Source organism: Momordica charantia (assembly GCF_013281855.1).
Source record: "Momordica charantia cultivar OHB3-1 chromosome 1 unlocalized genomic scaffold, Mcharantia_2.0 BLBB01000001.1, whole genome shotgun sequence".
In the NCBI taxonomy this organism is placed as follows: Eukaryota; Viridiplantae; Streptophyta; class Magnoliopsida; order Cucurbitales; family Cucurbitaceae; genus Momordica; species Momordica charantia.
Window position 1 is genome coordinate 10,739,763 of NW_028275157.1, and position 72,089 is coordinate 10,811,851.

The 72,089-nt window shown below is 31.4% G+C and overlaps 6 protein-coding genes across 6 annotated transcripts; 5 read left to right on the forward strand and 1 right to left on the reverse strand.

Moving 5' to 3' along the window:
• The first annotated feature begins 9,725 nt into the window (after positions 1-9,725).
• LOC111019991 (cellulose synthase A catalytic subunit 3 [UDP-forming]) lies at positions 9,726-15,888 on the forward strand. The gene is made up of 14 exons (XM_022296521.2): positions 9,726-10,101; positions 10,185-10,380; positions 10,519-10,685; positions 10,786-10,855; positions 10,995-11,196; positions 11,744-12,010; positions 12,102-12,447; positions 12,549-12,686; positions 12,813-12,938; positions 13,023-13,235; positions 13,366-13,630; positions 14,016-14,218; positions 14,425-14,775; positions 14,949-15,888. The coding sequence occupies exons 1-14, from the start codon at positions 10,078-10,080 to the stop codon at positions 15,531-15,533; spliced, it is 3,153 nt and encodes a 1,050-aa protein (XP_022152213.1). The 5' UTR covers positions 9,726-10,077; the 3' UTR covers positions 15,534-15,888.
• Positions 15,889-22,391: 6,503 nt separating this feature from the next.
• On the forward strand, positions 22,392-24,257 carry LOC111019990 (uncharacterized). Its single transcript, XM_022296519.2, has 2 exons — positions 22,392-23,128; positions 23,920-24,257. Exons 1-2 carry the CDS (start codon positions 22,475-22,477, stop codon positions 24,079-24,081), a joined length of 816 nt encoding a protein of 271 aa, XP_022152211.2. The 5' UTR covers positions 22,392-22,474; the 3' UTR covers positions 24,082-24,257.
• A 3,583-nt stretch (positions 24,258-27,840) lies between these two features.
• On the forward strand, positions 27,841-30,185 carry LOC111020026 (zinc finger AN1 and C2H2 domain-containing stress-associated protein 13). Its single transcript, XM_022296564.2, has 2 exons — positions 27,841-28,252; positions 29,112-30,185. The coding sequence occupies exons 1-2, from the start codon at positions 28,154-28,156 to the stop codon at positions 29,853-29,855; spliced, it is 843 nt and encodes a 280-aa protein (XP_022152256.1). The 5' UTR covers positions 27,841-28,153; the 3' UTR covers positions 29,856-30,185.
• Positions 30,186-32,576: 2,391 nt separating this feature from the next.
• Positions 32,577-34,867, forward strand: LOC111020023 (small ribosomal subunit protein eS28z/eS28y). Its single transcript, XM_022296561.2, has 2 exons — positions 32,577-32,734; positions 34,425-34,867. The coding sequence occupies exon 2, from the start codon at positions 34,445-34,447 to the stop codon at positions 34,640-34,642; it is 198 nt and encodes a 65-aa protein (XP_022152253.1). The 5' UTR covers positions 32,577-32,734; positions 34,425-34,444; the 3' UTR covers positions 34,643-34,867.
• Positions 34,868-37,260: 2,393 nt separating this feature from the next.
• Positions 37,261-39,770, forward strand: LOC111020022 (uncharacterized). The gene is made up of 3 exons (XM_022296560.2): positions 37,261-37,447; positions 39,198-39,298; positions 39,384-39,770. Exons 2-3 carry the CDS (start codon positions 39,205-39,207, stop codon positions 39,530-39,532), a joined length of 243 nt encoding a protein of 80 aa, XP_022152252.1. The 5' UTR covers positions 37,261-37,447; positions 39,198-39,204; the 3' UTR covers positions 39,533-39,770.
• A 1,027-nt stretch (positions 39,771-40,797) lies between these two features.
• LOC111020000 (Leucine-rich repeat protein kinase family protein) lies at positions 40,798-44,831 on the reverse strand. Its single transcript, XM_022296539.2, has 2 exons — positions 41,711-44,831; positions 40,798-41,424 (listed from the first exon to the last, which is right to left on the reverse strand). Exons 1-2 carry the CDS (start codon positions 44,058-44,060, stop codon positions 41,099-41,101), a joined length of 2,676 nt encoding a protein of 891 aa, XP_022152231.1. The 5' UTR covers positions 44,061-44,831; the 3' UTR covers positions 40,798-41,098.
• Between the last annotated feature and the right edge of the window lie 27,258 nt (positions 44,832-72,089).

Below are 72,089 nucleotides of genomic sequence, written 5' to 3' on the forward strand. Positions count from 1 at the left end.
GGCTTAGTTATACATCAGATGGATATAAAAACAGCTTTCCTTAATGGTGATTTAGAAGAGAAAATCTACATGACACAACCTGAAGGTTTTCTAGTTACTGTTCAAGAAAATAAAGTATGCAAGCTTAAAAAATCTTTTTATGGCCTAAAACAAGCTCCTAAACAATGATATGAAAATTTTAATGGCACTTTGATAAAAAATGGTTATAAAGTAAATTGCTATGATACATGTGTTTACTCAAAGTTATTTGAAGCTGATTGTGTGATAATATGTCTGTATGTTGATGAAATGCTCATTTTTTGTTCAAACTTAAATATCATTAATGAGACCAAATTACTCCTTTCTTCACATTTGAAATGAAAGATTTACGAGAAGCTGATATAATACTTGGTGTAAAAATAAGGAAAATGATAATGGATATTTTTTATGTCAATCTCACTACATTGAGAGAATGCTGAAAAAAATTTGATCACTTTGATAAATTACCAATAAGAACATCTTATGATGCTAGCATGAGTCTTAAAAAGAATCAGGGCAATAATGTATCTCAATATGAATATGTAAAGATCATAGGTAGTGTCATGTTTTTAATGAATTACACTAGACTTGATATTGCATATGCGGTAAATAGACTAAGTAGATACACTCATAACCCAAGTAAATAACATTGGACTGTTCTACATTGGTTGTTAAGGTATCTTAGGGGTACAATGGACTATTGTTTGCATTTTAACAAATTTCCTACCGTGCTAGAAGAATATTGTGATGCAAACTGGGTTACAGATAATTATGAAATGAGATCCACCAGCGGGTATGTGTTTACTTTTGGCGGTGGAGCTATCTCATGGAAATCAGCAAAACGGACCTGCATTGCTCGCTCTACCATGGAATTTGAGTTCATAGCACTTGAACTGGCAGATCAAAAAGCTGAATGGCTAAAAAGTCTTCTTGGAGACATGCCACTGTGGGGGAAGTCATTACATGTATCCATACATTGTGACTCACAAGCTGCCATAGGGATTTCCAAAAACAGTGTGTAAAATGGGAAGAGATGCCACATACATCTAAGACATGGAGCTGTGAAGTAGTTGCTGAAAGATGGAATTATATCATTGGATTATGTGAGGTCCAAGAGGAACTTAGCAGATTCTCTCACCAAAGGCCAAACAATGAGAGTAATTCTGGAATCCTCAGAATGTATGAGACTTAAGTCATGATGTTTTCTCATTGACACGAATCCATAACCCTTCTTTGGGTGGTCTATGAATGGACTTGATGGATATGATGAAACACTATGAATCCATAATTCTTTTAGGTGTTCCATGCATGGACTTGATGGATAATATATTCAAAGTCTTCATAGCTCAGTTTTTTAGTGGTTTATCTATGATAGACTTGGATAAGCGACAAACGTGACTGTGAAGGTGAGGCTGCCTTCTATGAAAGAGTTGAGGATCCTCTTTCTAGAGCTTTCACAATGACTCAAGGTGTATGTGCATGGCCACTAAAAGCACTTGACAACTATCGCGGAATCAAAATCGAGGATTCACACGTGTTGTGGGGGTCTCAACTATAAATACTGGAAGTTCAAGAGGTAACTCATTTTCATTACTTAGGTTGTTGACCTAATTCACTATGCATTAATTAAAATCGAAAGACATTAATGCTTAAGTTTTTTATCCTTTGCTCAGTTATTCCATCCTTCTTCTTACTCCTTTCTTTTATTATGTTGTCATTCATGGGGCATGGTTGGGAATGACAAATATTAAAACCTGCTTTTGTCCAACATCGGAAGCATAACATTTGAGAATTTGGTTTATAAGCATTGATTGTATATTGGACTTATAAACTTGGTGTGAGGTAAGCCTATACCAAGGCCCACATGCACGCCGACGCCATAGTTTGGCCGGCTCAAGCTCGACTTTCTTTTTGGGACAAATTTCTTCTACAAAGTCAAAAGATGTGGCGAACTCAGAGGAATTGGTGGATAAGTGGATGGATGAACGTTGGTTGAGAGGAAGTCAAGAAATGTGGCAACTGCAGAGGAAAAAAGACCAGTCAAAGGACACATGGGTGGCCAAAATCGTTTTGAATTTTTTATTTTTTAAAAATTAAATTCTATTTTTGGCCACTTTATTAGTATAAAAAGGTCATTCCCTGCCAATTCATTTCATCTCTTTCATCTCATTTATCTCAATCCTCTCCTATTCTTCATTCTATTCCTTCACTTTTCCCACTTCTTTCCACTGCCTTATCTGAGCACAAGATTGATTCCACTCCCATTCCGACAAGTGCACGTCTGAATTAGAGGTTGTGTTAACCTTGGGAAGCATACCGACAGTAAAACGATTTAGCACTGAGGTCGTGCTGATTTTGCTTTCAAGGCAGTGGTTCCGCCCCAATTTTACCTCTCAGTTCCAATTTTTTCCTTTATTTTCCTACAAGGAAGACATAGGTAGAATTGCGATGTTTTATTTTCAACATTTGTTTTGGACAGATAATCCGAATCACAAAGAGATCAATACAATTTTAAAAGCAATTCCGATAATGATCTCTAAGTCTCATAATAAAGAGTCAACTAAATAATTCACCATGCACCCACGAAAGTGCTTGGACCTGACAGATTGCAGGCCTTAGTCATCGAAATTACTGGGATATATTTAGACAACAAAATTACGTCTTAGTTTCCTCAATGCTAGAACGAATGTGAAACACCAGAATAAAATGTTCATAGTCCTCATTCCAAAGCTTAAGGAGTCTCCACATATGAAAATTTTAGGTTGATCAGCTTTTGTAGTGTAATATACAAGATCATTGCAAAAAACTCTAGCAAACAGATTGAAAAAAGTATTTTATGGAGTTATTTCTCCAATCCAATCAGCTTTTATTCCATCAAGGTTGATCTCCAACAATGTGATTATAGGCTTTGAATGTATTCATGCGCTGAACAACAAAAGAACTGAAAGTGGAAGAGATGGAGTGATAGCTCAGAAGCTTAACATGAGCAAAGCTTACAATAGAGTGAAATTAGTATGTTTTAGAAAGGTGATGAAAAAGATGGATTCGTGTCATAGATGTACCTCCTTGATTATGCAATATGTGAATTTGCGAACTTTGCAGTGCTATTAAATGGAGTGGCAAGCCCCAATTTCAAGCATAGAAGAGGACCACGACAGAGAGATCCTTTTCCGTTTATGTGTAGAGGGGTGTTGCATGTCCACAACCGATGTGAATGCAAGTGCAAGTCTACGCTATTCTCGTTGATTGTAGTATAAACGAGATCATCCATAATGACTAAGGATATTACTCTAAGGTGAGTTAAGAATACAAAAAATGCAAATAAAAGATAATCAGTGTTTGTGCAACTAAACTAAGTAAAATGCTATAGAAATGCAAAAAGAAAGTATTATAACAATAGATGCTAGGGCACACGAAAACAGCAGAAAAGCACACATAAACAGAGAAATGGTTAAGAATAAGAAAGGAATCAAGGGGAATCAATATAAACGCTTTCGCTCACTCCCAGAGAATGCTTTAGCAAAAATCACAATGCTAACTGCCCAAATCAACGTGGCTCTCTCTCGAGATACTCAGAAATATTCATTCCCAAATCCCATTGTAAAACAAACAAGCTTGAAGAATAGTTTATAGACACGATTGGGTAAACCTCATCCTTTTATACTTACGCTCCTATTTCAAATAAATTCTTCACTCAATCCCTAGCTTTACATGCTCATTGGACAAGTAACATCACATTGAAGCACTAAATTAATTCAATTATTTACTAAAATAACTCTCTTTTGGAGAGTTATCAAGGGGTTATCTACTACTTCAAAGTTACCCCCAAGAATTGTCAAACCATAAAGCGAATTCTCAATTCCTACAAGAAAGTTTCGAGACAAATGATAAACTTCGAGAAATCTATACTTATAGCTAGTAAGAATACAAGTCAAGGAATAATAAATTACACTTCCAATTAAGGATAGAGTTTGGAAGGCGTTACAAGGTTGGAAGGAGAATATGTTTCAAGCAGGGTGAAAATAATTGTTCATTAAGGCAGTTGCTTAAGCAATTCCGAATTACATGATGAGTTGTCTTAAACTTCCCTTAGACTTATGTAATGAAATTAATACAATGTATGCCAAGTTCTGGTGGGGCTAACCTACCGAGACAAAGAAAATTCAGTGGCACAGTTGGAAGAGATTTTGTTTGAGCACGGATTGGGGGAAAGTTAAATACGTTCAATAAAGCTATCTTGGCCAAACTGAGCTGGCGAATTTTGAGAAACCTAGATAGCCTTTCTTGTTAGGATTCTAAGAGGCAAATATTTCAAAGTTGGAAACTTTGTGAATAGGAAAATTGGAAATAACCCGTTTTATGTCTAGGGTAGTATTTGTGATCTTTTTGCAAGCAGATATAGATGAGGATTGGAAATGGTGTCACAATGTCAAAATAGGATCACTAGCTACCAAGAGAAAACAACTACAACCCTATCTTCACTCATGAATCTATAACAGATTAGAGCATTGACACCCTCATAAGCACAAGAGGAATTTAGAACAAAGAGAAGATAAGGTCCTGTTTTGTTGATTCAACTTCACTTGTCCGTGATGTTGGTGACAAGATTATTTGGGATCCAAACAATAAAGGGATTTTTACTATCAAATGTGCTTAAACAAATGAGTTCGTATTTTCAAAACAAGGCACGTGCCTCTTCTTCTAATCTGAAGTAGGGGTATAAACGGATCGGTTCGGCTCGGTTTTAGAAGAAAATCGATGTCGAACCAATTAAAAATTGAAAAATAAATGAAAACCAATGTCAAACTGCCACGAGCACCGAACTGATAACCTGCTGATTTGTCGGTTCGATCTAGCGGGTTAACTGACTATCGTGGTTCATGGCGGGTTTCGCGGGTTTTTCGAAGATTCCTTCACCGAGGCCAACTTTTCACCCTCCGTCGACCAGTTTGCCGCGGCCGGTCACGTTGGATGTTGGCATTTCGAGCGAGAAGGTTGGCGTGGACGTTGGATGTCGGTGATTATCGTTTGATGTTCTCCCTTTCTTCTTCTTCGCACCCACACTAAAGCTCCCAAATTTTTTTTACGTGTTCTTCAGCTAAGACCCACGAAACACACACGGAAAACCCAAGCTTCACATATTTCTATGTTTTATTTTATTATTTCTTTTCTTTTCTTTTCAATAAGTCAAAACGTATCCATAAACAAAGAGGCTAAAACAATTGGGCCCTTATGTTTGTCGGGACCCAACAGTTTTAGTAGAAAAAAGTTTCTAAAATATATACATAGTGAAATAATCGGCTCGGGTCGATTTTTATTCGGTTTTTTAGCCAAAACCGAAACCAACGGATTATTTTCAATTTTAATCATTTGATGAATCGACATCGAAATCGAACTGACAGTCAGTTTCGATTGGTTGTATCGGTTTAATCGATTTGGTCCCTTTTTCTTGCGCCCCTACTTTGATTTTTGTTTCATCTAAAAGGTCTCGTACCAAATAGATTATTAATTGTCTTTCATTTATATACCATGAATCATTCTCTTCCGTAACCAATGTGGGATTTTGTTTGCACACTTTACAAATCCAACATATATTTGTATATGGAAAATTTATTGTACATTTGGTTGGTAATCTGAAAACGAGGGATTCAATAAATAATAGAGTTTGTATTCTATATTTCAGGTTTTTTTAGATTTGTATTTGGTAGTAAATTTAGAAATTAAGTCTCAATTTAAAAAATTATTCAGATGTGTTAATATATTTAAACCAAGGCAGTTACTGATATAATTCAATTTAAAGTAATATTAATTTATTTATTAACATATATGTTTTAAATCTTTTAAATTCAACAAAAATTGAAATAAATTTAGAACGTTTTTTTTTATTTCAAATTCAAAATCGGAAAACACTGAAAATATACTTTTAGAATCTTTACTTCGATCAAAAAATTTGAAGACAATTTTCAAAAATAAATATACCAAACATATATTCACTAAATCCATTTTATTCAAATCCATTCCAAAACAACTAATTTAGGAAGATAGGATTGCACACCAAACAGAAGAGCAACCAAATTAATTTTGAATATTAAAAGAAATTTTTTTTTTAATAACTTTTTCCAACTCATCACCGACACTAACTGACAAATATCAAATTATACACATGCTATATTTTGTCTTTTTATTTATTTATTTATTTTTCATAAAATTTTCTAATTTCTCTCTCCGGTTGGTGACCGAAACCACCAATTACTCCCCTCACGCGCTCGACTTACAAATTTTATTTCACGCGCGCTTCCTCTAATTTCAATACCAGTGGCATTTAGGTAATTTGGCCAAGGGCGGATAATCGGACGTTCAGGAGCGCAAGTATCCAAATAATCGTACTCGCAGGCGTGTTTGTTTAAATTTGCTGGTGGTGTCGTGTCGGTCACAGCTCCCACAAGTTGTCGCCCAATTCCGTGAACTCCTCTATAAAGTGACCACTTATATTCTGCCACGTCACCCAGTGGATTGAAATTCGTGCCACGTGGCGCCTACAGCTTTCACTGCCAAGTTTCAGTTTCACCAGCTCATTGTCGGTATTAACCTTTTCTGCAAAATCTGAATTGTCGTTTATTATATATAATATATATACACTATTTGTTTAGGTTTAAATATTATACTTTTTTAACTTTGATCCTCTTTTTTTTTTTTTTTAAAGACTCGTCTTGGTCCCTATATTTTTATAAGGCGGTAATTTTGGTCTATTTATTTTTTATTTTATTTATTCTTATCATAAGTTGGACATGACACTACATTCAATAAATTTCTTATCTTAAATTTGTATTAAAAGATTTTCATTATTTTTTAGTACAATAAATGTGGAAATATGGGGTTGAACCTCCTACCTTTGGGGAAAGGACAAAATGCATTAACCGCTGAACTAAGTTCATGTTGGCAAATTTTTTATTGTGCGTCAAGTTTGTGTCAAAATTTACCAATAAAGACTAAAATTGTCACTTTTTAAAAGTATGAGACAAAACAGACATTTTGAAAACACATTGACTAAAATGAACAAAAATTGAAAGCACATTCCAAAATAGACATTTTGAAAATACATGGACCGAAAATGAATTGAGGTAATAGTATTTAAATATTTTTTTACTTTGAGGTAAGAATTGGACTTCGCCTTGTAACTAATTGTGTTATCTTCTACTTATTATTTTCAAATTTTATTTATCTTTTTTTTTTAGTACAACATGTAAGTGTGAAGACCAAACTCATAATCTCTTAATTGAAGATATACGTCAATTACTACCAAGCTATGTTCACTTTGACAAATTTTATTAATCTTACTCAAGAATCATGGGAGTAGTTGCATAAAAAGGTTTAGCAAAAAAATAGTAGCATGTATGACATAATTTTAAACTCAACACACATAAAAAAAAATTAAAAGGCAAAAAGATTCATTAATATATCTCAACCTCGCATATCTATTAGTGATAGTTATCACTATCATGTAATGTAGGCAACCTGAATATAACTCAACTAATTAAGATATTTATATTTGATTAAAAGAGTGTGAGTTAAAATCCCTACTTCACATGTTGTACTAAAAAACATGTAATAAAAACATGTAATATATATTATTGGAAAAAGAAATTAGTGTAAAGGTTTTTGAATAAATATCGAAAATTTAAAAAAAAAATAGTTGTCAGATGTATATATTTGTTAGTACATCAAATCTAGCGGAGTTTTGAACTCATGATCTATGAGAGATAGGTGTTCATTACCACTGAGCTAATCTCATATATATATATATATATATATATATATATATATCATATTTACCGCAACTAACTTTGTTGACTATTATAATTTATTGAATAATTGAAGTAACAATTATATATTTAATATTGAAACAATCCTATCACGTAAACCATATATTTAGATGTAGATGACTTTTTTTTTTCTTCTTCAACATGAGATCTAGTTAATTTTTGTTAAATATTGCCCATATGAACTGGTCAATGATTATTGGTATGTACTCCTTTTTTCGATGTTGAAAGTTTAATCCTCGTAGTCCCAAATTGTTTTATTTAAAAAAACTGATGTTTTGTTATTTTTTCTTTTTGTTAAATTTAACTTTAAAAAATATGGAAAATGAAATTGACATAAACGTGAAGTACATGAATAAAAGGTATATTTTAATATAAAAAATATCAATAGTATTAACTAAAAAAGTTCATTCACTCAATATTTTAATTTTGGTCAATTTTTTATATGATATTTTAGGGAAATATTTGGGCTAAAGTATATTTTTGGTTCCTATAATTTATTATATTTTTAATTTGGCCCAAAGAATTTTGAAAATTTTATATTATATTTAATTTTAATAAATTCCAAATCTAGTCACATTGTTAAGGTTTGATTAAGAGTTACCTAATTTATTTTATCATGGATTCTTCATCCTTGTATAAATAATAATTTATGACATTAAGATGACAATATGAACATTTTATATATTACTTCGTAAATTACACTTCCATTAAAAAAAATTAAAGTAAAGACATAAAAATAAAAATCAACTTATAGACAAAAAAAAAAAATGTTTCCAAACTTTAGGTACAAAATTAATAATTAAGAATAGTAGACGAATCATTTGAAATAAGTATTAATTAATATTTAAGATTTAACCAAGACAAATAATGTTTGGACGTCAATGTAAGCATAATTTAACGCTAAATGACGTACACTTATATTTTTTTAGATCGGAAGTTAAAATCATTATACTACATTTTGTTGTAGTAAAAATAAAGTTTTAAATATTAGTTCATGTTTTGTTAATTTAATGAATGTACCAAATTTCTTGAACATAGCCATAAATTTATATAAATGATTTTGTATAAATTTTGTGTTAAATTTTTTTTAAATAGAATCTAAATTAGTCATTTTTTAAAGGTATAGAAATCATTTTAAAATTATAAAAACTGAATTAAAAAAATTAAATATATATAAACCAAAATGAAACAAAGTTAAAAGTATATGAAGTAATATTTAAAACCGAAAAATAAAAAAAGTAATGTTTGATTAGTTAAATTATGTTCTCAACATTATTTATAAACCTATATTAGAAAATAAAAATATCTGTTTATATAATGAAGTTGCAGAGTTAATAAAATAATAATAAAAAAAGAGTTAAAATACTATTCGGGTCTTTATACTTTCAACTTAGGTCCGTTTTAATCCATATATTTTCAAAATATTTATCTTGGTCCCTCGATAATCAATTTTAGTTTGCGAAAGCGAGCATAGCTCAGTGGTATTTTAGTCTATGTACTATTAAAAAATTCATTTTGGTCCCTATACTTAAAAAAAGTGACAATTTTAATTTATGTTTAAAAAAATTTAACACAAATTCTACCGGTAACGAAAATATTTTAATATGAGTCATGATTACATTTTCAAAAATATATTAAATGTAGTGTTATGTTGAAATTGTGATAAAAAAATAAAATTGAAAATAAAATTAGGAGAAAAGCTCACTTTTTTTAAATACAATAACCAAAATAAATATTTTAATTCAAAATAAAATTAGAGATGAAATTACCGTACTGAAATAATATTTTTTTAACATTTGAAGAAAAAAGAAAAAGGAAGTTCTAGACCTCCCTTTGGTGTGTTCTACGGTTCTACTTGAGCTCAGAGTGTAAAAAAAAAAAAGAAAAAGGGAAAATTCATCAGAACAGAATAGAAAATGGTGAGAAAATTTCAGCGAGAAAAAGAAAAAGAAAAAGAAAAGGAAAGAAAATTTGTATGTTAGAAGACAAGGGTGGATTGGATCTGTGATGTTTCGGCGTCGGTGGCTTTTCTGAAAGCTCTGACTCTTAAATTCCTTGCAACTTCTTCTTCCATCGCTTTCTTCTTCACAGATCGCTGCGTTTCTTTCTTTTCTAACAGATTCCCCATTCATTCATTGATCTCACATTCAGTTTCCATGAAGTAACACGAGTTGTTACTTTCAGTGCTGCTTGATTTCCTCAGGATCGAGCAGGATCTTCGAGTGGACCAGCAGCTATGGAGGTCGATGCTAATTCAGGGGTAATTTACTTTATCTTTCTTTTCCCAGTTGTGTTTGGACTTTGGAGCTGTATTTGTGATTTGGGTTTCGTTTGATTCTGCAGAAGTCGTCCAAACAGATTGGGGGCGGCCAGGTGTGTCAGATCTGCAGCGATTCCGTCGGCAAGACGGCCGACGGCGAGCCTTTTGTTGCGTGCGACGTTTGTGCATTTCCGGTTTGCCGTCCGTGTTACGAGTATGAGAGGAAAGATGGGAATCAGTCTTGCCCTCAATGCAAGACCAAATACAAGTGGCACAAAGGTATTGAATCTTTGATTCGTTCTTCCCAAGCATTTTCCTTTGGCCGTGTAGTTTTAATTTTGTAATTCTTAAAGAACTGAAGAGATGAGAAATTGCATCGATGAGTGATAATGGGATCGGTTTATTCTTGGCGTTTAGGAAGTCCTCCGGTTAATGGAGAAGCTGTGGAAGATGGTAATGGTAATGGAGTAGCAGAGGGTCAAGAAAGACACCATAAGGTACCAGAGCGCACGCTCAGCTGGGATACAAATTATGATAAGGAGGGATCTTTTAACCATATTCCTTTGCTTACCACTGGACGATCTGTAAGTTGATCTAGAAGCTAACTTTGTTTGATTCAATTTTGTATATGTTTGTTGGACTTGAATTGAATTGGGTGATTTTGTGACATCCTCTATGGTTTAGGTTTCTGGAGAGCTCTCTGCTGCATCTCCGGAGCGGCTATCCATGGCATCTCCTGAAAGTGGGAGCAGGGGTAAACTCATTCATTTGATATCTTTGAGTGATTGAATTATAGGGGGGTTTTAGAGAATTTTTGTCGAGAGATGCTCCTGAGAAGAAATATGTCTTTTGTCAAGAGAGTTCCATTGAAATATTTGTTTGATAATTGGCAGCTAACTATAGAATCATCGATCAATCGAGAGATTCGGGATCGGCTAGGTTTGGCAATGTGGCCTGGAAAGAGAGAATAGATAGTTGGAAGGTGAAGCAGGACAAGAGTGTGCCACCAATGAGTGTCAGTCATGCTCCTTCTGAAGGTAGGGGTGGTGCAGATTTTGACGCCAGCACTGATGTCATTATCGATGATTCTTTACTGTAAGCGCCTTCACTTGGTATCTTGTTCTGTATATTTTTCAGTTTAGTTAACATATCTACTGTACTGTTGTATGAACTATGTAAGAATAAAATGATTTTGTGAACTAAACCCAAAAAGAAACGTAATTTTAGCCATCTACTCATTACTGTACTGTCATATTGCTTTCATGAAAGTTCCCGTTTTCTATTTTTCTTCTGAAGAAAACTTGTGTTCCATCTCTGAGTCTTCAACATGCAAATGGACATTCTGTATTTAACTCAGGTAGCATTAATCTCTGTTAGTTAGAGTAATCTTATAAATAAACATTAGACAACTATTTATGTTTGTCACAACTCATACTACACAGGTTGCATATTTCTTGATCAGTAGTCAGTTTGAGTTAAGTCAGCGGAATTCAACTAGTCTAACTTCTGCATGATGCTGTACTTTTCACAAATGAATTGCTTTCATTTTTTGGGGATGTTTATGCTTTGTATGACTAATTTGCTAAATGTTATTTTCTTTTACTTTCTTTTTAACAGTTAATCTCATGTTTTGGCATTACAGAAATGACGAAGCCCGCCAGCCTCTATCGAGGAAGGTTTCTATTCCATCCTCTAGGATTAACCCTTATAGGATGGTCATAGTTCTGCGGCTTGTTATTCTTGTCATCTTCCTGCACTACCGTATAACAAATCCAGTTCCCAATGCCTTTGCTCTGTGGTTGATATCAGTGATTTGTGAGATATGGTTTGCTGTATCTTGGATTTTGGATCAGTTCCCCAAATGGCTCCCTGTAAATCGTGAGACATATCTTGATAGGCTTGCTCTACGGTAGGGTTTTAGCTTTCATGATGAGAAATTTTAATCTCAGAAATTTGTCATACCTTGAAACTTTTTAATTTCAAATATTTTTGGTTTGCAGATATGACCGTGAAGGAGAGCCATCTCAGTTGGCTGCTGTTGACATTTTTGTCAGTACTGTCGACCCTCTGAAAGAACCTCCCCTTGTCACAGCCAATACAGTCCTATCAATTCTCGCCGTGGACTATCCAGTCGATAAAGTTTCTTGCTATGTCTCAGATGATGGAGCTGCTATGTTAACATTTGAAGCCCTGTCTGAAACATCAGAATTTGCCAGAAAATGGGTTCCTTTCTGCAAGAAGTACAGCATTGAGCCACGAGCACCAGAGTGGTATTTTGCTCAGAAGATTGATTACTTAAAGGACAAGGTCCATCCATCATTTGTGAAGGAGCGGCGAGCAATGAAGGTTGTAACACCACATTGTTACTTGTTATTCTCTCTTCAAGGGGTTCATAACATTATAATTCCTTTATCATCTCCATATATGACTCTGCTTTTGTATCGCAGAGAGAATACGAGGAGTTTAAAATTCGTGTCAATGGACTTGTTGCTAAGGCACAGAAAGTTCCTGATGAAGGGTGGGTCATGCAAGATGGTACACCATGGCCTGGAAATAACACTAGAGATCATCCAGGAATGATACAGGTCTGTTCATCAGGATTTTGAATAAAAGTCCTGTCTTAGTGCTCTTTGTTCTTCATTGCTGCATTCAATTTTGTTTTGATAATTTTAATCTAGTCTCACCTTTCTTCTTTCTTTATAAATTTTCAGGTTTTCTTAGGGCACAGTGGAGGACTCGATACTGAGGGTAATGAGCTTCCACGTTTAGTGTATGTTTCTCGTGAGAAGCGTCCTGGTTTCCAACATCACAAGAAGGCTGGTGCTATGAATGCACTTGTGAGTAGATAGACGGCTTTAGATATTTCTCAACTTCTCTAGACTTTTATATCTTTCTTTGAATGACAGAATACCTCTGTGCAGGTGCGCGTTTCTGCTGTTCTTACCAATGGACCCTTCTTGTTGAATCTTGATTGTGATCACTACATAAACAACAGTAAAGCATTGCGGGAATCTATGTGTTTTCTGATGGATCCTAATCTTGGAAAATCAGTTTGCTATGTTCAGTTTCCTCAGAGATTTGATGGGATTGATAGAAATGATCGATATGCCAACCGTAACACTGTTTTCTTTGATGTAAGTTCTGTTTGGCCATCTTTATCTAGATTTTCTTCAGATGTACAGTTTGGAATTTGCATACTTTATTGAATAGCTTTCACTTTCATTATTTTCTACTTAATTTATTAACATTTTATGTGGACTATAGATCAATCTTCGAGGCTTGGATGGCATCCAAGGTCCGGTTTATGTGGGAACAGGATGTGTTTTCAACCGAACTGCATTGTATGGCTATGAACCCCCACTCAAGCCCAAGCATAAAAAACCAGGGCTATTCTCCTCTTGCTTCGGGAAATCAAGAAAGAAAAGTTCCAAGTCGAAAAGAAAGGACTCTGATAAGAAGCAATCAAGTAAAAATGTTGATCCCACTGTGCCAATATTCAACCTCGAGGATATTGAGGAAGGAGTTGAAGGTAAAGTTTCCATTTCTCTATGCTTCAGCAGTATTTACCAGGTTCACTGTGGCCATGTACATAGTTGTAAACATCTCTTTTCTTTTCTATGACATTTTAAACTCAATTTTTTATTATATAAAAATTTTGCTTTCTTCTCCAGTTAAGTCCAGTTCTAAAATGTATTTGCAAAATGAGGATTATTTAACATTTAGCTGGTCATAGTTTTTACTGTATATTTAGATCGTTGAGACTATATCAAAAATTCGAATATCACTTTAAGAAGAGGAAGCAATATCTGCGAGAAACTATCAATGTATAATTGCTTCCTTGTAGATTGCGAAACATAATTTTTTGGTTTGTATCTTCGAATGGGGCGTTAATTTCCATATATCATTTGATGCAGGTGCTGGGTTTGATGATGAGAAGTCGCTACTAATGTCACAAATGAGCCTGGAGAAGAGGTTTGGTCAATCAGCTGTATTTGTTGCTTCCACACTAATGGAGAATGGCGGTGTGCCGCAGTCTGCAACTCCGGAATCTCTCCTTAAAGAAGCAATACATGTCATCAGTTGCGGGTACGAGGACAAAACAGACTGGGGAAGTGAAGTACGGATCTATCTCCCTCTAAGGCCATTACTTTAAGTTTCATTTTTTATTTGCTAGAGATGAGAAAGTATTTGGACCTTAAGCCTAATAATTGTATCCGCCCATTGCCATAACGTTTTTTTGCCCATTTCCAACGAAAAATTACTGCTTCATTCCTTTAATGATGTTTTCAGTTACTAAAAGATGTTTAACATTTGGTGGTGCAGATTGGATGGATCTATGGTTCTGTCACAGAAGATATTTTGACAGGGTTCAAGATGCACGCCCGTGGTTGGAGATCAATCTATTGCATACCAGACCGCCCTGCATTTAAAGGATCTGCTCCTATTAATCTTTCTGATCGTCTAAACCAAGTGCTTCGGTGGGCGTTAGGTTCGGTTGAAATTCTTTTCAGTCGGCATTGCCCTATGTGGTATGGTTATGGCGGACGGTTGAAATGGCTCGAGAGATTTGCTTACGTTAACACCACCATTTACCCAATAACATCCATTCCTCTTCTTGCCTATTGTACCTTGCCTGCAATATGTCTGCTCACGGGAAAGTTCATCATTCCTCAGGTAAAATGGATTACATTTTTATATCTTAGTCATTGATTTCTACATTAAAAAGATGCATTTAGTTTATAAAAATCGTGCTACAAACGTATCGTCCCGATTGTGACCGAGTATAAACTTCTAACTTTCTCGAGTATTCACTGAAACATATATTCTTGGTTGTTCTTTCTCTACAGATAAGCAATCTTGCCAGCATCTGGTTCATTTCTCTCTTTCTTTCCATCTTTGCCACTGGTATTCTGGAAATGAGATGGAGTGGTGTCGGAATCGATGAATGGTGGAGAAACGAGCAGTTCTGGGTTATTGGAGGTGTGTCAGCCCATCTGTTTGCCGTCTTCCAAGGTCTCCTTAAAGTTCTTGCAGGAATTGATACCAACTTTACCGTTACCTCGAAAGCATCTGACGAAGATGGAGATTTTGCTGAGCTCTACATGTTCAAGTGGACCACTCTCCTCATTCCCCCAACCACTCTCCTTATCATCAACATAGTTGGAGTTGTTGCTGGAATTTCTTATGCCATTAACAGTGGCTATCAATCTTGGGGTCCCCTTTTCGGAAAACTGTTCTTCGCTTTCTGGGTGATTATTCATCTTTATCCCTTCCTCAAGGGTCTGATGGGTCGCCAGAACCGAACTCCCACGATCGTGGTTGTGTGGTCCATCCTTCTCGCCTCAATCTTCTCCCTTTTATGGGTTCGAATCGATCCCTTCACAACCCGGGTAACTGGCCCTGATGTCGAACAATGTGGAATCAACTGCTAAAGGGTATGTATTTACACAGATGAGATGAAGAAGAAAAAAAACAATACTCTCAAAACAAAAGCTTATTCCAGATCATGCAACTTCTCTTCTGTTTCTCGTCCTTGAACCGAAATCTCGAAGCTAATCCAGGTACAAACCTAGCTTATCTATCGACGATGTGTAATTGTTTAATTTATTTGATGGTGTTTCAGAGTTTGAAGTTATGAAAGAGATTGACTGCAGAAGTTGATGATGATCTTCAATTTTTTTTCCCCTCAGTGTTTTTGTATGTACAAATAAAACAGATGATACTTAATTATTTTTCCCTTTTTCTCATGTATTGAGTAAAATATGGTGGTTCTTTATTTTTTGCAAACTTGGTCTTGAAAGTTTTTTATTTTTAAAGTGAGAGAGAAAGTGAGAGAGAAAAAGAGCTCAAAATTTTCCTAGAAAGTGAGAGTTTGAAAATTGTTGTGTTTATGGAGAGAGCTGTGACTGTTTATAATCACTTTACAACGGCCATTGGTGGAGATTTTTGAATTATGGGAGTTGCTTTTCTTTGGGATTCTCACTTTACAAGGAAAAAAGGTGTTATAGGAAAAATAATTAAGTTTTTTAAAAACGTTCCTGGTTATTGTTTTTCATTTTTCGTTTTCAATTTTTTAGAAACATAAGCTTTTGATAATTGTTTCTGTTTCTCGATTCTCATTTCCAAAAATATTTTTAAAATTGTGTAGAAATTTTGGTAACAATCAAATTAAGTCAGGGATAAAAGTATTTGTTTTATTATTTTTATTGTTAGAATACATAATAAATATCAAATGTAAATAATAAATTTGAATATTCAATTTAAAGTTAATTTCATTTAATATTTTTAGTTTCTTAATCTAAATTTTTTTAGGAAAAAAAAAGGGTTACCATACATAGAAATAACAAAATAACAAAAAACAAAAAGTCAAAAAATAATTGTCAAATGTTTTTTTAGTATAACATCTAGGATGAGGTGTTTTTTTAGTATAACATCTAGGATGAGGGATCGAATTCACAACCTCTTCATTGGATATATATTCAATATATACTACTTGTAACATTAGTATTTTATAAGAATGAACTTGGTCAGCTCAATATTCATCTTTTTATTTGTAGGCATAGTTTTCTAGGCCAGTTCCTAAATTGGCATGATAATATTACTCGAGATTATAAAAGTTAAGTTGGTTCATGATTACAAAGAAGTAAATTGTTTCTTCTTCTTTTTTAATTAAATAGAGAGGTTGTGAAATTTAAAAGTTGATTAGATTAAAGGTTTTATCCCCATAAGGTTACACTCTAGAAGTGTTTGAACTAAAAAAACCAAAGTTTCCTCCTATTCCTAACTTGAAGCAATGGTAGCAAAGAGTAAAAGGGTTATTTTGTAATAACTACTAATTAATTCTTGTTCTAAAAAAAAAAACTAATTCTCGTCTAGCTACGAGAGGTAATATGTCAAATTTTAGAAAATAATATTTAGGTGTTTATCGGTCAGCATTCATCTCTAGTTGATCACCATATATATAGATATATAGGTTCATATTATTGATTTTTAGTCCATTTTTTCTTTGACAATGTATGTTGATAACTCTTCAATAGTTGGTACAATTCTATTTTGATTCTTGCGTCTTTTAGATTTTAATATATTTTACCTAAAATAATGTAAATTTTGTGTTTTAAGCCACATATCGAATCTTGTATCAAATTCAAAATTAATAGGTACCAAAACGAACCATACTAATGAAAGTTGATCACACGATATAACATTTAAAGAATGGACTAAATATACGTTTTAGTCTCTCATGTTTGATTTTTTTTTTTCATTTCATTTTAGTCTATGTTGTTAAAAAGTTTAAGTGGTGAAGAGGTAAGAAGTTCTATTCTATTCTTTTCTTAATTTCTTTTTTTGGATAAAAAAACGAACTAGAAAAATCAAAACCGCTGACAACGTTTGAGCAAACCAAACTAGCTACACCAATAGGTTGTCACCAACAAACAAACCCAATCTGACTCGACATAATCGTCGATTTTGTTTGAACTTACCCTACCCTACAACCCAATCATACTAATGAATGATGATGAATCAGTACATCAGTTGTACCTTGTAACACAAACCAACAAGACTTTGAAATAGTGATTTCTTGTCAAAGGACTAAATCAAGAAAATGAAAGCTTGTGAAGAAGACAGCTTTTGCAAAAGTGGGAGTGCCAAATGCATTTAAGTAACAAACTTAAGAGATTTGGGACCCTTCACTGCCAAATCTTTTCCCTTTTCTCTCTCTCATATTAGTTTTGAACTTTTTTTTTCTTTTGATCCGATGGAGCGTAGGATTTGAACCTCGACCTCAAGAAAACGAGTAATATATCTTTACCACGTTACGTGAGCTGCATATTTTTACTGTTGAACTATATTCATATTGACCATTTCGTTTTTTGATTTGGACGAGTAATATGATATATGAATTTGATATTCTATTTGCCAAACTTAGATGCCTTTTGCAAGATAATAATATTTTGTTTATTTTTCTATTTTTAGATTCTAAAATTTAAACTTGATCATTGATAATTTCGTAGTTTGTAAGTCCTAGACTTTTGCTTAGATGATGTTTTTTTTACCATATGTGAGGGTGAAATTTGTTCGAAAATATATATCTTGATTAGTTGAGCTATGTTTAAGTTAGTGCATGTTCGGTGACGTTTTGATCCGTGTATGTGTTTTTTTTAAAAAGAATTTTAGCCTTTCTATTTTGAAAACCTAATGAATAAGTTCCTGAGGTCAAAAGATAAGAAGTAATTTTAGGATTTTCTATTTGAATTAATCAAGGATATTAATCAGTATTGACACAATCAAAATAATTGAGTGTAAATTAACTAGTTTAAGAACATTTTATTATAGGTTTAAATATTATTTTTGTCTCTGACTCCACGAACGTCCCGCGCCCCCTTTACTAATAAAGGAAAGAAAGCCTCAACCAGAACCACATTCCTTTTGCGTGCGGACTTTTTGCTTTAGTTTACTCTCTAAATTTTTAGAACGTTCATTTTGGTCACTATAATTTAATTTTTGTTCATTTTAATATTTGTATTTTTTTTATTATCCAGGAGTCGGTGACCCCCTTTGACCTTTATGCCCCAATACCTGAGGGTATCGCACTGTCCTCATACCTGTACATATGCAAGGGGTAATTGTTTGGTGGAGTATTTTAATCTTTGTATTTTTAAAATGTCTATTTTTGTTCTTTTACTATTAAATCAATTTGGTCTCTATCTATAAATTTTTTACATAATGAAATTATTTTAATTCAAATTTATGGCCACATTTCAAAAAATTTAGTGAATTAAGTGTCATGCTAAAATTATGAATAAAGAAATTAGATAAAAATGACCAAAATAGTTACTCTTTAAAAATAAGGATGTTTTGAAAGTATAGAAACCAAAATGAATAAACACTAAAAATACAAAACCAAAATTATATTTAAAACCTTTATTTTATGAAAATATAGTTTTGGTCTCTAAAATTTACTCGAGTTTCTAATTTAGTGTAAATTTCAAAAGTTTTATTTTAGTTCCTCAAATAACTAAATTAATAACTCGTAGGTTACATTCTTATCATTAAAGCCATAAATATAAAAAAACAATTAGTGTCGTTTGCATTTCTACCATAACTAAAAAATGGAATTATGTTTGGGGGCACATTTTCGGAAAGAAATATGTTGAAATAGACATGTCTGTAAAGATGCGAATATCTATATCAAACTTTTGATTTAGGAAAATATGAAGAAATTCTAACGTGCACAATTTTATGTCAAACATGTGAGAGATAAAAAGAGAGTTAAAGTTTTATATAGTAAGGTTTCAAATCGTGATGAAATGTCGAGGTTTCAATTTTATTTAAGTGTTGATAAAATATCAAACCGCATATTTGTGGAAAATTATAAAAATAAAAAAATTTATAACAAATAAGCATTTCATTCCTTTTAAATAAATTAAAAAATTTATTAATATTAATATTATATCTATATTAGTGATAGTTTGTTAATATTTTTTTATATTTTGTTAAATTTTTTTGTGATATTATGGAAATGTCAATTTATTTCTCGTGTTGATGTCAAATCTATAAATATATAAAAATATGTAAATGTTAGATATGTTGATGAAAATTTAATACTATCCTATATATTATTGGTTTTTTTTTGTGACAATATTATTTGTAGAAAGGGATTTGAAACTATATCAAAGGCACTAAAACTTCCATATTTATTTTATTCCAAATTTTTCATTTTTCAAATATTTTGTTTCTTTTTATTTTAGTTTCTAAAGTCTAAACTTTCAAGAAAAACACCATTTTAGCTTTTACAATTGGTTTTCTAACTCATTTTTATAAAACTTAATTAATGACATACGTAATTAAAATAAACAATATATATAAAATCTAAAATGAAAAATATCATATACTTGCGTGAATAAGTGTCATTTTATCTTTTACTACAATAATATGTGAAGGCGAAGATTCGAACTCGAGATACAAAAAATTTTAAAAATCTCGATGGAATTTTTACGACGTTTTATTTTGGAAAAGTCATGTTTCTCGGCGAAAATATAAAGTGTTAGTAACACTCCCAACGTTAATCATTTTCGTCTGCATGAGGTTCTCTCGATGGTCCTCTCTCGACAAATTTTGATGAGAAAAATATCGAGCTTTTTCCGATGCTATTTAGACTTTTGCAAATGATTTTTTCCGTCGAAAAAAAAGTGAATTCTAATAGTGTTGATGAGTTATGTTCAAGTTGGCTATGTGAATATATTACTTTTATTATAATATATAGCTAATTTAGATGTTAAATGTTATCTATGAACATAACTCAACAATTGCCGAGCTTAACTCAACCACATATCTCCAACGACGAAGAAGTTATGAATTCAAATTTCCTCGCTCCACTTAAGAAAAAAACTCAATAACAAGTGACATCTACTCTTTTTTTCAAGTTAAAATTTTGGTACTCATATTTGTTCTACTAACAAAAATGTCACAATTTGAAAATACATCAATATTCCCACGGAAAGATCAGCAAAAACAAAAAAGCAAAAAAGGACTCAACAATATATTTTTGCTAGAGCCTACGATGAATCAATCAACTCACTTCTTCTCTTCCTCCGGTGGCCGCCGTCCATGCAGCTCTTGCACCTCTGTTCAACCCAACCTTCAATGTCGTTTTCGCCGTCGCTGCGGGAATGCTTTCCCCCGCAGAGACGAGCAAAGATTCCAGCAACGACGCCCAAAAAAGCGATCACCGCCAGCACCACCGCCAGCGTCTTGATGGACCGACGAGTGGCGGTTCGGGCAGCGGCTGCATTTGACCGTGGAGCTTGATTTGATTTGCTGCTGCTCAAAATCAGAGTCTTCTCTTCTCTCTTGAGCTTTCACAGTGAGTTCTTCCTATAAGAGAGGTTGCAAAGTGGTATGCTTGAGGAAAAAAGCTTAGCTTAATCATGTCCTTCCACCTTTTGGTAACTTTTCTACTTTTTTTTTTGGTGTTGAAATCTCATTTTTGAACTTTTACGGTTTTCTAATGAACAATATAATAATATTCATCTAGGCACCGATGATGATAGTATTTTTATTGGTCTATTTCTATTGCATTTAATAGAAAAGTGAATATATTTCACTAAAATTTTTAAGAAAATATTTTGGCTCCTTATGAGCGAGGATCAATCTTGATCTACCCACCATAGCTAAAAGAACGAAGTGAACAACAAATAGGAGGAAGATATATTTGGTCATCGCTTATAAGAAGTCAAGTGTTTTCCAAATTTTTAAGCCAACCGGCCCAACCCTATATTAGAAAGTCGGGGCTACTCATACTATAATTCTTCTTCTTCTTTTTTTAACTTTCGAATTTTTATTCTATTTTTGTTTTCTAAACTTTCAAGATGTATGTTTTAGGTCTTGAACTTTCTTAAAGAATAACAAGTTTGGTTCTTATCTTTATTTTGCTTTTTTAAAAATGAGTAAAAACGTGACTTTAGTATTTATATTAATATATTGATGTACACGTGTGTGTTCGAATTTTGTCTCTCCCTTAGAAAATTTATGAGATTAATTTTTAAAGAATATCATATCATAAAATACATGGTAAAAATTTGTATTTAAACCTCTCATAAAAGGTAAAGAATATTAGCTACTGAATTATGCTTGGTTGATGCATTTTAATAAAATTACGTAAAAGTTTAAATACTAAATTTCAATGTTTTTTATTTGGCTAAACTATATTAGGATTTTGGCTAAGCAAATAGGTACATTTTTCAAGCTAATAAAATATAAAAAATACTTGACTTTGTACCAATAAAGACCAAATCTTATCCTCACAACCGTTAAAAAATTGACAACTTATTATTTAAAAAACAAACTTTTATTTTTTTATTTCCCACTCTAAGTTGTCAAATATTTAATGGGGGTGATGGTGAAGTTTGTCCTCATTGATAAGAAACAAAGTATTTTCCAAATATAATGTTAAGATACAATTTACAAGGTTTAACTCGGGACCAAATTGAAACAGATACTAAATCGAAACTAAAACAAAAATCATATAGATCGTATTGAAATCACGTCCAAATCATAGGGATCAAATTCATAATTAAACCTAATTGCAATATTGGGACTCCAATAAAAATCCCATAGGATAGAATTGAATCATGGGCTTCAATTGGGCCGGAACATGGGCCGGACAGGATCAGATTCTTGAGACGGGCCCAAACAGAATTGGGCCAAAGGCGGGTCATGCTACTCCTATATCCAAGCAGCACCAAAAGCTGAATCCATGAAACCTAGAAACCCATATAAATTCCTTCTTTAGGGTTTCTTCTTCCTCATACTATCCCAAACTTCCATTTTCTCTCCCGTTCTCTCGTGCCGCATAACCTTTGAACCCTAAATCATGGCTGAAAGAGGAGGAGAACGCGGCGGCTTCGGCAGGGGATTTGGCGGCAGAGGCCGTGGTGGTGACCGTGGCCGCGGCCGCCGTCGTGCAGGCCGCCGCGACGAAGAGGAGAAGTGGGTTCCAGTCACTAAGCTCGGCCGTCTCGTGAAGGAAGGTAAGATTCAGTCATTGGAGCAGATTTACCTCCACTCACTCCCAATCAAGGAGCACCAGATCGTCGATACTCTCATCGGCCCCAGCCTCAAGGATGAGGTTATGAAGATCATGCCGGTGCAGAAGCAGACCCGTGCCGGTCAGAGAACTAGGTTTAAGGCCTTCGTGGTCGTCGGCGACGGCAATGGCCATGTCGGATTGGGAGTTAAGTGCAGCAAGGAGGTGGCGACTGCTATTCGCGGTTCGATCATATTGGCTAAGTTGTCGGTCATCCCTGTGAGGAGGGGTTACTGGGGGAACAAGATCGGAAAGCCTCATACTGTACCGTGCAAGGTCACCGGAAAGTGTGGCTCTGTCACCGTCCGTATGGTCCCTGCTCCTCGTGGAGCTGGGATTGTCGCCGCTAGGGTTCCCAAGAAGGTGCTGCAATTCGCTGGTATTGAGGATGTTTTTACCTCTTCGAGGGGTTCGACTAAGACTCTTGGTAACTTTGTGAAGGTATGTTATTTATGAATTGAGTTTTTTGTTGCGGCATTCAGTATTAAGAGTGGCATTTATACCTCACCCTTGTTTAGATTTTGAATCATGGTCTGTTTTAAAGTTATTTATGGATATGTTTGTGATTGTGGGCTGTTTGTGTTTTAATTTCTTCTCGTTGTTTGATTTCCTATTATGAAAATAGAGTTAAAATCTTTTTGTTTGGTATCTTTTATGTTATTTTGCTTTGAGATTGTGGAAGAGTGTCTTGTATAAAGGACATGGGTTTTCTAACCTACTGTATGATTGTTTTAATTGCTAGGTAGTTTAGCCCAGAATAGTGATGAGTAAAATAAATCATGTGGGTTTTCACAAATTAGTGAATACGCTTTTGGGAAGACTATTCTTTTATGAATCATAGTCTATTTGAGGTTGATTTTTTGGTGAATATGTTTTTTTGGTATCAAGAAGAGAAAATATGAAATTAGTTTATAGGTTTTGTAGGAGTTTTATGGTGATTTGGTGTGGGAATGCATCATGTGTAACTTTTCAAATTTTTTTATTGATGTTTCAAATTATAGTACTTGAAATAATTCTTGTGATTGAATGGCATGGAATCAATTGCTCTTGAAGTTGTTGTTTGCATATGGTGCACATGGATGCAAAGTTTCTTTTCGAAATTGCATGCTAGAGATATCACTCAAACAGATTATTCATATCCTGAACTTGAACTAGTGTCCGCAATCTGTTTTTTTTTTTTTATGTTCTGATTTGATTTCTTATTTAAGTGTGAACATTTCCATTATTTTCAGGCAACCTTTGATTGTCTATTGAAAACCTACGGTTTCCTCACACCCGAATTCTGGAGAGAGACTCGCTTCACCAAGTCTCCATTCCAAGAGCACACTGATCTGTTGGCCAAACCGACTGTGAAGGCATTGTTGTTGGATGATGCTGAGAGGGTTGCTGCTTAAGCCACATAGATTTGGTATGATTTCAAAAAGAGGAATGTTTTTGTTAGGAACTCCATAGTATATGCTTTCAGTTGAATTCATTTACTTTCAAGGATAGTGTGTTATCTATTTCCTATTGGTACTTGACTCTGTTTTTGTTTCTGAATCCAATGCCATAAAGCTTGATTTTGAATGCACTAATGTTTCTTATTATAAGAAAGATGCACCAATATTAAGTTGGATGTTACATTCTTCAGATTTGAATCCACAAAGCATAGCTCTAAAAAGAATTTTACAAGAGGCTTTAACATCATATCAGTGGTTTCTGCTGAAATTTTTCAAGTTTCATATGTTTATCTCAATGATAGAGTTAGTTTGCACTTTGCAGGACGTGTTTTGAGTATTTGTATTTATTATTATTATTATTATTTAAAATGAATCATATATTTCTATTAATTAATTTTACACTTGTATATATTTGTGTTAGAAAGTACGTTTTGTCCTTGGCACTTCATCGAAGTAATTATTTTTTTTCTTTAGAATTAGACTTTGAACTTTAATGGTAACAATTTAGTTAAAATTTAGTAATTGTTTAAAAATTCTGACAATTTAATGCAATCTTATCAAAATTAAGTATTGAATATTTTTGTATGATAATTTATTATTAAACACATTTTGTCATTGATTAGGTTTTTCTTTTGAGTGTGCGATAAGGACTAAACTATCATTGGAAGTACAAAGATTAAAGTTTAAGGATGAAATAAAATTTTTATTTCATTTAAAGTATTGATATCATAATGTTATTTAACCTAGGTTTTTTTAAGCCGATTGTTTCTTAGTAAATTTGAAGTTGGCTGAAGTTTTAAACGATGTTGATAATGAATGTGTTATTGAATATTGCTCCAGAAAATGTTGAATTTGTTATTTTAATTTAAACCCAGTACAATTCACAAACTGAGTTTGCTCGTTTGGTTAGAAACAATTTGAGAATTTTAATGGGCCATTTGTTCACCATAAATGTGCTTCCTACCCATCCCTAAACAAAATACAAACAAATTATTTCATTTAATTTCTAATTAATTTCAATACGATGATAAATAGTTTTATCCAAATAAGAAATAGGGGGTATTCACGGGTTGAGTTAATTTTCGGGGTGGCCAGGTCATATACTCAACCTCGGGATATGAGATTCTTTTGAATATAGTTTAATCGATTAAGACAGAGGGTAGAGATTTGAGGTAAGTTGTAAGGCTACCAGTAAATAAAAAATAAATAAAATCCTCCATTATGTCTCTCTCTCTCTGCAAAGAGCCTCTTAGTCCTAATACTTGCACGCAAATACAAGACTAGTGAAATTATAAATCTATCCTATTTCACAATCTCAATAAATTTTTTCCTTCATAAGTTAAAAGGATATATAAAATATAATTACTTTTTCCTACTCCTAATATAGAGTAAAACTTAAATGAGATGACAAATAATTTAAATTAATGTCAATTTAAGCATAGCTCAATTAATTAATACACATATTCTCGATCAAAATTCAACCACTTTATATAGTTTTTAAGTTAAGGATAAACTAAATATGTTAGTTCCTAGTATTTTTTTTAGGTTGGTCTCTAATCTTTTAAAAGTTTCAATTTCATCTCTTATGTATTGGATTTTTTAAAAATGAAGTTCTTACGAAAACTAAAACAACGATGACATATGTATTAGAAAATAATAATTTTTATGAGTTTGACCCTCACTAATATACCAACATTTTAATGGGTCAATTTTCTAATTTTTGGTCAAATAAACTACTCCATACTAAATCATATAGGAGAGTACATTGTCAATATAAGAGTTAGTACTATGTCTATTCGTCAAATTAAAATATATAATACTTTTAAAGTCAATTAACAAACGTATTTTGAAATTGCATGATTATTTGTACATTAATTTTAATGTTTAGTGATTATAAGGAATTAATCAAATAAAAATTCAATACATTAAAATGAGATTGAAACTTTTAAAAGATTTAAGACCAAATTGAAAAAACACCTTAATATTTCGGATCAAAACGTATATTTAGTCTAAATGATACGAAAAGCCTATAACTCATGTATTACGTCGGATCACCTGACTGAAAAATGAGTTAGACAAATTTATAACTTAATACTCAATCTAAAATTGCATTTTTGACCAAACTTGACTCAACTAACCACCCTTATATATCATACATATATGGGTGTTTTTCAAATGTAAAATAATTGGACGTAAGCTTTCCATCGTTCAAATCTCACTGACTTGAACATGGCTAAGTGATTAGGAATTTATACAACTTGTTGGGAAATTAGATTCTCCAAAACAATTTCCCCTTCCACAATAATCTTTAGTTATCTAAGCCAATCACACAACACAAAGAGAAATATAGGGTACCTAAGTATTGAGGTTATAATACTTAGAAATTAGAGGACTTTTGTTGGGATCTCTCAAGAGCGAATATCTATGGGGAGATATATTTGAGAGTGCTTGTATCCAATCTAATTTTAGTGAAGCTTGTATTTGAGCGGATTATAAACGACACAGAATATTTATACTGGTTCATCTTAATAATTTATGGGCCGTTAGTCTAAATAATAATAATAATAATAATAACTAATCAAACAACGAGACTATCATAAGTGGTTCATTTGTCTAAATGACTTACGATACATTGAAAGAAAATGAGTTTAAACTTTATCATGGTCACTCACCTTAAGAATTAATTTTTATTTTTATTTGTGCACCAAATCTTGTTCGAGTGAAAAAAAAAAGACGAGAATTTTTAAATTTTAATTTTGCCTCCCGACATCGTGGGGGAACAGATTTTTTTTAATATTGTTTTTAATTAAACTTATTTTTAAAATAATGCTGATTTATTAGAAAAAATGAAAAAAAATGCAACTTTGGAAACTCATTCCAAAAATATTGCTGCTTTAGAAAAATGGGGGTTTGGTAGTCTCTTAAAGAGATGACGCACCACGTCAATTTTTGTTTTAAAGCAGAAGTGTGGTCGTCTCTTCAAGAGAATGACTACCTAGACGGTCTGCTGTTGATTTCTGGAAAAAAAAAAAATTTTATATTATATATTATTCAATAATTTTAATATAAAAAACCTCTAAGTGGTGCAGTGAGTGTACTTCTCTCATCTCAGGTTTGAATCTTTGGACATGCATTTTTCCTTTTTATAACAATTAATCATCTATTTTCTCTTTAATATATGAAATAGAAATAATATATATATATATATATATATAAAGTTGGGATGAAAATGATAATATTAAGTAAAAAAGAGAAAAATAAATAATAATATATAAAATAAAAGAAAATACAATGATAGAAATTATTATTATTATTATTATTAAATAAATAATAATATATAAAATATAAACAATAATATATAAAATACAAGAAAATACAAGAATAGTAATAATAATAAATTTTTTATTATTATTAAATAAATAATAATATATATATAAAAAGAAGAAGATGGGATGTAAATGATGATATTAAGTAAAAAAGAGGAAAGAGATGATTAATTGTTATAAAAAGGAAAAATGTGTGTTCCAAGATTCGAACCTGAAGTGATATCAAGATTAAAACAAATTTTTTTTTTCAGAAATCAACATCCAACCGTCCAGGTAGTCCACGACCATCGGGACAAAAGAGGCGACCAAACCCCATTTTTTTTCCATTTTTTCCAATGAATCAGTATTATTTTAAAGATAAGTTTAATTAAAAACAATATTAAAAAAAAAATCCGTGGGGGAACCGAAGGGGCCGCACATTGCTGATTATTTGACCCAGTTCCTGAAATCCGAGTCGGAAATTGCGTAAAGGGTCAAAATTCACGAGTAGACTTCCGACGACTCTCCGTCTGAAGCTTTGCGTCTCCTCTACATACGCGGAAACTTAAAGCTTCAGACAATTTTCAATTTTTATTCCCGGATTTCGGCAATAAATCTCGGAATCTCTAACCCTTTTTTCTGTTTCTAATTTCGATTTTCCGTCGGGAATTTCATAATCTTCCCCCCCTTTTGAAAAATATTCTTGGGTTTTGAATTTGCGTATGGGAACTCCGGAATTCCCTAATCTCGGGAAGCACTGCTACGTCGAAGATTGCAAGCAGATCGATTTCTTGCCCTTCACTTGCGATTGCTGTCACCAGGTTCCTAATCTCTCTGTTCTTTTTTGTTTCTTTTCAATATTGATAAATGAATTTATGTTCAAATCTTGTTTCTGCTTTCGTAATTTGTTTGAGTGGCTTGGTTGATCATCAAACGATTGGTTCAATTTTGGTTCTTCCAATGTAGAAAATTTTAGCTGTGAAGAATGTGGTATTGTTGTTTATCTAATGCGAGTTGGAGTTAATCATTTTAAGTGTTGAATGATTGTTCAAGACGGATATTGGTTTGACTTCAAGATAGATCATTAAGTATCTCTGGTTCTACTCTACCATGAGCAATCAAACGAATCTGTGAATGAAATGAATGGAGAAATTGAAAGGAGAACTGTCAATTCTTGTAAGTTGAAGTTCTAATTGGATCCTACACTTCAAATATCAGAATTCGGATGCGGGTTATGTGAAAAAGCTAGGAGGTTTCCTTGTAGAGTCTGGTTACTATTTGACCGTAATTTGTATTTGTTTGATCAGCTTATGGTCGGGATTTCGAAGATTAAGGAAACATGTTTAGGAATCGTTTTGTTTCGGCCATTTTTACAATAACAATTAATCTATGGACCATTTAAACACACCTGTTCATACACACAATTAAAGTTCAGAGTTTAGGGTGAGAATCTTTTTTCCAAGGGGTTCATTTCCAGGCTTATATCTGGTTTCTTCGAGTTAAACTAGATTGTTTAAACTTTTAATGATAAGAATTGGATTGAACCCTAAATTCATACCATAGTGTTGTGTTATTTCATTATATAAGGGAACCTTTTTAGGGGTAAACTGAATGTGATATTTTTGTTGAGTTTAAGTAACCAAGGTTTGGTTGCTAGCGTTGACTATAAAATTTTGACAGGTCTTCTGTTTGGAGCATCGTAGCTATAATACGCATAGTTGTCCGAAAGCTGATAAACGAGATGTCACAGTTGTCATTTGCCCGCTCTGTGCCAAAGGAGTTCGTCTCATTCCTGATCAAGACCCAAATATTACTTGGGAGTCACATGTTAACACCGAATGTGACCCATCAAATTATGATAAAGTCACAAAGAAGAAAAAGTGCCCCGTACCCGGCTGCAGGGAGTTGTTGACGTTCTCAAACACAATCAAGTGCCGGGATTGCTTGGTGGACCATTGTTTGAAGCACCGTTTTGGACGCGACCATAAATGTCCTGGACCCAAGAAACCAGAACCAGCAGGTTTTCGATTCATTGGTCTTTTAGGTAGTAGAAAAGAGGAGAAAGGGCCTAACAAACCATTGCCCACATCTTCCTCTAGGTGGGCTACGACCATTCGTAATGCAGCCTCAAGCATGACGAAGTTGTCAAATGACATCAGTCAAGCTTGGAAAACATCGGGAGGCAGCAGCAGCAGCGGAACTGGGAATGGACAGGTTGAGCAATGTCCACAATGCAGTGCTAAGTTTTCATCGGTCTCATCGTTAATAGAGCATGTGGAGAAAGTCCATGAAAGGGGTGGCAACCGACCGGGGGTGAAGAAGGTAGTAATTGACGCTTGTCCAAAGTGTAGTAGAGGATTTATTGATCCTGTAGCCCTTGTGGAGCATATTGAGAGGGATCATGGTGGTACTTCAAGAGCTTGAGCATGCATATAATAGCAGGAAATCTTGCCCGTCAAGACAGCTTATACTTCACGAGGTACGAACTCCGACTCGTGCACCGGTTTGATTGTTTCATCAAACTATCCCATGGTAGAATGAATCATTATGCCAGCCCTTTGTGACTTCTGAATTCTTTTTTATTGATTTGGCAACCTTGATTAATGTTGGGATGAAGAAAGATGAGAAGTTCTCATTTGTAGAATACTTGAGAAAATTGAATTTATTGCCAGTTTCCCACACACCAAAATCTTTTTCTGCAGACAACTTTGGATAGATTATTCCGGAATAGTAAAGATGTCTTATTCACTGAGCTATGTTCGGATTATATATTCGGATTAGATTGCACTTGAGTTTTGATTGAATTTCTCCCAACTTTGAAGTTTGAATTACTCGCCATTTTGTTTTTGGGTTTCTAACAAGTTCGTAGCACACAACCGAAACTTAGCGATGTTATTTTTAGTTGGTTAATGAAGAGCAAAGTTAACAATTGGACATGTAACATGGGTAGAGTCTATAAGCTAGATTATTTTGGGATTCTTATAGTGACATAATAATTGAGATCTTAAAGGTTTAAAGGATTATATATTTTAAATTGATCTAAGAATTATGATTGGGTAACTTGAAAATTTAATACATTTAAACCATGAACTTTCAATTTTGTATAAAAAATAACTTTTCCTTTTTGTCATTTATCTGATTAATAAAAATTTATGTGGACAAGTGTTTGGAGGCACGTGTAGTAGGTTAGTTTTCTAGTTAAATGATTAATGAAAATTGATGATAAATACCAAAATAGATTTTTATATAAAATTTAATGATTATATTAGAATTTTTAAGTTCTCTAACGATTTTGGTTTTGAAAGTTAAAGTTTATAAATAATATTTCACCTATTATAAACACTATCTCCGATGTGTATTTTTTTTAAATGTAAAAAAAAAAGTAGTTTTAGGATTTGTAATTTATTTTTGTAATTTAACTCAGAATTCGTGTCTTGATAAGTGAAAACTTTTATTTTTTTAAAGAAATTGTGTTGAAACATGCATAAGTTTTACAAACATAAAAATTAAAAATGAACTTCTTGTTGAATAGGGATATAAAATGTTAAGGTAGAAATTTCTCGATTTCGAAATGTATCGAAGCCTTGGGTAGTAAAAAAAAGTCCTAATATTTTAAAATTTAGGAACAAAAATAAAATACGTATAAATATTTAGAGATGAAAAATAAGAAAAAGCGTTTCATAAATACTATTTTACACTACCTCGTTATAAAAAGGTCAAAATATTAGTTTCGTTCTTGTATTTTTAACTTTAGTTCGTTTTGTTCGAGCTACTTTCAAAGTGTTCGTTATGGTTTTCTGCCTTTAGAAACTGACCATTTTGATCTCAAAATTTTAACACAATATCTATTATTTATATACACAACAAAAATCCAAGTTATGACAACATTTTAATAAATATATGGACACAAGTGTCATGTTGAAATTGTGATTCCAAAAAATGAAAAAAAAAAAGATCAGAACAATAATTTTTTAAAAGTATAGGGACTAAATAGACAAAAATTGAAAGTAGAGGGATCAAAATAATCATTTTAATAAGTAGATGATTAAAATGAAAAAGAGTTTGAAAGAATAAAAACTAAAATATTATTTTAACCTATAAAAAAAATTGTTGCATGCATAAATTTTTTCTTTAACCATATCAATAAATAAGTTAATAACTTACATTTTTTTCATCTCACATTGATAACTATTCATATAAATTTAGAAATTTGTAATATTTCAAGGAAGAATATAGAAATATTATTTTTTAATAAAAAATTATACCAAAAATTTAATTTGAAAACAAGTAAATATAGTAAGACGGTATTGAAAGAAAAATATAATAAGACGTTCATGTAGTTTGACTTTGGAAAATAAAAATCAGTTTTTACCTTCAAATTTGCTAGGCGGATGAATTTTTATTCCAACCTTGTTACCATGTGTTACTTAAATTTGATTTTTTTTAATTTTTACATTTTGATAAATTTTAATTTAAAAAATTGTTCAAAAAATGTTATCATGTACATTGATTGAATTTTAAATCATAATCTCATAATTTTTCAACCCCACACATCTATCTTGATAAATGTCTATCATTGATTTATGTTTATCAATCCATTAGTGAAATACGAGGGTGAAAATGAAATTACATAAAAATATCTAAACAGGGGTGTAATTTTTTTTAAATTGTCATATTTTCAAAATCATAATTCTATTGCTGTATTTGCAAATACGACAATGTGAGTGGTTATCCATTAAAATTTTATTTTAATATAGTAATTATAAAGATAAGATTTAAAAATTTGTTTTTTTAATACTACGTTGGTCCACGTACTTTTAATTTTGATTCATTTTGGTCATTGTACTTTCAAGATGTTCATTCTGATCTATGTATTTTCAACTTTGGTTCATTTCAGTTTCTGTACTTTTAAAATGTTCTTTTTAGTCTTTAATTTTATTTTTATTCTCATTTTACTTAAAATATTACTTGAAATGTAACTTTGACTTTATATATATTAAAAACGGTTTCTAAAATTTGTGTTAAAATAAAAAAACAGAGACTAAAATAATCACTCTAGAGACCAAAGATTCATTTGAAAAGTAGAATACAAATCCATAATATTTTATCCTTATTTTTATTGTAAATCGAAGCCCTAAGCCTGGTCTTAGGTTGGGCCGAGCTTTGGGCCGAGCTGCCAAAATCCGACTCCCGAAAACCTCAAATGGCACACTATAAAGGCGCAAAGCCAAGACTCGGCCGCCGCTCTCATACACTCTGCCGGTGAGTTTTCAAATCCGATTCTGCGAAATCCTTCGCCGCCGGTTCGTTTCCTATTACCTCTCTAGTTTTCGTTTCAGTCTGTTTGTTTTTCGATTCTATTAAGGTAGAGGAAGAGGAAGAAGAAGAGGAATCGCTAGGGTTTTATGTTTTCTCTTTTCCTTTTTGGACTCGTTGTCAATATTAGTTCTCCATCTAATATATGATTTCTTATTGTGTTGTTATTTTGAGTAGTAATTGGCGATTTTTCGTTTCCTGGCTATTGGATTTGTTCTTTCTTTTGTTCGGATGGCTCTTCATTGTTTCCGATTTTGGAATTGGACCTGGAGACTTTGATTCGTCTGGAGTTTGTCTGTGATTTTTTTGAATTTTTCTGCGTCCTCGCAAGGTTTAGTATTGTATTATGTGAAATACTTTAGTAAGTTCCTTAACTTAAAAATACTAACTTGAAGCGGATTGTTTGTTGTTGCGGGTTATGAACGACAGGGTTTTAAGCAAAAGTATATTAGGGTTTTATTGTACATATTTAAATATTTGGAGGTTGGGCTAAATCTGTGTGGAGTTATCAAAGTAAGAAGGAAGCCAAAATAAGGACAGTAAAAGTTACTTAAGAAGCCCAGGAAAGATTAGTGAAGCATTGTTAGGTTAGGTTTTTATTGCCTGGATCTGGTTGATTTTAACACATTGTGAGATTATTTATGGGAAGAAGAGTAATTCCAACTCTTCAGAACGTAAACTGTGTATATGATAAACTTGAATGATGTACTTAAAAACCAAATAAATTTCATCAAAATTTTGATAAGTTTGTAAGAGAGGAAAATCCCATACCCTTATTCTAATAACCTCAGTGACCTTTTTTCAACGAAAGAATTCTAATTGCAAAATAGTTTTTACAGTTAGCACGCATTAAATGTACCACAGTATTGCCGTATCCGTATTCCACTTTCAGTCTCAAATTTCTTTTTCTATGGAAAAACCCCCTTATTCTAGTAACCCAACAGCCAAGGAAAGCACCATTGGAACCAAAGAACTTGATTTTTCTCTCAACATTTAGATCTTATAAGATTAAGGGCATTGGGAAAACAAGAATTGTTTTTCCAGCAATTTTACAAAATATACACCTACTTGGGTAATGGAAATTGAGGGCTATTTTGTCCTGTCTGTAGTATGAGTATCTACACCTTCCGAAACCATCATCAGATGAAGAAGTTGAATTCTTTTAGCCTTTTGTTATCCTCCCAGATGGCGTTTAAAGGACTCTTAATGGGTGGCCGTGAGATGTTTGATAAAGATTTGCAGGAGAGGAGGCCACCTCCTGCAATTTCTTTGATTAATTAAGGAACTACTAGCAATTGATGCTGTCGGGGCATCAAGCATTTTTTCAGTGAAGTTCAATACGAGAGCATATCAATCTTATTTCCTAATTATCTATTAATGTATGTCTAGAAATTGACTTGAATTTTATGATTTAAGCTGTGGTTGGAAACCATTCTTCTAGCATATATTTGAACAGTTTTACTCTTCATCTTTTTTCTCTAGTTGTATCTTTTTATAAAGTTCAATTATCTGTTTTCTTTTGGGTCCTTCACTTTTGTTTTCCTCAATGTGATTCCAGGGAGTTATTATCTAAATTTAATCTTCATTATACATGCTCATTTCTCGTCATATTGCATTATATAACCTGTAAGCAACTTTTTTCTCTGCATTCGTGTTAATACGGCTATAAAATTCCAGGTTTCTGTAGAATCTAAGAAATGGAATCCCAGATCAAGCACGCTGTGGTGGTGAAAGTAATGGGTAGGACTGGATCAAGAGGGCAGGTGACTCAAGTGAGAGTTAAGTTTCTCGACGATCAGAACCGTTACATCATGAGGAATGTGAAGGGACCTGTGAGGGAAGGTGACATCCTCACCCTGCTAGAGTCTGAGAGGGAAGCCAGGAGATTGCGTTGATGATACTACGATCCCGGTTATCCGTGTTGCAGTACCTGATGGTTATCCTGTTTTCTCATACACTCTAGGAACAGAATGATGGCTGTTTTCGATTTTTGCTCGTTTGAAAAGTCTGGTTTTGATTATTGGCATGTCTGAGACCTCTTAGATTCTAAGGTAGAATGTTTGAACTGGATGAGATTATTTACTTGAATTGTCAAACGATTTAAAGTCTTCTGATTTAAAGTTTCTGCTAAAAGGGATTTTCTTGGGTGAAAATTTTGGAATCGTGAAGAATATTCTTGGTTTTAGCTCATCGTTGGAATATTTTGTTTGTTTGGTGTTGCATGACGAATGTATTTATTTCCAACTATTTTTTAGCACAGTATGGAAAAATGGGTTACCTGTTTTGTGTGGAAATCATTTATAAATAACTGGTTGAAAGGATCTGAAATCGTGATTTTTTGGTAATTATTTATTGTTTTTTTCTATGGAAAAAAATTAAAAACATGGATGTCTTTACTCTAAAATTTTTAATTAAAAAGTAAAATTAACATAATTAAATATAAAATAGCTTAAAGAGTTCTTCGGGTCAAGTTCCTTTTTTTTCTTTAGAAATGAATTTTTGTGGTAATTATTTATTATATTTTTACCCTTTTTTTGGATATTTCTATCAACGTGATTTACATGTAAAACTTTCTAAGTTAAATATTCAAAATTTTTGAGTAATTATTATTTTTTAATATTTATAATGCATTAAGCATTTTGTGTGTTATGAAGGATAAAATACCGTTGAAAATTTTGAAAATAAAAATAAGAAACTTAATTATGTTGTTTACAAAATTTCTAAACAATTTTAGAAATGTTTCTTGAAAATGAAAGACTAAAGACGAGAAATATGAACCATCGTAACCATACCTTAAGTTGATTTGAAATATATCCTAACCTAAACTTTATTGGTACATTTCAACTTATATTTATGTGATTTTTGTTTTTTTTGAAACATTTGTGATTTTTTTATACTATAATTTCATTATGATTTAAATATGAGGAGTTTAGAATTTAAACTTACAGCCTTCAAGAGATTATACATTTAACTAATTGATTGTTTTTTAAATTAGCAAAATAAAATGAATCCTAAAATTAAAACTTAGAATAATTTTTCATGAGTTCATTATTTGATCTTCATAAGTATTATATTTATTTTTTAAAGAATATTACAGCACAAATAAAGGGAGTTATGAACATACAAATTTGTAGATGTTTTTAGCATGGTTCTAAAACTTTTATTACTGTGTTTAATTAGATTTTTTTTTACTTGCTTGATTAGTGCATTTTCATGTTTGGATTAAATCATTTTCATATTTTCCCTTTCGTTTAACAAATATAAAATCAAATTGTCTCACTAAAAGAAGAAAAAACAAATATAAAATCAAATAAGTTAATATTTTTCATTCATATCTTTCATGATAATAACTAATTTTCCATTCACATTTTAAAAGATTAAAATTTGAAACAAATCGAGTTAGTAGGTTACCTCGTAATTATTGAACTATAGGGTGCGTTTGGGGGTGTGATGATATAATTAGTGATTTTGAAAAAAGAGATTTAATTGCAATTTAAATTTAAAGTGATTTTAAACTTTTCTAAAATCAATTTTTTTTAATTTTTCAAATATGATCCATGGAAAATGAAAGGATAGAGATGAGTACTTTTAGATTTAAACTATATTTTGGTCTATCATCTCTAATGTTTCTTTTATTTTTTACTCTAGACATTCAAAAAAATAACCTTTAGTCTTTAATTTTTTAAAATGTCATTTTAATATTTGATTTTTGTAAAAAAAATTATCATTTTGTTATTTACTATTATTCTTCCACCTAATATCCATGTTAACCAATCTAGGTGATTCCGATATATACTCACGTTCCTAACATTTTAATACACATATTCAAAATTATGTTAGGAAGTTAAAAGAATTAACAACGAAGCTAATATAAACATAATTCAATTGGTTAAAGTATAAAATAATATTCTACAAGGTCGGAGATTTGTGAATATTAAAATTGACTGATGATAAATTTAGCTGACATAATACTTAGTGAATTAGTAGAAATTTAAAGGAAGATAGCAATCATCCTCAAATTTTTTTTATCAATTTCTTAGAGATTTGGAGGATCGATAATATATTCTCTCTTATACCTAAATTTGTTATCATCAAATTTTAACCATTACCATATGTGTACTAAAAAAAAACGACGACAAGTACGATATGTGAATAACTAAATTAAAAAAATGTTAAAACTTAAGAGACTAAATTGAAACTTTTTAAATAATAGAGATTAAATTGAAAAATGTTAAAGCATTCAAACATATATTTATCTAGCCAATCGAATCATAGTTCAACTAGCTGAAGAGGTTACTTTTGGCATTACATGGTCCAAGAAAATCAAAGGTCGATTTGAAGAATTAAATCTTTAATTCAATAAAGGTATAGAAACCAAAATGATTTTTAACAAAAAATAATAATAATAATAATAATAAATAAATAAGAAAAGAGAGAAACATAGAATTTGGGACTAAGATGAGATTTTATTTGGGCCAGCACAGCCAGGGCCCAGTTTCAATCTGCAGATTTTTTGTTCACATTTCGGACTCAGAATTCTCTCGGTCTCGTTCTTGACTCAGTCTCATCTCTGTAACATCTAGGGCACGCCCTTCCCATCAATCTTCTTCCTTTCTGCTAATCTCTCTCTCTCTCTGCTGATCGCTTCGAAAATCGACTCAATCTGACGCCTCGTTCATTCTGCAGCTCTATTTTAATCGGTATGTCTCTCTCAATCTTGCGTCTCTATTCATTTCCTGGTAGAAGTTCGTGGTGGAGACTGTTGGAATCCGTCTTTAATTCTTGCGGCGTTTGTTAGAATCGGGGATAAAAAAACGAGGGCATTTGTCCGTATGAATTGGTTTTTATTATGCCACCCTAATTTTTGTACTGCTTGCGCTGTAATTGAATAATTGGTGTTATGATTATGCCACTGCAATGTCTTTCTGGGTTTCTACATGATTTGGGTTTTCTCTGGATTTGTGATGAGCTTGCTAGGTTTGCAGTTTTCTACTGGGATCTGCTTTCTGTTTGTGAATTTTGTGATGGTTGGGCTGGATTCGAGGATTTATTTATGGTTGTTTTAGCTGGATTTTGGAATTTTCTTGCTGATTTGAACCACTGATCATCCCAACCCAACTCAATTCTATGGGGTTGGGGTGGGTTTGATAAATTGGGGAATTCTTTTTTTTTTTTTGTTGTGAAAGAAACAATTTCATCGTATGAAATTACAAAAGTCCCATATGGGATTACATGAGACACTTCCAATTAGATTATAGGGAAGTGTAGCTATAGTTACAGGAGAACATTTACACCATGTAACAACTTTACTCATAAGGTTGATTCTTGTCGTTGAATGTTCTTTGATTCTGTTCACCCCAAGTGATCCAAAAAGAAGCTCGTATAAAACTTGTCCAACGCAGCTCCTTTTCTTTTTCAAGAGTGGTCTCTAAGAGGATAGGTGGGTCATTTGGCAGTACTGAGCACCATCCAAAAATGTTGTGAATGCTTGTCCACAAATGTGATGCAAAAGAACAGGTGATAAAAAGATGTTGTTGTGATTCCATGTTGTTCTGGCAGATTGTGCACTATTGTGGGGATAAAGCCATGTATGGCATCCTTCTTTGGAGTTTATCATTGGTGTTGATAGCATGGTGGCTGAGTTCCCATAGGAAATTTCACCTTCTTTGGATATTTGCCTGCCTGATATATTTATGGAGTCTGTAAGATGAGGCCGGGTTGTGGGATGTGAGGTCTAAAGTGAGCGATTTTGTGGAAAAGGTACCATTTGTGGCTTATGCCTTGAGGCTTGCCGAGGCAAGGCTCTAACTTTTAGCCTCGAGACTTACGACTTATTTGAACCATTAGAGGCTTACGCCTCTTTGAAGACGAACGGAGGCTTAAAGTCAAAATATAAAAGTTTCTTTGCACATGGAATGCATGATAGGAGTGTTACCAATTTAATCTATTACTACTTTTACTACCTAGACTTTTAAAAAATCGGAGACAAATTTTATGGAATAAGTAAATCCTATTAGTGATAATTGTAGTGATAATAGTGGTGATATTGAGGATGTTCTTTTAGGATTTTTATTTAAGTGGTAATTAACAAGTGAATTTTTTTATACTTCTATATAACTATTATGTTTAGCAATACTTGATCATACAAATGTTAGATTTGTATAATTTTTTAATTAAAATTGAGGCTTACACCTTATACCGCCTGCCTTGAGGCCTATGCCTAGCCTTTTCAAGAGGAACAGCCTCAAGGCCGCCTTTAGCTTTTTAAAATATTGTTTGTGATCCTCGGTTTTGGGCTATATTTATTCGACTCTTTTACTTCTCTAAATTGAAGTACACATATAGATATAGGGTAGAATACGAGCTTTTGGTTCAATTTGAGTGGCAGTTTGATTTGATTCTGTGTGTCATATGGTTCTTTTGACCTGGGAGCATATTAATCTATTGCAGCTAGAAGATGGCAACAAAATACATTTTAGCTTCTGTAATTGGAGCTAGTGCAATTGCGTATGTTTCAGACTATCTTATTGCTGACAAGAAAATATTTGGAGGTAATTATCGGGGGTTATCGCAGTTTCTTTGGTGTGCTACCATTGCTCTACTGTCTCAATTTTTTTTTAATAATTTCTTGTTCAGGATCAACCCCGTCTACTGTTTCGAACAAGGAGTGGTTGGAAGAAACCGACAAGAAATTCCAAGCATGGCCTCGTACTGCCGGTCCACCTGTGGTCATGAACCCCATCAGTCGCCAGAATTTCATCGTCAAGACTCGCTCTGAAGTCTAAATGCTACTCTGGTTGTCAATTTCTACACTTTTGATTGGATCATTCTGCTTTGAAAGTACTTCCTCTAGTCATTTAAGCAGTTCTAATCTGCCTTCACATTTTAAGTGGGAAACTCGGAAGGAATTCATGTTGTTTTGAAGTCATTCTTATTTCCTGTTTAAGTTGCATCATTGGCTTTGTTATGTTTATGGTGTCAGGATGTTGAATCTCAATAAATACAGTGAAAAAGTTTTCCCCATCTCTTTCAGACAATGTAGAATGCTCGTCTTTCTTATTTCCTTGATTTATTAGATCTCCAAATTCTCTACAGCTGTGTGAATTGTGATCTACTTAATGTTATTTATTTTGTTTTTTTTTTGCCATAATTTCCTCTTTGTATAATGGTAACTGGAAATTTCTTTTGGTATGAGATTCCTTTGAAATTGCTGCTTAAGTTGGTGGCTGTCTTTTGCTCAAACCATGATTGCTTGGAAACTCCCACATGGGGTATTAGCTTTCTATAATTGATGGTTTATTCTCAAGTTGATAACTTTCTTGTGTTTCGTTTTTCGTTTCTTGTTCTCTTTTTCAATCATAATTGTATTTGGTAAATGATTATTGTTCCTTGTTTTTTTTATTAGCTTTCTATAATTGATGGTTTATTCTCAAGTTGATAACTTTCTTGTGTTTCGTTTTTCGTTTCTTGTTCTCTTTTTCAATCATAATTGTATTTGGTAAATGATTATTGTTCCTTGTTTTTTTTTTAATTGAAATGAGAACAGAAGCATGTTTGGTAACCATGATTTGTTTATTGTTTTCTAATATTTTTTAATTTTTAAAGTAGAGGTTTATATGAAAATTCTTTTTTTAATTAAATATTAAAAATTTTTATGTCACATATATATATTTTAAGTTAAAAATGATTATAATAATATTTTTATCTATGTTTTGACATATATATAATTAAAATAGAATATTAAAAAGGTTTAAAGTTTAACCTAAACTAAACACAAAAGTCTATGTTTCAAAATGATCTAAACTTATATTTTATCAAAAGTTTTCTTTTAAAAATAATGTTATTTTATTATTATTATTTAATTTCAAATGGGGGCCAAACTATTGTGATTCATCTTGTATTGAATAGATAGTGTTGGAGCTTTTTGCCTCTAAAAAGTACGTTGTTTTATGGTATTCCTCATGAAATCGTATTTTGAAACTACGATTCCTACTTTCTACATTCCTTTCTTCAACCCTACTTCATTCCTCAAATAAATCCCTCAATCTCATTAGAGAAACTCACAACTATCTGTATTCAACTCAAACCAGATTACACATTAACCATTATGTAATATACTTTCTTTTTTTCCTTTTTCTTGACACAAATCTGGTTGATTCCTGATTGATCATCACAAAACAACCAGACTGTACAATTTTGTATGAACACTCCACTTCCACCTTCACCAGAATCAATTGATTTAGTGAAGGACTCAAATTCAATCTCCATTTCCAATTGTCTTTCCGTTCCAGATTGTTGTTTCTCGAAAAGAAGTTTCACAACAGCGAAAACTCGGGGAAGTCGAGAACCCGTCAATGTTGCTTGATCTCCATAAGCATTTCCACCACCTTCTTCATTTTTGGCCTTTTGGCTGGTATGCTATCAGTGCAGAGCAATGCAATCTTGAGAGCTGCAAGCATCTCTTTCCTCCAGGCAAACGACACCGTGCTCAGCCGGGAATCGAGTATCTGCTCCGGTGTTTCTCCTCTCGAGGGAGCACTATGCACCCACTTCACCAAGTCTACTCCTTCCCCAAACTCCTCATCAACAGGCAGTCTAGTAGTGAGGATCTCAAGCAAGACGACACCATAGCTATAAACGTTTCCTGGGGCTGTAACTTGCATTGTGTATGCATATTCTGAATCGAGAACGAGAAAAACAAACTCATTAGGGAAGCTAAAAACTTAAAAGTGCATCTCAGTTAAACCCGGTTAGATAACCATTTTGTTTTTGGTTTCTGGTTCCCAAGATTAAACTTACAAATACTACTTCCACCTATAAGCTCCTTTGTTCGGTCATCTATTTGAAATTTGAGCAAGAACTCAAATGAATTTATCAAAAAGGTGAAAACCATACCAAAGAAATTTCAAGGAAGCAAAACGTCATCAAACCGGGCCTTATTAACAGAGTTTCAAGTGAAGTACCTGGTGGAATGTAGCCAAATGAACCAGCAACTGCACTGATACTTGCAGTGCCTCTAGATGGGTCCAAAAGCTTTGAGATCTCAACCTCTCCAACCAAAGGCTTGAAATTGGCATCCAAAAGAACATTAGAAGATGAAATATCAAGATGAATTATGGCCACATGATGAAGAAAAGCCAGCCCTTCTGCTGCTCCAATGGCAATTGAGAATCTTGTGGGCCAATCAGGTTGATATTCAGCTTTTTTTGTGGACTCATGAAGAAGCTGAGCCAATGTCCCATTGGGTAAGTAATTATGAAGCAAGAGAGCCACATCTTCATATATTACATAGCCAATGAGCTGCAAAAGATTGGCATGGCTTAGTTTTCCAAGCCTTTCAAGCTCTCTGATCATCTTGCTTTGATGGTGAATGATGGTCTTGTCCATGGATTTTAGTCTCTTAACCGATACGATCATACCAGAAGGCATTACCACCTTGTAAACGGTACTGAAAGTGCCAAATATGAGCTTGTTTGAATCCTTCAATGTTGCTTTGACAACCACGTCGAGATCTATTTCCTGTCGGAGGTTGTCATCGAAGACGTTTCCTGCTATTATCGTAGGCTGATCGTTGATAGTTGCATCATCTGCAGTAGTGCAGGATGATTTTGCTGCCTTTTCCTGCTTTTCTTTCATCACAAAAAGAAGAACAACTATAGTGACCGATATGAAAACTGCTAACCCGGAACCAATAACAGCCAGGATGATCTTGTATGAGACCTTGTGATGGTAATCTTGACTGTATGAACCGATTGTATTTCTACACAAGATGCTTAGGGGCGCCCCACAAAGGCCATCGTTCCCCAGAAAACTGGAGTTTGCACTTTTCTGGAATGGAACAAAGGACGGTATCGAACCAGTAAGCAGATTATTTGAAAAATTCACCTCTATGAGGCTTAACATTCCCTTTAGTTCGGATGGGATATCGCCCGAGAGATGATTGTTTGATAAATCTAAAGAAACCAGTTTGTCAAGTTTCCCCAACTCTGGAGGCACTGGTCCATTTAGATGGTTGGAGCTCAAGTTCAAAGCTATCTGTAAGTTCTTAATGTGACCGATCTCGGGAGGGACGTTTCCAGTTAGGTAGTTACTACCGAGTCTCAGGTCAAGAAGTTTTGTACATTTTCCAATCTCATTAGGTATGTCTCCTTTAATTGAATTCTGTTCCAAAAGCAAGTACTGCAATCTTGATATATTGCAGATATCTGATGGAATAGTACCATTGAATCTATTGCTGCTTAAATCAAGCTTGTTAAGGTTCTTGCACCCGAGCATCGATCTCGGGATATCACCGTAGAGGCTGTTGCCTGAAAGAATAAGCTCCTGCAGATTCATCAGTTCTCCAAGCTCAGGAGGAATTGTCCCGGTGAATCCATTTGACGCTAGATTCAGCAGAGTAAGATTAGAGCACCGAGAAAACTGCGACGCTATATCGCCCGAAAGGTGATTATTATCCACTTCAAAGTAGGCAAGGCTACTAACATTTCCAATGGCCTGAGGAATCACACCAACAAGATTGTTGTTCCCGATCCGAACGCTGGTAAGGCTCTTGCAGTTACCAATCTCTTCAGGAAGATTCCCAGTCAATCTGTTCTGTGTCAGAACCAAAATCTCTAGCTTCCCCAAAGCAAAAATGCTTCGGGGAATTGAGCCTTCGAGCTTGTTGGTATGAAGATTCAACACTTGGAGTGCAGAAACCGAGCCGAGATTATCAGGAATCACACCCCCAAAGTCATTCTCATAGGCTGTAAAAACTCTCAGATGAGTCAAATTTCCAACCCAACTTGGAATTGAACCATTCAATCTGTTACTAGAAATTTGAAAACCCTCCAACTTCTCTAACCCCTGAAGCTCATTTGGAACTTCTCCCACTAGAATATTATTGGAAAGATTCAATGATTTGAGGCTCTTGAGACCACCAAACTGAGGAGGGATCAGGCCTTCAAACTTGTTCAGAGACAAATCAAGAAACTCGAGCTCTGATAACTTCTCAAAGCTCGACGGGATTTCGCCATGGAAGTCATTGTAGGAGAGGTCAAGCCATTTCAAGGCTTTGAGCTCAGAAATCAGAGAAAGATTACCTCTAAGAGAATGACCAGAAAGATCAAGAGTTTCAACCAAGGAATGATTCAAACCACAGTGTACACCTTTCCAAGAACAGTAATCAGAGATGTTAGAGCTCCACCCAGGAACTTGAAGCTCCTCTCTAATGGCAGACATGGTAATCTGATCATCAACCTCAGCTCCCACAGATTGGAAATTTGAGAGAACCCCAAAAACAAGTAAAATGGAGACATAACACAGAAAGGCCATAAAAATCCTAGTGATTCACAAAACCCCCTTCAGATCTTCCCCCACCTCACATTTCAGGGCAAAAACCCATGACACAACACAAGAAAAGAAATCAAGAATCAAATTTCAACCAAGAAATCAAACCAGCCCACTTTCCCACATTACCCACTTCAAATAAACAGAGAGTTTCCAAGAAAACCCATGAAATTGAAAGACCCATAAAACCTCAAGCAAAAACAGCCAAAACCAGTCTCCAGCAGAGTAATTTCAGAAACATTCCGGACAAGAAAACACAAAACCCCCTCAAATGTCAGGAGGGCAAAAAAGAGAGAAGAAAAAAACCATGGATTCAAAGAAACAGGGGAAATGGGTTAAAGACCAAGAAGAAGCAAACAACAAAACAAGAAACCAAAAAGGGGGTAATAAGAAGAGAGCATCATAGAACCTGGAGAAGCTATAGATACCCTTTTTTGAAAAAAACTTCCCCCACAATCGCTTTGATCAGAATCAGATGAAGAAGAGAAAAACAAAGAAAATGACATAAAAAAAGAGAGAGAGAGAGGGTTTTTCAGGGGCCTGCTGCTGCTGCTGAAGGGTTTTGGTGGGAAAACAGATTTGTGGGTCTAAGAGAGAGAGGAGAGAGAGAAGAGAGAGAAAAATGGGGAAAGTGTCACGAGAAATGGAGAGGGAGAGTGAATGAAGGGTGATTTTTTTGGTGCAAAAAAGGGGAAAAATGAAAGAAATGTTGTGTTCAGAGGGCAGAGTGCAGATTGCAGAGTGGAGAGTGGTGGTGTAATGTATGAATCATGGGACAAGATGCTTTATTAGTATATTATTTCAGAATCCAGCCTCTGTCTTTTGGATTTTGCTCAACTAAATTTCCATTTTTTATTTATATATTGGGAATGAATGATTTCAAATTTAGTATTAGTTTTGTGGTTTCTAAAATATTAGATCTTCTTGTGTGATTTACTTCTAACTTCTTTTATCTATTTTTTTGGATTAAAATAGTATCTCGGTTCTGTACTTTGCTTCATTTTAGTCTGTTCACTTGTTCATTTTAGTCCATATGTTTTTAATTTTGGGTCGTTTAGTTTTTTACTATAAAAATGTTCATTTTGATCATTGTACATTTTAAAAAGGAATCATTTTAGTCACTGTTTTCAAATTTTAACACAAATTTTACACCGAACGAAAGTGGAAAAAATGAGATTAAAAATAAATTGAAGGGACCAAAATGATCATTTTTTTTAAGTATAGGAACCAAAATGAACATATTGAAGGTAAATGATTAAGATAAAACAAAATTGAGAGTGTGGAGACAAAAACAAATATTTTGAAAATATTGGGATCAAAATGAACTAAAACTGGGAGTACAACGACCAAACTAGTATTTCAACTTTTTTTTTTCTTTCTATCTTTTTTGGGCTGATTTGATCCTACTATAATAAGTTCTTAAGAATTTATTTGGTATGTCATCCAATTATATTTCTTGTTGTTAGATTCATTGAATGGGTGAATATCTATTTGTCATTTTTTTTCGAAAAGTATTTTGAAAACAATAATTTTATATTTTCAATGTTTTCAGATTTTAAATTCGAAACTTTAAAATGCATAATTACGTTAAAAAAGATAAAAACGTTGATAAATATATTTTTTTTCCATGTTATAAGCTCATTTTATTTTTATTGAAATTAATAGTAATTACATAAAATATATAATATATAACTGAGTTAATTAATCTTCATAAAAAAAGATAAACTAATAATTAATAAAATTTTAGATTGAACTAAATATTTAGTTGACCACTAGTTTACAAATATATTACTTTCAACAATTCTTTAAATTGAAATTTAATTTTTAAATTTACTTCTAAATACATACGAAAATACTGAAAACATGAAGTACAACTTTGTTTTCCAGTAACTCCTTATTTTTAGATAACCAACCAAATACAAGTTAAGTTTTTTTTCTTTTTTTTTCTCTTTCTAAAAAAGATTTCATTTTTTTAATTATGTGGCTGAGTGAGTCTGCTTTAACCTTAAAGTGGTCTTTTTAGTTGCATTCTCGGTTTTTGAGAAATATAAGCGTTTGATAAATATCCATACCTCTCAATTTTTTAAGAAAATTCCCAAAATTGTATACAAATTTTTGAAACAACACAAACTAGTTTTTTTTGCCCGTTTGGTAATTTTCTCGTTACTTTTTTTTCTCGTCTCAAACTTTTGAGAAACATAAGAGTTTGACAATTGTTCCTATTTCTCATTTCTCATTTTTAAGAAACGTTTCCAAAATTTTGTAAAAATGTTGAAATAACAAAATCAAGTTTCTTATTTTTTTGTTTTCGTTTCTATTTTTTTTTCTAAAATATAAATAAATCATTATTTTATTATTGACTAATAAAATACATATTAAAAATTTAAAAATAAATATAACATAAAGAGTTTGAATATTTAATTTAAAATTTTATTTTTTTACATAAAACTTTAGTTTTTTACTTTAAAAGTAGAAACAGCATTCTGTTTAGGGGTAGGAACAATTAGAAAAACAATTTTGTTTTTATTTATTGAAAAGAGAATAAACGAGCAACAAAAAATAGAAAACAAGAAATAAGAGAACGAAAAATAAGAAACAAGAACCAAAAATAACAAACTAGCCCTTATGTCTGTCGTTTTTGTTTTCAAACTTTAAAGTGCATAACATTATTTTTTCTAAATTATAGAACGCACAATAAATATTAAACTAAATTAAATATGACATAATGTTTAAAACATTTTATTTTACAAATTAATTTTCATGTAAAAACTTTTCTTAATTTAATATTTATGAGAAAGAATAAACAAAGAAATGTTACCATTTATTTATGTTTTTTTAACTAAAAAAAAAAGAAACAATAAACGGTCCCCAAATACAATGTTTTTTCTATATAAAAAAAACAAGAAAATAAAATAGGAAAGAAAAATAACATTATTGGATAATATTAGTTAAAAAATTTCACAAACTTTTATTTTTATTTTTAAATATTTATGTTAGCTATGAGCATATTATTAGAAACTCTTTAGCTAGATTTTTTTACATTTTATGACATAGCATAGCCACTCTCTACTTGCCAATTTCAACTTGATTATATGATTGGATTTGGCTGATAATTAAATTTATTGTGATTTGGTAGTTAAGTCAACAGACAATTTTTTAAATCTAATTTTGATGTTTATTCAAATTGAGTTTTGATGGTACAAAAAATTTACAAAAATGTGACTTTTTAAAACTAATTGTAAATATTATTTTTTTTTAAAAAAATTGCACATATAGTAATTTTCTAAAGTTTTTAAATAAATTATTAACTCAATTAATAATAATTAGTGATTAATCTATATATTGATTACTTGAAGTCTTATATCTCTCGTTGTACAAAAATGATTATTATATCACTAATCGATGATCTAATATATCACTACAACAATTATGGGTTTCAGCGAGAAAAATTTTTCGTCGCATATATAGCGACAAAAAAATATAAATCGTCGCTTTTAAATGCGACGAAAAGCGTTTACGTCGCTTGAAACGCGTTTGGGTCGCATAAAAAAGCGACGAAACATTGTACTAAAAGAATAATCTATAGTGATATATGTGTTTTCATGTTGCTACATTATCTACAATTATTTTTAAGTAATATTATTATTGCAATATTATATGTTAATTACGCCTAAAATTGCAATTACCCTAGATTTAAAGTGCTAGGGCTGTTTAAGAAACTTTCAATATAGTTTCTTATTTTTAAGTTTAAATTATATTCCATCTTTCAACTTCCATACTTATTTATTTTCGTTTTAAGATTTAAATCTCAACTTTTAAGTGTTATATAAATCCTAAAATTTTCGTATAAAAAATATTTTACTATTTATCATTAATTATTAAATCAAAATTTGTATCCGCTTTTTTTTTTTTTCTAATACAATAATTTTGAGATATGAGGATCGAACCTTCAACCTCAAGAGGAATAGTACATGTCAACTATCGTTAAACTATATTTATGTTGGTGGTTTGTATTTAAAACTTGATTTTTGAAGGAGTAAACGTCGTGCCTTAGATTTTTATTATATAATTTACAAAAGAGAATATCAGGAAACACTAAAATAACTTTGTATACAAAGTTCAAGAGTAAAACACAATATTGATAAATTTAAGAATCATGATGTTGATAAATAATTATATCATCTCAAATATACAAAGTTATTATTCATTAAAAAACTGAAATAATTTGCTAACCAGTGGGTTAAGGTACACGTACCAAACCATAAATTTGAGAGTTAGAATCTTCATCCCACATATTGTATTTAAGGGAAAAAAAACTGAAATGATCTAAATTTTTAGAAAAAGACTTAATTACACATGTGTTGGAGTCGCATGGACCAACAAAACAAAGTCGGAGGATCTCCGTGTAATTGAACGAAGGATAGACTAACTTACCCAGCTTGCATCTAGACTGACTTTAGCTTCTCCTCGTATAGCTCACTCGATCCATTTTGCTCTAGGTGAGAAGAGACCGATCTTCTCAGGGTTGGCAGAATTTTAGAATAAACAAAATGTTAAAAGTTTTAATATTATAAAGTTTTATTTTTTTTAAAAAAAGAAAGAATGTTACAAAATATCTTTAAGCCACGTGATTTATATTGTAATAAATTATGTCTTATTCGAATATATTTTAACAGATAAAGACATTAATTACCTTCAGGTCAGAAAGTCGTTGAATCCCTCACTCCCTATTTATTCTACTAAAAAAATCTACAAATTAATTTAGATGTATAACTCATGAATAAAATGTTTTTAAGAAGAAATAAACTTTATTAGAAGAAAAATACATTAATAGGGGAGAGAATATCTTACTCTACAAGTAAAGTTGGCATGAAAATAGTAATGGGTTCTTTCAAATCTACATTGACTATATTTGGACATTTGAAAAATTATACAAGTTTGTTTGAGTTTAATTAGTAGTGAGAATTTACTTTTAATTAAATAGATATGATTTGTGATATAATATTAAAAAAAATACAAAATTTTTCTAAACTAGAAAATTTATTTTACTATTATGAATTTTACATGTTTTAAATTATTTAATGAGAATATCAACCTAAAAACTAAATAGAAAAATATAAAACAAGAAATGTGCCAACAAATAAAACATTGCTCAAACATATCAACACAAAACACAAAGTATACATGATTAAATATAATTTTTAATCTAAAGACAGTTTGATAAATTTATATGTTGAAGATATAACATGTTCATTAAACTAATAATTTATAATTTGGTATAATGTTAGGATAAAAAAAGTAAGTTAACCCGATAAAATAAGAGCATACAAGTAAAAAATTTAATAGGACGATGGACAAAATGTATTTTAAACTAACTTTTTTCTTAACCTTGTCCCCTCTTAATTTTATCTAATTTTTCTATTCTCTTGTGTCACGCTGTGTCAAATCATCGTTTACTCCTTAATCTCTTCCTTCCATCTATCATTTTTCATTAATTTTTCTATTTGAAAATCAAACCTACGAACATTCTGAGAGAATTAGTTACCATAAAAAAATGCATGCTAACTCTAGAAAATATAAAAAAATATAGGTTTGCCTAAAAATTCTTACTCTCAATGTCATAGGTGTGGAGCAAAGAAGATTTTAAAAAAATTTTTTTTTATCCAAATATTCAAATAGACATTTCAACCAAAATAAAATAAATTTGAAAGTTTAGGGACCGGAATGAAATTAAACTTATAGATATATTTACGACACGATAAATGATTTTTGTATTTAAAAATAAAAAATATTTTAAAAAACCATATCCAAGAGTCTCATGATCTATTTTCATTAAATGAATGATCATCTTAGTAATGATTTTAGTGCAACTCAAATTGGACACTACCACATGATTCCATCATATATGCATGCACAACAATAGAGAATGCCTAGATGAAAAAAAAAAATTATTGTGATATGATTTAGTAAGTTTTTTGTTGGGATTCTTTTAACATGAGTTCAATATTTTTAATTCAAATTGTATGATTGAATTCGAAATATTTGAACTTTTGATCCGGGTTTTCTCTATGGATGGTGTTTGTGCAACAAATATCGGTCAATGTAGGTTGACTGGTTGAGTTGGGTGGACTGGAGTGAGCTGTAAAATCGCTTGGCAAGGAGGAACCTGTACAAGCGAAGAAACACTCCTATGTTCAAGTTAGTCTGTAGTTCGACCTTTAGTATTGAGACCGAGTTAGAATGCGATACCTAACTATAGAGTATTATCTTCTACTTATAGGTTTGGGTATTCAATAGGGAATTTGACCAACAATTATGGGAATGCCAGGCCGAAGGTCGGCCTGTCGGGCGTGCACGATTTGGGTAGGTAAATTTTCATATCTTCCTCTCCAAAAAATGACTAAATGTTACAAGTCGTTCCTGTGGGAACGAGAATACCAGACAGACCAAGTGGTCTGTCCACTCTCTATCCTCCACGTGGTGGTGTTGTTTGATGCCTCCAATAGATGGCATAATATAATTTATTTGTTGTATTACTACTTCAAAACATAGATATATTTTATTAGGTTGATTCGATTTTTCTAAGTCATTTTTTTAAAACACCTCTAAATATATAGATATCGTCTTCTTTCATAAGACAAGTTTTTTTTTCTCAAACAAAAAATGCAACCTCGTACGCAAAAAGTAACTTGATAGGTTTAAATTGTATTTGGGTCCAAAAGTCTTGTGTTTATTTTGTTAGCTATTAAACCTTATTCTAGCCTCTAAATTTTGCATTAAAAATCATTTTAGTCCTTTATCTCCTTATTTCTTCAAAAATTATTTAATAGAATACCTCACTTGGAATATATTTTAAAAGTATTTTCTTATACTATGTTTTACAAATATTTGAAATTATATATAGTTGGTTAAATATCAAGTTTCAAAATAGGTCCAAATTTGTATTAAATGAGTAACAAAGGATTAATATGACTGACTAAAATAACTTTTTTAGATTTTTCTCAAAGGAAAAAAAAAGAAACTTTTTAGATAAAGTTTAGGGATTAAAATAAAATATTTGAAAGTTGAAAGATTAAAAGGAAATTAGGGGAAAAAGAAGCAAAAACCATCGTGATAATTTTTTTCCCAAGGAAACAAAAAGATATATAAGGTTGGCTAATAAGAAGTTTGGAATGAGTTTGATTTCAAATTCTTAATTAAAATATAAGAAAATGAAAGATAAAGTAAATATATATTGAAAAATAAGAATAAAATCATTACAAAAGTCGAAATAAAATTTGACCCTAATATTTAGAATCTTATAAAAAATCACATGTGGGTTTATAACTTTAATGTTCTTTAAAAAATCATGACACGTTGTTCATTTAAATAAAATAGTTTTAATGCCAATTTGTTTTTTTTTAAATAGTCAATATTTACATAAATATTTTGAAAACTCAAATTGTTGGATTGTAACTTCAATTTCTTATATTTTTGAGGTGTTATTATAAGAGTTAACCTATTTAAGCAAAGTACTAATTATATAAGTATTCTAATAAGTACAATAATTTATTAAAAAGAGTGTGATATTTTAAAGGAAAACTAAGACAAAATATATAGTGACATGAATATAGTCTAATCTCCAAAATATTATTTATCTCAAGTTCGAGTTTAGAATCTTTCCTTTTTTATCGAACTAAAAAAAAGATAGAAAATTAGATGCTTACATTTGCATTAAAAAAAAAAACCTAAAAAACACTGGAGCAAAATAAAATAAAATAAAATAAATAAAATAAAATTCCGGTAATTAATAACATTCCCCATTAATAATTTTACATTTTGTACCTTCTTTTTGAATAAAAGCTTAGGGAACTTGGGCCTTTTTAAACTTTAATTCATACTTAAAAAGGAAAAAAAAACTTTTACACTTGCTCTATTTTGGTCTTTTAACTTCCAATATTGTCTTTTTAGTCCTCAATCTTTGTATAAGATACTATATTTTAATACTCAATGTAATTAATTTTTGGTTTGAATCCTATTTTTTATTCTAAAACTTTATTATTCCATTTTAGTTCATGACTTTTTAAAATGTTTATTTTCCCCTTAAATTTTAGGTTTATTCTAACTTCGAATATTTAAAATTTATATTTTTATCTTTAAACTTAATTTTTTTTACCATTTTGATTTTATCCGTTATTTCACTATGACTTTTAAAATGAAAAAGAAAAATGTATTTTTAGTCAATTAAAAATATTTTTCAAATTTTTTATTCAGATAATTTGAGCTAAAATCAATATATATATATATATATACTTTTTCGTATTATATATATATATTTTTTTTCTAGAAGTACTTACTAAAGTTTCTTTTGAGAATTGTGAATGAAAAAAATTTGTTCAAACCATGTCAAAAACAATAATTTCAAATACAACACAAATTATTTTCTTTAAAAGTACTCATTGAAAAAGTTCCTCAAGTAAAAAATCATTCCAAATATAGAAATTAAAACACAACTAGTAATTGGGTAAATTGTTAAGGCATTAGCAAACATCTTGAAATAGAGAGAGAGATGTTGAAGGCAAACATCATGAGAGAGAGAGAGAGAGAGAGAGAGAAACCTAAGATTCTTTCCATGTGCAAAGGAGAGGGAAAATAAATGAATGTTAATGACCAAAACCATGTGAGAAGGAAATGACCAAAATGACCAAAATGTTGCATTAACCAAACATCATTTCAGATGTGTATATGTACAAAACAAGTAGGTCCCATGACATATTGGCATGCTTACCCCCAAATTCAAGTTATGGGGTTACCCATGTCTTTTTCTTTCCCCTCTTTTTTCTTTTTTTCAATTGCAAAATCTTCCTTTCCACCCAAAAGTTTTGTAGGGACATTTCTACCCACAAAAATAGAAAAAAAAAACTCATTTATCTTACCTGAACAACAAGATATGTCAAAGCGAGCATAATTCAGCGATAATTGACATATATCTCCGATTAAGAGGTTGTTAGTTCGATCCTCTATCCCTCATATTGTACTAAAAAAAACTGAACAACAAGAGATATTGTTATATTTTTCTAGTATTGTGCTAGCAAAACACCACAATTTATAAAATAAAAGTGTCACTATTATCAAGTCGATCAACGATAGATGTCAATTTAAATATAATTAAACTGGTTAAAGTATTTGTAATCTCTTTTATAAGTCGAATAAGATACCAATTCTCACCTCCACACAGTTGTATTATTATATTCTTTAAGAAATTATTTATAAAAATCACATTTAAATACTATTTTGATCAATGTATTTTTTGGTTTGGTTCATTTCGGACTCTGTACTTTCAAAATATCAATTTTGTCTCGTACTTTAAACTTTTGTTCATTTTAGTTCATATATTTTCGAAACATCTATTCTGGTCGTATACTTTTAAAAAGTGTGACTGTTTTGGTCTTTTCATTTTCATTTTTATCTCATTTTCTTTCGATCATAATTTTGGCATGACACTTCATTCACTAAATTTCTTGAAATGTATCCATAAATTTGCAGTAAAGAGTTTCCAATATATATAAAGTTTGTGTTAACATTTTACAAATAGTAACTAAATTCGTTATTTTGTAAAAATATATAGACTAAAATGGATATTTTGAAAGTATAATAATTAAAATGAATAAAATTTAAAAGTAGTCTTCCAAACTAAATTTGAGAGTACCAAAACTAAAAATATAAAAAACAAAATAATGTACCAAAATCTTATATTATTATTAAACAGGAAATTTAGAGTGACAGAGCTGTCATGGAGGAAAAGAGCACAGTCAAGGGTCTTTCATGGGGAAAGGGAGATTTGATTGGGTGGTCAAAGACAGTGAGAGTGAGGTTCTGTTACCCTAGATTTGCCAAAGTTTCACTTTTGATTAGAAAGGAAACTTTGTCATTTAATTGTACCCAATCATTCTATCTACAATTTGATGTTTTTAAATATATGTTTGTGTGAGTCACACCTGAAAAAAGAGTACTAAATTTTATGGATATGATCCATATTTTTATTTTTATGGATGAGTTCGATATTAATATGGGTAGTGAATTGATATTTTTGCAGTATTCCATAATAAATTAACAAAATATAAAAATTCAATAAATTATCACTAATATAGATATAATATTGATATTAATAATTTATACCTTATTTGTAAATTGTACTAATTATCAAGAATAATTTTATAATCTTTTCAATAAATATTCATTAATATCGACATTTCATCTATATATTCACCTTTGAATTATATGCATGTTGTTATAATCACATTCTCAAAATTTTCAATTCGAATACTCTCTTAAAATAAAAATAAAAAATTGAAATCAAACTCTTGAGCTCTAGATTCAATCAAAAAATTTCTAAAATTATCTCAATCGGTGTTGATGCCGAAATCTACCTAACTCTTGTAGAGCGATCTAGTAGGTCGGTGTAAGCTGTCTGGAGCGAGCTTCGCTAAGGTATCTACAAAGACAGGCAACACATTCCGACGCCCAAGTCAATTTATAGTTTGAGCTTAAACAAACCAGTTTCAGACAGATTCTCATATCTAGTTTGGTGGGGGTGGTGGTGTATTTATAGTAGTAAATGAGGTAGGTACCTGTCCCATCGGGATATTCCACTGCTTGGTCAAGAAGCTCTCCATGGATCGTTGGTCTATTATAGTCCTTGGACACATTACTTCCTTGGGATTTGACGTGGGATGGATTCCTCTGAGCGCCAGGTGCTTGAGGTCGGCTGAGTGATCTCTTGGGAATAGGTCGATCTACGATAGTTCGCCTCCAACATTTGCCCCCTCTCAGGTCGGGCGGCTTGCCACTCACTTGAGAGCTATTCTTGTGTCAACCGAGTCATGAAGCGAGTTGTTCTCTCTGCTTTCTTCTCAAAGGGGCATGAAGATGAGCTGTATGGGCTGACTACTCGGCTGTCACATCGAACTGCCATCAGACGTAATTTGTTGGGCACTACCTCCAAGGTGTCCTTGAGCACTTAACCGTCGCTTCACCCGCACGATCTGAACCGCATAGGTGGGGGACACATGGAGGGTCAAGATCACCCCTAGTCCCTTATATAAAAGCGTGAGGGCTTCCTCTCATTTCACGCTTTCCAGACTGCTTTCACTCTCGCGCTAAGTCAGGGAGCTCATCTATCCTTTGTAAATTCGTAGTAGGTCCTAGTTATGTCTAAGTTCGAGCTGGGTAGATCAGCTTCAGACAGAAATTGCATACCTTAGTGAGTGGAGAGAATGTGTATTTATTGGAGTTTGAGGAGTAGTTACTCATCCCATCAATTGTAGAACTATTTCTCAAGTGGGTGAACTACCATGTACTATTGACGGAATCGCATGACATCAAAGCTTGTCCTTTAGGAGCTCGGTCGTGGATGGGCTTAAGAGCTTGACAATGGATGAACTTAGGAGCTAAAGTATAGTGACAAAATTATTCTTATTTTTTAAAAAAGTTTAAATGCTAGATAAGTTCAATATTACAAAATTCGTAAACTAAATTTATAACTCAACATTTCTAACAATTGTCTTCATTACATGATTATTTGGTTTTTAGTATTATGTCTTGGGAAAGAATATGATAATTAAAACAAATAATTGGCATTATTTTTTATTTGAAATTTGTTGAACTTTTAACTAAATTTCAAAGTAAAAAAAAAAAAAAAGAAAAAAAAGTGCCTAAGAAGTTCTTTTTAGTCTTATCTGATAATAATTTTGTTTTCAAAAATTAAAATTGTTACTTTTTTTTATGTAAAATTATATTACGATCAAAACAAGCCCTTCTTTCCTTTTTTTTTTTAAGGAAAAAAATAATTACAAGAACTAAAGAAGGTCCTGATTCAAAACAAGCCCTTTAGTTCTAAATTTGATTGAAATTTTATAAATATTTTTTAAGAATAAGTACAAAACAAAGAAATATTATTATTATATATATAATTTTGTTTTTTAGTACTAAAGAAATATTATTAGACAATACCACTTTTTAAATAAAAGTAGAAATTGTGATTATCAAAATCTTCTCCCTCATCATTCTAGATTAGCTAAAATGGTTTCTTTTCTCTGTTTTGTTGCTTTTTTTTTCTTTTCACTTTTCAGTATATTCAAATGGAATGCTATCTTTATCTGATCATTTTTTACTTGTAAAAAAATAAATTTGAAATACGTGAGATTTTTTGTAGTTTATAAATTTGATACATTTTATTTTTATTTGTTCTATTTTAGATAGAAAATTGAGTTAGAGTTTTGTTGGAGGTGATTAATCACCCGCCACATGTCAATATTGTCATAGATGACTTTCTATGGAATAATAAGAAAACTAAATTGTATCTTTCAATTTGATACGAGTCTTAACAGATGTGCGGAGGAAATCGAGCCGCACTTCAATTGATACAGTCAACCTATAAAAACACCTACAAGTTCGAAGACAACGAAGATGTTCTCCAATCTCCGACAACACGCTGCATTTTCTGGGATGTTAGAGGACTGTTGGAGCGCTATCAGAAGCTCTGTCGAGAGATCATCTATAATTAGAGACTCCCGCCTCCCACGCAAAGTACGCGAAACAATTTTCTTTGTGAATAATAGATCGAATTATGTATTGACTTGGTCGTCGAAGTGCTAATTTTGTTTTGCAGGTATTTCGAACTTCAGTGCATGTCATCCGAACTTCGCAGTTTTCGAATTTGACCAATTTTAATCAGACAAGTTTGTCTCACTTTGAAATTAAAGTGTTCAACAAAAAATCATACCTTAGTTTGTTCACGTGTAGAACGTATCAAGTTAAAGTGCACATAATTTTAGTCAATTTAATATAGAGTCAATTTTTCTCAAGTCAAATATATTTAGTTGGACATTAATTTTAACTAAACAACTCCAAGCAAATTTGAGTTGAGAATAGATAATTTATTTATATATATATAGGAGAGACATTTTCTTATCGGTCCCACGATTGTTCGTATAATTAATGATTTAAAATATTTTTTTAATTTAATTTTAATAAAATTAATCAAACAATTAACAAAAAAAAATTGAAAATATTCTTTTTGTACAATATGTTGGGTGGAGATTCAAACTTACCAACTCCTTCGTAGGAGATAGATCCCTCGACCAGTTGAACTATGCTCAAGTTGACATGGTAAAATATTTTGAACGAGTCAATAGGTAAAGTGAATTTGTATGATAAAAATGTGCAATGTATTAATAAAAGTCTTACAAACTCACAAAATATAATTAAAAAATTGGTATTGTATTCAACAAACATAAGACCCAAAGTATAGAATCTAAAAAAGGCTTAAAGAGATGTAACTCCAATGCAGAGACTTGTGTTTTTCATAAACAGTCACTCGAACCTTTAACTAATTGAGTTATGTTTAAGTTAAAGATTTTTTTTTTCGAATTCAACAACACGTAGAGATGAGAACTTGAACCTCCAACATTTTGGTTGAGAATTCATGCCTTAATCAGTTGAGTTATGTTCGAGTTGATTTTTTTTTTTTCAAATTTAACAATATATGTGGGGATGGAAATTCAAACCTCGGACATTCTGATAGAGAATATATGCTTTTAATTAATTGAACGGTGTTCAAGTTGTCAATAAAAGAAGAGAAGTTGATCAATAATGATGGAAACAAAACTAGGGTTGAGGTAGGGTTGGATATATAATTGAAATTGTAACAAAAATAAAATGAATAACAACTCCAAGGAAGCAAAACCAAACAAAGGCAAACAAAAAGTCCCTCAAAGAAATTATTGGGGGAAGTGCCATTATTCATATCATATATAGATCCAACAAAAAATATCAAATCAAATGGGGATGTGGGGCCCAATGATGGACTAAGGTTTAATACACACACAAAATAGGGAGTAGAGTAGCCAAACATGTTTTTTCATCACAGGAGGCTTTGGTTGGGGGGGCATTATTGTATTATTTGTCACACATTAATTCTCCAAAGAAAATATAATCAATTGCTTTGATATTGCATTTATACTTGGACAAAGTTCATGTTTTTTTTTTACTACAAATTTTGAAGGCTAAGGGTGTGTTTAATAAATGAGAATGAGGGCTGAATTAATAAGGATCTATTTAGAGTAATTCCTTTGTGTTTCCTGACACTAAATATTGTCAGATGGTTGTCCTGTGAAATTAGTTGAGGTGTTCACAAATATAAAAAAAAAAAAAAAAAATATTTGGTCACGACACCATTAACCCATGATGGGTGGCTTTCAAGCCATTTTTGTGAGCATATATTTCTTCAAATGCGACATGCTAGCTCATGGGTAGCAATGTTAAAAGACCATGAAGTGAAGTTTATTTGTCTACAATGTGACCTCACCTTTGGTGGTCTTTAAGGTTATTGATAAAAATTTGGAGTTTATTTGTCTTTAAGCTTTAAAAGACCGCTTCATGTGCCCTCTAGATGCCAGCTTTCCATTAGTGTGTCATCGTTTGTACAAGCTCCACATGACCAATGATAGTCAGAAAGGATTCCACCACTAACAATATTGTGTTGTCATGGGAGTCTCTAAAAATCTCTTATACACCAACATTTTCAGCTAACACACAAGTATCAGATCAGTGAAGTTTAAGTACGGTGGGTGTAGGGGTTGCCAACTTTTGGCTGTAGAAGAAACATCAAAATTTGGAGAAGTTCCGTGATTTGGAGGAGAACACACGCCTATCCAAGCATAGAGGGAGTAATCTCCTCAATACTTGGATGCTTATTGGTCAACACTCATCAAGAAATAGAGAAATATTGTTTTTTCTATATTTTCTCTGTTCTGTGTGTAAAAAAATTAATGGTGGTAAAATAAAAAATACTGACCGATAAGCAACTAAGTATTTTTCAAAAGATGATATAAATAAACCATTCTAACATTATTTATTTTAGATAATAAGTCATTTCGTGTTATCAAGTCAAATTCGTTGATGTTAACAAAAAAAATTTGATATGACATAGGTTATATTGTATGCTGGTTAACATACAAGTTCATTATTTACTGTATGTTCTTTTAAAGCCGTTTGATGATACTTTCGTTTCTCATTTTTTATTTTTGTTTTTCGTTTGTTAATTATTTCTTATTTCTTGTTGTTTTTTTTTTAATTTTTTTAATAAGAATTACTTACCAAAACGTTTATATTTTCCAAAGACTGAAAATGAGAATCAAAGAAATAAAAAATGGGGAGCCTACCAAATGGACTCTTGCTACTTCTAAGTTTTAATTAACTTATCAACATCTTGATAGAAAAATAAGCAATTTCTTTTCAAGAAAAATAAAAGTAATCCTTCAAAAAGAGTATATATATATATTATATATATATACACGCGCGCGCATTATACTTCTTAATGTTAATCCATGCCGAGTTGAATGGTTAATGTGATTTCTTAAAATGATTAATGCATTTTTATCTCTCCTAAAGATCGTTCCTATGAATATAACAAACTTAATCAAAATGTGCTTTACAAAAATAACTATGATAATTCAGAGACCAAAATAAAATTTAAACTTAATTTTCTATTAATATTACATTTATGCTAAATTTAGCACTCGTGTTAGAAAAAAATATCAAGTAAAATAGCAATACTAATTATTTTATTTTCACGAGAGAATAACAATGTCACGATATTTATTTCATTTTAATATTTAAACTTTTTTTTTTCTTTTGTTATAGATCATTTTAATTTCAATGAATATCAAGTACCACAAGTCAATATATAATAGAAAAAATCAATCATACATTTAACAAAAATAAACATTCTATATGATGGCTTTTTTGCCCCTTTACATCAACATGAGGCAAAAGAGGAGAGACAACATTATGGACTCAATGCCTCTTTCCAAATGCCCAATGAAAGAAAGGTATCATATATGCATGTTCACACCCATTATCTTCAAAATGTGAATACACATTACACTAAAAAGCTTTTAGAAGAAAAAAATAGTAATATTGTATAATTATAAAGCATGAAATAAAAGTTTTTAAAAAACCATATTTTACGTTGATATCGATTGAGTTTGAGGGACTTTCGTTGACTGAATTCATCCATAAACTTAGACATCGACAACCTTTGTGACCAAAGCGTCACGAAAACATCCAAAGGTCGCTTGTAGATTCTTACGTCGGTGTGCAAGAAGGAGCACGTAGGAATGCTAACCACTACATAAATTAAGCCCCTTTGTGACAGACAGAAAGCGAGCAGCACCTTGTCTTGTATAGGTTGGGCTCCGCTTGAATAATCGAGCCCAATGTAGAGAAAGTCATTGTACGCTAGCCTAGCTAGCTAACGTTTTTCAGTTGGCTATTTTTTTTAGTTGTAGCGTGTCTTTCCTCCTTTTTTTCACTTCAGAAAGATTTAGCAGTATTTTCTTATGATAACTCGGTTGAGAGAGAGTATGAATATTGGTGTAAAAGATACTTATTGGTTCCCCAAAAAGAAAAAAGTGTAAAGAAATTTATATGTTTTCATTTCAAAATGTACTTTTCTATTTATTTTAGGGATGATTAGTCATCCTCCTAGTTTGTCTATTTTGCATATTTTACTTTTGTATTTTAATTTTTTTTTCTTTGTATATGCACCACACCCACTAATTCCCTTAAAACCAATTAAGAGAAAGAGTATGATTTTACAGCATGAAGATATTAAAATTAGTTTTAAAAGATAAAATAGGTTTAAATCTCATTTCCTCTTTCAACTTTGAAAAAGAATATTTTAGTCCCTAAACCCTAAAACATAATCATTTTACCTCGTGCCGTTACTTAGCTCTTAATTATTATTTTGATATGTAAATTAACTTGCTTTATATATATATATATATATATATTACTAATCTAAGAAGTGGATTAAAAAAACTCAAATTGGATGCATAATAAAACATTGACTCAAGAAATAAAATAGGCATAAAAAAGAGAAATAATAATAAAATTGAGAGGTTCTTCAAAAGTAGTTTTAATCCATCATCATTTGATGTGAAATTAAAAAAGAATAATAAGAAGAAAAAGTAAGTTTTTAAAATATTTATTTACTAGTTGTTTTTCACTTAGTCAAAAAGTTGAAGATAGAAGGGAAGGGACATTGGGGCAGGAATCAAGGGCTTTAGGACCTGTAAAGCCACCAACAAGCCACCCTCATCATCATATCCAATCATTTCTCTTAATTTCCATTTCTTTAATTTTCCTATCCATCTTTTTTTTTTATATTTTTAAAATTATTTTATCAAATTAAATAATGTACCAAAATATTTACTATTTCGGTTAAACTATGCTCGCTTTGTCTTTGAGAATTCTAATTTTTTTATGTTTAAAATTGAAATTTAATGTGATATATTACTAGAAAACTCAACCAAGTAAATAAACTTTTGGAGAATTAAAATCATCATGTGTGGCTCATTGATCCAAAAGAACTAGGATTAATAAAGAATGAATTTGTTCAAATCTAATGATGACCACCTATACCTTGAGGTGCTCGTAAACTAGCCCAAATACTTACGAATATAAAACTTGTTCAAACGCGTACCAAATAGAAAGAATATGCATATATGGTGGGGCAATGGACTTAGACCATTTTTATCATATAATCAGAGTATTAAATTTAGATGAATTCACGTTTCCATATAGTATCGCAAAAAAATCAACAAAATATAAAAAAAAATATCAATACAATATCACTGATATGGACATAATATTAATATTCATTTAAGTAAAAAAATGTTTATTTGTAAATTTAAATATTTGTTATGAATTTTTTATGTTTATAATTTTCTAGAAATTTTCACCGAGATATCTTATGAATATTTCTTTCGATATTTTCATAAAATTGAGATATCAATATCTACCTTTATTTATTTTTTTTGACTCGTCTTTTTTCTCCCTTGTTAATAATGATTAATTAGCCCTCTAATCTCTATTTTTGTAATAATACTCTCTCTCTAGAGTATTTGGTGACATTTTGTTAGGATTTAGGATAGGCTCAAAGAGGAATGAAAATGAATTTTTATTGAACTTATAAATGATTATACAATTGATACACATTTTTGTTTAATCTCAAGGGAGATTCTCATGGCTCTAAGTTCAAAACAAAATTGAGTGATTATCATGTGTTAATTATATAAAATTCCCAATATTCTTACCTCTACTATTTTGATAATATTTTACAAAGATGCAAACTAGATTGCATTGCTTTTAATAATTTCAATTGTTTTGTTCCATTTTTTTGATATGATATAGTTTTACACAAACATTATCCAAAAGATATTAAAGCCAACTTATTTAGATTGTGTCAAAATATTACGGACCATGGGCAATGTTCTCATTTTTTCTTCTTTAAAATTTTTGACTTGCAATCTTTTAATTAGGAGATAAATACTTTGACCATTGAACTATGCTCAAAATTTATTGAACCAAAGGTTTGAATCTCCCAACTCTAGTTTAAATTGTATTATTCTAAAAAGAAACACCCATATTATCCCATCTTATATAATTTTAAATAAACATCTTCATAAATTTTGATTTTATGAAATTTCCCTAAATAAAAAAGATCCTAGAAGGACCGTTTGTTTTTTGAAAATCTAGATAGTTGGCATCTTCTAATGCTCGAAATATTAGATATATGAGATTATAAATGTCTGGCATCTTTAGACATGTTTGTTTTGTAAGAATATTTATTATAATGTTGAATATTATTTTGCAGGATTTGTACTTTGATGAAGAAAATATATAGAATAAAAATAACAACCGACAAAATTGTCAAAAGAAGATGCCCTCAACATAGGAATCTTAACAACCTTTGAGGACATTTAAAATTGCTAAGATGTGCATCTAAGATGCCACATCTAAAAAATGTTAAGGTATCCAACATTCCTGTCAAACAAACACAATAATCTAGAAGTCCATCTCATGAGAATTTCATATTCCCACGAAACAAAACCAACCTAGGCGTTTTTTTTTAGAAAGAGAGAAGATGCCATTATGACAAAAGCCAAGAGGTCTTCATCCAACAAACAACCCTAAAACATAACTTGTAATTGCATAGACAAAATCCCATTTGGCCTTTGATAGGGAACAAACTTCATGAAAATAGGCTTCTCTCTCTCATGTGAAGGGGTGATGGGTGTGGGGAAAAAGGCCACTTTTTTTTTTTTAGAATAAAAGGGGCCACTTTATACATGATAATTGTCATTTTAGAAAAGAAAAAGAAAAAAAAAAGCAATTGGGATTTCAATGTGGAATCTCAATTGATTGGGATTGAGCCCCTCCTTTACTAGACATGCATCATGACCCTTGTATCATGGATTGTCTCACCTATTTCTCTCTCTCTAACTTTTTGGTTGGGATTTTGTATTTCTTTTTTGGAACTTTTCAATTTAAAAAGCTCATCCTTTTTTTTTTCTTCTCTAATTATTAAAATTTTTCTTTAATTTTGTAAAGTTGTCAATTTTATTAATCATTCTATTTGAAAGTCGATTGGAGTGGGATTCGAACTCACGACCTCTTAACTAGACACTAATACCTCAATCAGTTGAATTATGCTGGTTTGTTTTCTTTATAAATTTCATGGGTTTCATTGTTTAGATATAATCTTTTTCATTTGAAGTGTACATTAATTTTACTAACTTGTTGGAGTTTAGGACTTGTTTGGTGAAATTAATACTTTTAGAAATTAAAATTAACTCTCAGAAAAGAATAAAATTGATTTTTTGCTTAAAAATTGTCTACGAGAGTACAAGGATTTGAATCAATTTCGGCTTCCATCTGAAACGCGCTTCATGGGCCAAAGCCTAGAAGGACAGCCCAAAACTTAGCCCAAAGAGGGTTTGATTCTGGGCCAAGAATAAGGCCCTGATCTTAAAGCCCAGCCCAGTAGGAGGGAGTGTTTTCAAAATAAGTGCTTTTACCAACCAATACTTAAAATTATAATTATAATTACAGACATTATAAATTTCTAAAAGCACGTGTTGAATTAACAAATTATCTCAGTTGCTCTGTTCTACATTCTTAAAATATAATTTTGAAACACTTCCTGATCAAGCACAGCACTTGGGCTAAGGACATGCTATAAGTGTTTGATTTGGTGCATTTGATTTTTTATAAATATAATTTTATATTAATTGTAAATATGATGTGTTATTGCGTGATTATAGCACGTGCGGATTTGTTGATAGGGAATCCGTGGTAGTATGCGTCGGATTCGAAGTGATGATCTAAATGAGAATTCTAATCGATGTGGTGTTGTACCAGCAAACTCCGATGGTTAAATTAGTATTCAAATCAAAATGGTGTTGAGCAAAGTAATAATGATGTCACGTAGATATTCTCGAGGGAGATTTCACTATTTATAGGGAACTTGAAGATGTGACTTATGGGTTATGGAGACCTATACCCCACCTCGAGCTCATCGATTGTCCTTCTATGATCGAGCTAAGGTATTCGACCTATAAGCATGACATCTTCAATTTCATCTTCTAAGTGGTATTGTCCCATTGACTTTTTTGGGCTTGTGACCACTATCGCGTAGTAGGATGTTTCCTAAAAAGTTTATTTTTAAAAAAGATCTTTGATACATTTCAAATGTAGTTCAACTGATTTTTAAACAACACTATAAAAATAAGGTTAAAATAATAACTTGATTCAAACAACTAAACAGTCTATATAAGATCAAATTGCATGACAACCATCTATCTAAAATATTAAAATCTTAGAGATTTACAAATAATTAAATATTATAGTTTCGGATGATTATCTCGTAAGATTAGTCAACGTACTGACACACGTGAGTGGACGAGTCAAATGGGCTAGAGAACGGTGTGAAACAAAAATCAAAGCGTGATTCAATTCAAAACTTCTAAACCAAAATGATGGAGGGAATCAATTAGAAAATAAATTTTCAAAATGTAACCATTAGAATGTATGAGATATCTAATAAATCCGTCTTGGAATTAGTTTAATAAAGATTAAAAACCATGGAGCCCTTCCATTTATTTAAATATCTTTCAATTTGAGTACGTAATGATTTGGTCTATGTACTTTTAAATTTGTAATAATTTAGTCCTTAAATACTAATATATATGTATATAACGATTTAATTCATATAGTTTACCACTCGTAACGATTTTATCGTTTTCATTAAAAAATTTATTGAGGTGAAGTATCAATTTTTTTATTATAAAGTAATTTTGTACACATTTTGTCTGTTACTAGTTTACCAATCTATATATATATATAAATTATTATCATGATTACTAAAATATAATAGATATGTATTCAAATTCCTAATAAAATATATACATATAACCATATTAGATTTCAATTATCCAGATCTCAATTCTTCCAATTTTATAAGTGGTGCGGGAAGATGCTATACATCCATCAAAGAGAAAAACGACATTCGAACTAGGTTCAGTTTTGTGATTCCCAACAACACCATGTAAATCAAGGAGAGAGAGGTTAGTGAAGGATTAAACGTACTAGTGTAAGAGTAAGATCGGAGCAACAACGAGTAGACGAAATCAGTAGTGAAATTTAGGTTGATTGAAATTGCAACACTGAAAATGTTTCTTTCCTTTCAAATGTAAGTAATATTTATCTAGTCTGGAGTGTATCGTTCCGATCCAATAAGAAATTGCAATTTGTATCAAATTGATTTCAATTTTTTTAAAAAAAATTAATCAACATCCCTTTTTTTTTTTTCTAAAATTAGAGTTTTGAAAATGAGAGTGTGAAAATGAGAAAGTGAAATTTTTGAAAATAAACAACAATAATTAGAGTTTTGAACAAATGTAACATTTAAATACTAAGTTTAATAAAAATGTCACTCCATGTAGTGGTATTTTATTTTTAGTTTTTTAAAGTATTGTCCTTTCTTTTTGGTTTTCTTTTAGAATATATTTTAGTAGTATCTTTTATTATTTCTTTAGTTGATATATATATATATATATATATATATTTAAGTGGTCATTAAAACAATAAGTTTTACTTTATATATATTTCTTCTTTGCCCATCATCTTTATAATTATATAAAAACTACGAACTAATTGCATAAATATAGAATTAAAAGTTGTTTAAGAAGAAATTTCGCTTTTCAAATTTATCAAATTTAAACCGATCTTCTAAAATTAAAAAAGATTCGAAAGACATGCAAAATAGAAGAATTGCACGCCATAAAGTACCAAAAATCTTGCATCTGTAAATATATGTTGTTTCACTATAGTTCAATATTTTACAACATTTTTTTAAATAGAATAAAAATTGTAAATTACATATTCACTTTTCGTGGCATAAAATGTCAAAGATTTACAAAAAAAAATTGCGAGTGCAAATAAAGAAAAATTTTCTTTCTAAAAAACACAGCTCACCCTTTCATAACATTTAAGAATGTCGCAAATGACAGTAAATTCGTTAGTCTTCATGTTTTCCAGTAAAAAATATCGCTACACCATTCCATTACGTTTTTTAAACATCATGAAAAGGAAAATTTATTGCAAGCTAGACATTTCCCGCCAAAAAACGCCTTACACTCTTTCATGATGTTTAAAAACGTCACGAAAATAAAAAAAACATCTAGTTTTCCCGCCAAAAACTAGCCTAAACTTATCATGACGTTTTTTAAACGTCACGATAAGTTTTGATTTCCAAATTTTCGTAACATTTTTTAAATGTCACGAAAATCCAAAAGAAATCTGATTTTCTCGCAAAAAAATGAACCTCATATTTTCGTGACGATTCTTAAACGTCATGAAAAAGCCAGTAATTAAAAGAACTCCGTCTTTTTTCGTAAAAAACGCGCCGCTCCATTTTGTGACATTTATTAAACGTCACGGAAAACGTGTTTTCTTTCAACTTTTTATGACGGTTAGAAAAACGTCACGAAAAGTAAAAAATTCAAAAAACTCTGTCTTTTCCCGCAAATAATGCACCTCGCCCTTTCATGACGTTTAAAAAACGTCACGAAAGGACAAAAATTCGAAAATCTCCATTTTTACCCGTCAAAAATGCGTTTTTAACATTTTGTGAGGTTTTTATTGAATTTTAAAAACAGTGTTTTACTGTTCATTTACGTCACAAAAACCCCAAATTCTAGTAGTGTAGCATAGTAACTCACACATAAAAGGGGATGTAGCTCAGACCTTTGTAAAGGTCAAGTTGAACTACTAGAGACAATTGCGACCCACGTTTCATACCAAGCCAACCATAGTCTCATACCTCGGCCACCTAAGATATCAGCTGAGCCGACCACAAAATCGTACATGGGTTGTCTGAGTCATCAATCGATTTGACCTATGCTTACTTCTGTAGGCGTCCAACAGAATTCACAAGAACACACCGTGATTCTCAGGCTATCAGAGAGCTGTTGGAGGCTTGTCAGAAGGCCTGCCTATAATTGGAGACCCCCACCTCGTTTTCAGCTCGATTACCATTTGTAGAAGAAATTAGCATAAAAGGAAAGAGATGATCTTTTGAATAAAGAAGCTTTTATTAGGAAAGTATACAAATGAGCACTCTTTGAAATAAAGTTATCTTACACTCTAACTTTCCTCACTTTCTTCACTCACTACTATTGATTCACTCTTTTCACTTGATTCATTCACATATGGGGACATCTCTCCTATTTATAGGCCGTTGGAGTCCAATCAAAAAGATATTTCTAGGCTCCTCTCTTATATATTCTAGATACTTCTTAATCTATTCTTAATCTCTAGAATTCCTTGGAGCCTAAAGAAAAAGCTAAGATACTTCTAAAGTCTTTTTTTAGATACATATTTACAATTTTCAAAAACAATCTAGAAAGATTAATACAAAATAGAGAGATATGTGGAGATTCCAATAAGTTTCTAGATAGTTAGTATTGAGAATCCATATATGAATTAAATTTATTCAACCTATCAGCTTAAAATTTTTTGGTTAAGTGTGGTGGTTTATTCATCTTTGGTATCAGAGCGAAAGATCATGTGTTTGAACCCTGCATTATTGTTTCCTCCCCATTTATAATGATTTCCACTTGTTGGACTTTATGCAATTATCCAAGCCCATAAGTGAGGGGAGTGTTGAGAATCCATATATGAATTAAATTTACCAAAAAATAATTCGTGCTACTAAACGCAAAGTTTTGGATCGGCTACTAGAATTATGGTATTATAATTAAAGACAGAGAGAATATGTGTTGTCTTGCATGTAAGAGAAATAAGGGAATGCAATGAGTGCAATTGTGCTATATTTGTCATAGAAAATCATATGTGTGAAAGGTCTTTGCATGTTAGAGAGAGAAATAATGTTTGGTATTTAGCGTGTTCCAGGAGAGAAAACGAGAAGGGGAAAAACAATACATGGGAGAGAGAAAGAGAGAATAGTAAATGTAAGAGGACGAGAATAGCATGTTGAATATCTATTTTCAGATGCCAACATGACTATAACTCAATGATAATTGACATATATTTTCAATCAAGAGGTTGTGAGTATATGATTGAGATACATGGTTTTTTTGTTTAGTACAACAAGTAGAGAGGAAATTTGAACTCATTTTCTTTTAGTTAAAGACATGCGTCAATTATTGCTCAACTATTTGAGATACGAGGAATACCGTTGTCCTTGACACTTATAACTTTAGTCATTAGCATTGCACACTAATTTACTTGACAAAGTTGTCCTTTTTTTTTCCCTAATAGTTGTACCCAATTTTTCAAATGGTAGATTTCTCTGCCTCTCCATTGAAAATTTAGGAGATTAAAACTTCTAAATTTAATTTGAGGAGTAAATTAGAGGTGCCATTTAAAGTTTAATAATTAAATTGTTAATTTAACCAAAACAAAAAAGTTTTGCAATAAAATTTTCATTCATGTAACCAAAAAATCATGTCACTCCTATTTAGAGTCTTTAGACGACAATATCAACCATGACTAAACTCTTAACTTGTTAAAATTTGACCAAATTAATGACTTTGCTAAAATTTTCACTACAATAATTTTTATTTTTTATGATAAATTTCATCCATACAAATAAATTCTATGGACGAAATTTTAAATTTCATCGACAAATTGTGGACAGCATTTAAAATGAGAGTTTCATTTATACCAACTTTAACTATCTAAATATAACCTTTTTCATATGTATTCGAGAGCGAGGGTAGAATTAGTAATATTGAAAAATAAATTTAAGAGAAGTGATTTTAACAAGAGACCGAAAACACCACAAGACACCTATCTCGAATTAAATACGTCGTATTTTACTAAATAAATCTCGTAAAATATACGCGACAGGACAAAGACAGCCACGTCAGTCGGTCCGCCGCAAATGGCGGAGGAAACAGCTCCGTTCCGTTACAGGGGATATTTTAAACACGTGTCATGTTTTTACATGTCTGACCAAAAGGTTACAGTGGGCCTTGCTGCAGCTGATAACTGGAGTTGACGGTAATAAAAAGCCACGCAAATTTCGGAAGGTTTTGTGGGCGTAGTCACGTGCGTGGCACCGACTGTCAGACGGAAATACGAGAAAAAGGAGTAAATTTTTGCTTTTTTAAATTGTTTTTTCTTTGTTTTGAAGTTTAAGAATTAATTTTTAAAAAAGTAGTATTGGATTTATATTTCTTCAATTATATTATCCACCTTTCCATTTAAGAAATTATCTTCTCAAACTCTACAACAGGTGGGATACAAATTCGAATTGACAATTTTTCGGTAGTATATAGATATCTTAACTCGTTCACCTATATTCAGATTAGCTATAAATCATTATAATTAAATATTACTAATATAATTTGGTTAGCAGTTTTGTTTAATTATAATTGTTTCGCAACTTTAAAAAACACCATTACAATAAATTTGAGAGTTTATTTTTAACGATCTCTATCTAATTTGAGAGGTAACAGTCAGCCATAACAATCATTTTAGCTTATGTATAATTTATCTATTTTTCAAATAACCAAAGTTTTAACGACGTGACTTAATTGCATTAGTCTTTAAAAGTCTCCGAGTATAATTGCTTGAATTTTTTTTTTACCAATCATGTTTCAGTGGTAAATATATACAACTAGGATGAGCTTCAAATTCTCAAATGTACTAAAAAAAAAAATAAAGGAGGGAGGGGTTCAAACTTCTGACTTCTTTGAAAATAATTAAATAATATTTCGATAAATTAATCTATATTTATGTGAATATATGGAATAAAATTATAAGGAAGTTTTATACTTACATGGTGGTTTATGCTTTGAAAAAAAAGAATCTATATAGAAAAATATAATACATTTAAATTAGGTTATAGTGTTTTTTGTAGTGAAGATGAAGTTATGCTTAAAAGTAATTAATGATTGAATTTGTATATACATGGAAAAATTAATTCAGAAAGCATGAAATCCCACAATATTATTTTTGTTTTCTGAAATTTCTTATTTTGAAAACTATATTTTAAGGAATTATTCTATTAAATAATTAAAAAAAAGTTTATTATTTTAGTTTTAAGAAACAGAAAATTATTTTAAACATCATCTTCTAACCATCTCAGATGAATGGTTTAGAAATTGTTTTTTAAATTTTGTTTTCTATATAATAAAAAAAGAAAAGAAATTAGAACAAACATATGTAATAATTAAAGATAACCTAAAATATCTAAAAATCGACGAATTTGAAGCATGGTTCAGCTGATTAAGACACATGTATTCACCGAAATTTTAATTTAATTTTATAGATTTATAAGTCGTAATTTTTTTTAGTCATGATCTACACATATTTGAATAGTTTTTAAAGTGCTTGAAACTCTTATTTTATTTATTGAAATAAGAAGAAAAAGTTAAATTGATTCAAACATAAAAATTATTTGAGCAAATTAACTAATTAAGTCAAACTTGATAAGAAATAAGTACAAAAAGATATGTGAAATTGGGGTTTGAAGTTAAGTGTAACAAAAAGATATCCAATTATATCTTTCTTAATCATCTCTAAAGCAAAATAATTAAAATCAAAAAAATCAAAAAATCAAAAAATCAAATATTTCAAGAGATCTTAAAATATTCCTGTAAACAATTTAAAACCTATTAACTCTGGTGATATAATATTATTCGCTTTGAATTTAAGTCTTTTTAATTTAATTTTAATTTTTTTACCTCTCCTCGATAGGGATATTGTGTTTATTTATATACTCGAGATATTTCTTCATTCTTAACTCACGTAGAACTATACGTTTACAATCTCACAATTATGTGGACGCTAGAAATTAATAGGACTATGATCATAATAGAATAATATTTCTAACTCTTATGAAACTCGTGAACCTAGTGAGAGCCAATAACGATCAGGATCAAGTTGTATAGAAATTTACCCATACGATGTCAATTTTTTGAACTATTTGTCAAATTTCATGATCTTAAAAGTGGTCTTTTAAATTTAAAAGATAAAGTAAACGTCAATTTATATTTTAACAATATAATGGTAAGATGTTGTCTACACTTTAGATCTAATTAGTTCAGAGAATTTTGTTTTTTGGATTAAAAAGCACACACGTTGATAGAGACGTTATCATTATTTACATATCTAAGATCTTCTTCACTTCTAATCAACGTGAGATTATGTTTGCACCCTCAACAATTTTCCCTAGAGTGACTGTTCATTCATTCAATCTTTGCCACATCGAGATTTGCTTATCATAAGTCAACTCATCTCTTCAAATCAGCACACATCATTTACCCGATAGAACTCAACCACAAATCACATTATTTGATAGCAACCAAACCCAACACTTTTTAGTGCACCTTTGACTATCGGAAATTTTCGAAGTTACCAAAATATATTTTAATAAAAAGAAGAAAAAAGAAAAGGAAAAAGAATGGAATATATTCATCTAAAGAGAGAGCACTACTTCCAAAAAAATAATAATAATAATAAATAAATAAATAAATAATTCAAAAATCAAAAGGCAAACTCTCTCATGGCAATCAATTAAAGCTCATGTGGGCTCCCACGCAAAGAAAAACCAAGAAAGAGAGGGAGAAGAACACATGAAACGCCTGATTAAGCGCT

Excerpts from the sequence above, each read along its gene's own strand:
- LOC111019990 (XM_022296519.2), top strand. The coding sequence starts at position 22,475 with ATGGCTGAAAGAGGAGGAGAACGCGGCGGCTTCGGCAGGGGATTTGGC. Across the intron at positions 23,129-23,919 it reads CTCTTGGTAACTTTGTGAAG|GCAACCTTTGATTGTCTATT; the intron begins GTATGTTATTTA and ends CATTATTTTCAG.
- LOC111020022 (XM_022296560.2), top strand. The coding sequence starts at position 39,205 with ATGGCAACAAAATACATTTTAGCTTCTGTAATTGGAGCTAGTGCAATT. Across the intron at positions 39,299-39,383 it reads TGACAAGAAAATATTTGGAG|GATCAACCCCGTCTACTGTT; the intron begins GTAATTATCGGG and ends TTTCTTGTTCAG.
- LOC111020026 (XM_022296564.2), top strand. The coding sequence starts at position 28,154 with ATGGGAACTCCGGAATTCCCTAATCTCGGGAAGCACTGCTACGTCGAA. Across the intron at positions 28,253-29,111 it reads CTTGCGATTGCTGTCACCAG|GTCTTCTGTTTGGAGCATCG; the intron begins GTTCCTAATCTC and ends AAATTTTGACAG.
- LOC111020023 (XM_022296561.2), top strand. The coding sequence starts at position 34,445 with ATGGAATCCCAGATCAAGCACGCTGTGGTGGTGAAAGTAATGGGTAGG.
- LOC111019991 (XM_022296521.2), top strand. The coding sequence starts at position 10,078 with ATGGAGGTCGATGCTAATTCAGGG. Across the intron at positions 10,102-10,184 it reads AGGTCGATGCTAATTCAGGG|AAGTCGTCCAAACAGATTGG; the intron begins GTAATTTACTTT and ends TTGATTCTGCAG. Across the intron at positions 12,939-13,022 it reads CTGGTGCTATGAATGCACTT|GTGCGCGTTTCTGCTGTTCT; the intron begins GTGAGTAGATAG and ends ACCTCTGTGCAG.
- LOC111020000 (XM_022296539.2), bottom strand. The coding sequence starts at position 44,060 with ATGGCCTTTCTGTGTTATGTCTCCATTTTACTTGTTTTTGGGGTTCTC. Across the intron at positions 41,425-41,710 it reads ATTTGGCTACATTCCACCAG|AATATGCATACACAATGCAA; the intron begins GTACTTCACTTG and ends TTCTCGATTCAG.